Below are 72,089 nucleotides of genomic sequence, written 5' to 3'. Positions count from 1 at the left end.
ACTGGCAGGCAGTGCAGGGATCCCCTGTGGCCATCCCTCTCAACAACAAGTATACCGTTTTGGATACTGTTGAGTGTGGACTTGCTAGGGGTAAGCAATGGGGCACAGGTCTCTGGCACAGAGTCTGTCCCTGCTGCTCAGAAGGGAATGGAGAAGAGGAGCTGAGCATTAGTCATTGGGGACTCCATTGTTAGGGGGACAGATAGGAGATCCTGTGGGAACGAGAGAAGCTCACAGTTGGTGTGTTGCCTCCCAGGCGCCAGGGTTTGTGATGTCTCTGATCATGTTTTCAGGATCCTTGAGGGGGAGGGGAAGCAGCCCCAAGTCATGGTTCACATGGACACCAATGACATAGGTAGGAAAAGAAATGAGGGTTTAAGGCAGAAATTCAGGGAGATAGGGTGGAAGCTTTGAGCTAGAACAAATAGAGTTGTTATCTCTGGTTTGTTGCCCGTGCCACGTGCTAACGAGGTGAGGAATGGGGGAGAGAAGAGTTAAATATGTGGCTACAGAGATGGTGCAGGAGGGAAGGTTTTGGATTCCTTGATAATTGGAGCTCTTTCTGGGGTAGGTGGGGCCTTTACTTCAATGCCAGGAGCATCCAGAATAAGGTGGGTGAACTTGCAGCATGGGTTGGTGCCTGGGACTTCAATATTGTGGCCATTTCAGAGACATGGGTAGAGCAGGTACAGGCATGGTTGTTGCAGGTTCTAGGATTTAGATATTTCAGTAAGAACAGAGGAGATGGTAAAGGAGGGGGAGGTGTGGTGTTGTTCATCAAGGACAGTAGCAGAAAGGATGTTTGGGGGCTCGTCTGCTGAGGTTAGAAGCAGGAAAGGAAAGGTCACCCTGTTGGGAGTTTTCTATAGGCCTCTAAATAGTTCTAGAGATGTAAAGGAAAGGAAAGCAAAGATGATTCTCAATAGGAAGAAGAGTGACAGGGTAGTTGGTATAGGGGACTTTAACTTTCCAAATATTGGCTGGAAATACTACAGTTCAAGTACTTCAGATGGGTAAGTTTTTGTCCAATGTGTGCAGGACGGCTTCCTGACACAGTATGTCATCAAAGCAACCAGGTGCGAGGCCACACTGGATTTGGTGCTGGGTAATGAACCAGGCCAGGTGTTAGATTTGGAGGTAGGTGAGCACTTTGGTGACAGTGATCACAATTCGTTATGTACTTTAGCAATAGCAAGGAATAGGTATATACCGCAGGGCAGGATTTATTGCTGGGGGAAAGGCAATTATGATGCAATTAGGCAAGATTTAGGATGCATAGGTTGGGGAAGGAAATTGCAGGGGATGGGCACAATTGAAATGTGGAACTTGTTCAAGGAACAGCAATTGCATATCCTTGAGAAGTATGTACCTGTCAGACAAGGAGGAAGTTGTTGAGCGAGGGAGCCGTGGTTTACTAAAGAAGTTGAAGCTCTTGTCAAGAGGAAGAATAAGGCTTATGTTAGGATGAGACGTGAAGACTCAGGACATTTGAGAATTACAAGTTAGCCAGGAAAGACCTAAAAGAGAGAGCAAAGAAGAGCCAGGAGGGAAAACAAGAAGTCATTGGTGGATAGGATCAAGGAAAACCCTAAAACTTTCAATATGTATATCAGAAATAAACGAATTACAAGAATAAGATTAGGGCCAATCAAGAATAGTATTGGGAGGTTGTGCGTGGAGTCAGAGGAGATAGGGGAAGTGCTAAATGAATATTTTTGTCAGTATTTCGTCGAGGAGAATATTGAGATACAGCCTACTAAACTAGATGGGATTGAGTTTCACAAGGAGGTGTTAGCAATTCTGGAAAGTGTGAAAATAGTTAAATCCTCTGGGCTGGATGGGATTTATCCTCAGATTCTCTAAGAAGCCAGGGAGGAGACTGCAGAGCCTTTGGCTTTGATCTTTATGTCATCATTTTCTACAGGAATAGTACCAGAAGACTGGAAAATAGCAAGTGTTGTTCCCTTGTTCAAGAAGGGGAGTAGAGACAACCCTATAATTATAGACCAGTGAGCCTTACTTCGGTTGTGGGTAAAGTGTTGGAAAAGGTTATTAAAGATAGGATTTATAATCATCTAGAAAGGAATAAGCTGATTAAGGATAGTCAAAAGGGTTTTGTGAAGGGTAGGTTGTGCCTCACAAACCTTACTGAGTTCTTTGAGAAGATGAGAAGATGAGGGTAAAGTGATTGATATGGTGTATATGGATTTCAGGAAGGCGTTTGATAAGATTCCCCATGGTAAGCTATTGCACAAAATACAGAGGCATGGGATTGTGGGTGATTTTGCGGTTTGGATCAAAAATTGACTAGCTGAAAGAAGACAGAGGGTGGTGGTTGATGGGAAATGTTCATCCTGGAGTTCAGTTACTAGTGGTATACTGCAAGGATCTGTTTTGGGGCCACTGCTGTTTGTCACTTTTATAAATGACCTTTTAAGAGGGCATAGAAGGATGGGTTAATAAATTTGTGGATAACACAAAGGTTGGTGGAGTTGTGGGCAGTGCTGAGGAATGTTACAGGTTTCAAAGGGTCATATATAGGCTGCAGAGATGGGCTGAAAGGTGGCAAATGGAGTTTAATGTGGAAAAGTGTGAGGTGATTCACTATGGAAGGATTAACAAGAATGCAGAGTACTGGGCTAATGGTAAGATTCTTGGTAGTGTGGATGAGGATGAACAGAGAGATCTCAGTGTCCATGTACATAGATCCCTGAAAGTTGCCAGGTAAGTTGATAGGATTGTGAAGAAGGAATACGGTGCGTTAGCTTTTATTTGTAGAGGAATTGAGTTTTGGAGCCATGAGGTCATGGTTCATCTGTACAAAACTCTAGTGTAGCCGCATTTGGAGTATTGCGTACAGTTCTGATCACCGCATTATACAAGGATGTGGAAGCTTTGGAAAGGGTTCAGAGGAGATTTACTAGGATGTCCCCTGCTATGGAGGGGATGTCTTATGAGGAAAGGCTGAGGGACTTGAGGATGTTTTTGTTGAAATGGAGAAGGTTAAGAGGTGACTTAATTGAGACACGTAAAATAACCAAAGGGTTAGATCGGGTGGACAACCTTTTTCCTCAGATGGTGATGGCTAGCACGAGGGGACATAGCTTTAAATTGAGGGGTGATAGATATAGGACAGATGTCAGAGGCAGTTTCTTTACTCAGAGAGTAGTAGGAGTGTGGAATAGCCTGCCTGCAACAGTAGTAGACTTGCCAACTTTAAGGGCATTTAAATGGTCATTGAATAAACATATGGATGAAAATGGAATAGTGTAGGATAGATCGTCCTCAGATTGGTTCCACAGGTCGGCGCAACATTGAGGACTGAAGGGCCTGAACTGCGCTGTAATGTTCTATGTTCTATTTCCACACAGTAGTGAAAGACCTTACAGAGTGAAAGACCGCTACTCAATTCTAGTCTTCAATGGTAAAATGCACTCATCAGTTATTACCACAATGTCTGCTTCATCAGCTCAGACCTCACACTGTGAAAAATCTTATTCTTGTAGGCCAAATATTTCTGTTGCAGCTGGGAAATTATGAAAGTGTGGTCAGAAATTGTATAATGTCTGTGTTATGTCCCAGCAAGGCCTGTGGAGTCACAGGTTATGTATAATAAACATTGTTTATGGCTCATATTATACTGCAGTTTGAAATGATACTTTTTGAGCTAAGTTTGAGCAGTTCCATGAGTCACTTGTAGCAACCTATGAAAGCTGATTCCGATGTATGTATATCAAATACAAAGGTTTTAGTGATTGAAGTTGCACAGTACAGTGGTGCCAACTTGCTTTAAGTGGAATATATTTGCCAATTCCTCTTCAATACTTTCCTGCAAACATGCAGAGCTCACTCTGAGAGGAGCCAGACCTGGATAACATGTCAAGAAGATGAGATATATTCGGCCAACCGGGGAACTGTCTGCTTTTGCAAGTGGCAGCCAGCAATAGCCAGGAGTGAGAACATTAGACCTTGAGCTTCAGTGAACAGAAACATCCTGTGTAATGATTTATCACAGAAAAAGAGATGCAATCCTCCAAGTGAATCAGCAACTCAGTGTTGGCAAGGATTATTAACAGGCAGCTAGCACTTGACAGACTTTGAACTGGCCTTTCTGCTGTCTTGTCAGTGTGGGAGCAGAACAGAATCTCTGTTCTGAAATAGGGTGAGCTCCTTTAAACAAATATTATCAATTAGTTCCTGAGAAAGAAGACTGAAATGTTATACCATATTCATGCTCTACAAAGCTATGTCAAAGCAATTCTCTTTATTTTATACCGGGCATAAGTCCTGAGATGTTGTCGTATATGGGGCACATATTGTAACTGACAGCTGTGCCTTCCTAAAATAAAAATACAGAAAGTGCTGAAAATACTCAGCAGGTGTGACAGCATCTTTGGAGTGAGAAACCGAGTTTAAGAAGCTTTTTAAATTGTCCTGATGTACAACAAAGGCAGTCCATAAGCCTCAGTACATGATGGTGCATTCCTCACCTGGGATGGCTTTTTGCTGCAATGTTTCTCTGAACCACTTTATATCAGGAGCATCGCCACAGCCAGAAATTCACTAGCCTTGAAGACGATAGTTCCTACAACTATACAGTTTGAGTCAGATACTTCATGAATGGGTCACTGAAAAGTTAGATCAGCTTTGTGAAAATGGACTACAATCTGACCTTTTAGGTGGATGAGTTATCTTCCTTCCAATGCAAGTCTTTCTGCAGATTCCCAGAACTTTATTCTTTATTGCTCACTCAGGCAGGATTGAGATGATTTCTACTTTATTAGTTCTGTATTTCTAATATTCCAACTTTTCCTCTTCTGAAAGTGCTGACAAAACTTAGTTGCCTCCCTGTGCCTTACCAAAATGATCATCCTTTCTGCACAAATGTATACAGCAAATGGTGGTATTTAAAATCCGAGGAGTGGAGGGGGCAGTTGTTATTGATCTCAAGTGGGCTGGAATGTAAAAGCAGCAATGTGCTACTGAGACTTTATAAAGTTCTGGTTAGGCCCCATTTGGAGTACTGTGACCAGTTTTGGGCCCCACACCTCAGAAGGACGTACTGGCACTGGAGCGTGTCTGGCGGAGATTCACACGGATGTGGTATGGTCGGCCTAACATACAGTGAACAGCTGAGGATCCTGGGATTGTATTCATTAGAGTTTAGACGGTTGAGGGGAGATCTAATAGAAACTTACAAGATAATGCATGGCTTAGAAAGGGTAGACATTGGGAATTTGTTTCCGGCAGGTGGGGATACTAGGACCCGTGGACACAGACTTAGAATTAGAGGGTCAATTTAGAATGGAAATAAGGAGACATTTCTTCAGCCAGAGAGTGGTGGGCCTCATTGCCACGGAGCACAGTGGAGACTCGGATATTAAATATCTTCAAGGCAGAGATTGGTAAATTCTTAATCTTGCAAGGAATTAAGGGATAAGGGGAGACTGTGGGTAAGTGGCGATGAAATGCCAATCAGCCATGATTGAATGGCGGAGTGGACTCAATGGGCTGAATGGCCTTACCTCCACTCCTACGTCTTATGGTCTTATGGTTAAGGCCATTCCTGATGCTGCCCGAAAGCAGCATTTTCCCATGTTACCAATCTACAAGGCTGTCAAGTAACTGCAAGAAAGCTGTATTAAAGAACACATACGACTGTACAACAGCCTCAGATAAAGACAGACAGGCATAACATCATTACTCAAAGCTAATTGATTTAAGTTTTTTTTAACTTGTTTGATATTCAGAACTTTTTCGTAAGTACTCTGTCTTACTTTTTGCACACCAGTTGCTTTTCCATAGAAACTGAATCACAATGGCCTCAATTATGACAGATGGTTGGAAATCGTTACATTGAGAGGTCAGTGAGATATCTGCTTGTCATAATTCTAGCTGCAGCCATTCACAACACTTCATCAGATATGTTATTGTAGAGGAGAAAACTAAGTTTGCAAAATTGAAATGTTTGCACGTGAGGTATTTAACGAAGTATAAATTTCTGCGATTGTGTGGGGCTATGCTGCCTTATCAGAAGTTATGTTACTTTGAGACTTTTTCGTGTATTTCACCCAATGTGGAGTCCATTGTTATTTTGTATTTTAAATTAAAATGACAGGAAGAATTGAAAGGGAGGGATTGACCGATGGTTCAGTTTGTGACGATAAGAGGTACATTTTGTCCTGGTGTTTTTTATGAAGAGAGGTTGGAGACAGATGTTGAGACAGAGGTTTTGAGTGGTCTGTTCCAAGCCAGTAAAGTAAACAACTTGTGAAGCCTTGGGGTTTTTTTAAAGTTGGAATAATAGAAGCAGTCTGGGTAGAGTCAGGCTTCCACAGGACCAGGGACCTTCAGCAGTTGTTGAGGTTTGGAAGCTGGTTATGGAAACTGCTACATCTCTCTCTCTCTTTTTGCCACAGCTAAGAGCTTCATTCTCTCATCGCTGCTAAAATTGCATGTGAGACAATCTGAATCTGCCTTTCCCAAGTATGTGTTTAAAGGATGATATTACACTGGAACAGTTGCTGTTTATTGGTTAAATAATCTATTGTTCTTTAAGTTTTACAATGGAGTTAAAACTATATCAATCCTTCTTTCTTTCGTTTGCACTTTAATGGGCAGTAAGAATAAAGTGTGCTTTGTTTACTGTAAGCAATCGAATTACATCTGGAACACAGCACCTTACACTTGCCTTTAAATTAGATAAAAGTTCGGGTCTAGGCTATCTCCTTGATATATTTGAAAGGAGTTTGGTCAGGTTCATAACAAACCTCAAGAAGGAAAGCCAGTGGGCAGCTGATGAACTGAGAAAATCCCACCCTGCAGCTTATAATGTGCTGCGAGTGGACTAATGAGGCAGAGAGTGAGACTTATCCCACTCTGCACCAACAACTCAACTGGATATTGCTGAAACTCCACCCATTCCATCAAGAGATCTCAAAGTTAGGCTTGTAATGGATGTTAGGCAGGATGAGGTTGACCATCTTAGAGAGGGTATGGTTTTCACGCTGCAGGTGGGTAGGAAGGGTTCTGTGATAGTATCTTTGAGAGTTTACCTGATTGGCAAATGGTACCTCCCCCTTAGATAGTAATCCATTACTGCCGCCCACCTTTTCAAAATTGTCCCATAAAGACTCCAAGCTGCTCACCCTCACCCCTGAGTCAACCGCACTAAGACATGGGCAATGTATTATTCCGGTCGTGTTAACAAGCATAATTGGCATTTAATTATTTACTTAAAGAGAGTGGCCAGGCTACCACCTGCCCACCTACTGTATTATGGGAGTTGGGCCCAAGGGTGGGCAGGAAGTTCTCTCCACTGAAACGAAGTTGGCAGGGGCCCATGAAATCCAGCCCAGGAATTAGGACAGCACTCTAGATGGCAGAAGGGCCCGTCAACAATACGCTGTCATCTGTGATTTAATGTCATCCCCTTATGTCATCATATGTTTAAGAACACTCTATTCAGACATCCTTTAGATGGGAGGAAGACTGTCAGTGGGTTTCCATTCCACCCTCACTTCGACCTTGGAGTCAGAATAAAATACGGGATTTCTCACATCCTATCCTAGTTTTGTGTTTTAGAAGGAGGAGTGCATAAAAGTGTAGGTCAAGATGTCGTAGACAATTGCCACATGAGGTCAGTAAGATCCCCTTATAAACCGTCCACATTAAAGCCATGAGCAGTACTTTGACATTCCCTGGGAGAGCCTGGTGTTTTCTATTCACAGATGTCTCTTGATGGTGGTGGAGTAGGGGGGATGAGCCCAGGGATCGTCCACTCCCATCAGCTCTCTTTCTCTTTTTTTGTTCTTCTTTTTACTTTGGATCTTACTCTTTCTTTTCTTTTAAATCTCCAGTGGCAGTGATGGCGGGACAAGACGATCATGTCTCCACCTTAGCCCAGGGTCTTGCAGGCTAACACCCCCAGCCCAGACTCGCAAGCTAGGCCAGGGCTCCATGTCCGCAGCTAGGACTGGGTGCCTGAAGGAGAAAGTGGTTGTTGCCCAGTGTGGAGATATCCCGGTGTGGGGGTGTCCCAGTGTGGAGGCCTCCTGGTGTGGGGGTCTCCCAGTGTGGAGGTTTCCTGGTGTGGGCGTCTCCCAGTGTGGAGGTTTTCTGGTGTGGGGGTCTCCCAGTGTGGAGGTTTCCCTGTGTGAGAGTCTCCCAGTGTGGAAGTCTCCCTGTGTAGGAGTCTCCCAGTGTGGAGGTCTCCCAGTATAGTGGTCTCTGGGTGTGGGGGTCTCCTGGTGTAGCAGTCTCCTGGTGTGGGGGTCTCTGGGTGTGGGGGTCTCTGGGTGTGGGGGTCTTCTGGTGTGGCGGTCCCTGGTGTGGGGGTCTCCGGGTGTGGGGGTCTCTGGGTGTGGGGGTCTCCTGGTGTGGGGGTCTCTCAGTGTGGAGGTCTCCCAGTGTGGGAGTCTCTTGGTGTGGGGGTCTCTGGGTGTGGAGGTCTCCTGGTGTGGGTGTCTCCTGGTGTGGGGGGTCTCCCAGTGTGGCAGTCTCCTGGTGTGGTGGTCTCTGGGTGTGGGGGTTCTCCCAATGTGGCAGTCTCTTGGTGTGGTGGTTTCTGGGTGTGGTGGTCTCCCAGTGTGGTTGTCTCCTGGTGAGGTGGTTTCTGGGTGTGGGGGTCTCCTGGTGTGGGGGTCTCCCAGTGTGGCAGTCTCCTGGTGTGGGGGTCTCCCAGTGTGGCAGTCTCCTGGTATGGAAGAGCTCTTTGTCTTCAGTGCCAGGTATTCCAGCAGCCTGGCTGGCAGTCTTGTCTAGGAATGGTTGCCTTGTCCTGGCTGTCCCTTCATGGTATTCCATCGTTCCTAAATCAGCTTCCCTTGAGCTCAGGGGCCATTAAATGAAATGTGAAGAACTTCATTTTATATATTTTTTATCTTTATATGTGACTTCTCTAAATGATGCAGAGGAGACTTACAAATGTCTGCATTTTTCAAGTAAAAATGCACATGACAATAAATTTCTTTTCTATTCTATTTGATTCTATTCTGTTCTAAAAATGTCTGATAAACACCCTATGATAACCTGATTAGTCACTCTGAGAGTCACTGAAACTCAAAGCATATACACAGGCGAATTTGGAGACTTTCTAGCTTGACAGCGAGAACTGCCAGAAGCAGAAAATGATTTCCATTAACAAGTTCTGCCACACAAGTGGTACAGAGGGAGATCTTGAATGTCAGCATGAGATGTTGACAGTTTCCATGTGTGTTTCTGTCGTGATCAGGCCAGACACACAATTTATTTCCCACAATTTACCTTGGCACAGGCTCTGTGAAAAATCTTCAAGTTTATGAACCAAATCACAGTGAATATATAGTGAGACATTGATACCACGATGGTGGGATCCATCCCATTTAGTGATTGGACTTCCTTTCTCTCTGTTGTTCTTTCCTCCTCCAGTCCTGCAGTTAAATTAAGTAGAATTAAAACATCAGAATCACACTAGTCCACAGTCAGTAAATACTGCTCTCATTCTCCAACAAAGCACTGCCGTCTGTAACAGTATGTGGTAAGCTGCTCAGCTGAGCAACTGCAGAGCCTTGGTGTCACTCCAGCCTTCACAATGATTTGTCCTCATGTCTCTGCTTGTACACAATTAAATGGGATTCAGTAACAATGTTGAGAGGAGGCACCACAGTTATTGTGGAGTAATGTCATTGGACTAGTAATCCAGAACCCAGGCTGATCTTCGGCCTTGAATCCCACCAGGATAGATGGTGAAATTTGAATTCAACACCAATCTGGAATTAAGAAGTTACTCTCATGTGTAACCATTGATGCAATAACTAAAAACTCATCATAAAAACCCATCTGCAGTCCCTGCCTGGTCTGACGTGCATGTGAGTCCCGACGTGGTTGGCTTTTAATTGTCCTCGGAGATGACTCAGAGAGCAAATCAGTTAGGGATTGGCAACAGTGTTAGTCTTACCAGCAACGCCCACATCTCACACAAGAATAAATGCAGCCTGTAAGAAAAGCTACTGAGCATGTGCGTGTCAAGTCACATGGATGGAACCTGAGTCTCTGGGTTCTGGAAGACGTTCTCTATCACAACCATCCCTATCTTTCCCTTGTCAACATTTATGGTTAATAAAGCTTGTTAAACCTCTGATAAGAGTAAAAATCAATCATGATAGTTATGAATGCTAATATTGACATGGTTGGGAAATAGATTACAAACATTGCAAAACAACAATGGTTGTCTCTGTGCGGCCACATGCAAGATTTGAAGTTTTACAACTTTTACTGAAGAGAAAACTTTAGGACAAAGAAAATTTACAGCCCAGGGATAGGCCCTTCAGCCCTCCAAATAAAGAGCAACCTAAACAAATCGCCACTTTTCATAAGACATTGCATAGTTTAAATGACAGATCAGAACCTTCCTCTTTTAACACATAAACTGGCAAAAATTTCCCACTTCACACTTATACTATACATTTGTTCTTTAGACACTCAACTTCCTACAAACAGCCGAAAATGAATCTTATGTCCTGAAGGGTTTACTCTATTCTTTTCCTTTCCCAGTCTGGAGATTTTTAACCTCAGAGCTGTCCTTCACAGTGAAGACTTTCCTAGGGATCCCCTCAATGGGATCAAGCCTCATTTTCAAATCCTCATGAATTCGCTCTTTCCAATCTGAGCACGTGTGCAGTGAACAGCGGAGACTTTGCCCTTCTCTTTGTTCCCTCTCTCTCAGATCTTGAGAGACTGAACTGTGAATGAATCTCTGAGAAGAATCTTCTAATCCATTGCTACGATGGCTTCCTATGTGCCAATCCTCTCTTAAAGCCCATTTCCATGACAACATGAATCATGTGACTTTGTACTCAAGTAGAAACACTGATTATTTATTCTTTAGCCCCCAAATAAATTCCATCTCTGAATTAAATAGCCAATTTAAACTATAACCAGTTGCAACCTGACATTCTCCATGTTCCTGGAACTTGGAGTCAGTCCATCATTATCATTTTTGTTATTGTCTACAGACCTTGCACCTTCTTCCCATTAAAAATACCTATCTCCACCACCTCCCTACCACACATGTAATCTTTAGGAAAGAAGCTATCGTGACATGCCATCAGCAGAATTCAGGACTGGTCACATAAACCCAATCATTCCTCAATTGTCCTTAGTCAAAAAGATAGCAATCTTATAAAATCCTATTTCCTATTTTCTCTCCTCAGAATCTCGTCCGTATCTCTTCCTATATCATTAGTTCCAATGTGTACAACAACCTCCTGCTGATCCTCTCCCCTTTGCAAATATTCTGTATTGTCTCCGAGATATCCTTCATCCTGGCATGAGGTGGGCAGCACATCATTCTGATTCTCACTGTCGGCCGCAGAACCAACTGTCTGTGCCTCTGATTAGTCCCCTATCACAATCGAACGCTTGTGGAATACCCCTCGTTACATTAGAGCCAGTCTCAGTACCAGAAACCTGGCTGTTAGTGCAACACTCCCCTGAGAGTCCATCACCCCCTACATTTTCCAAAACAGCATACTTGTTTGAGATGGAGATATCCACAGGAGACTCCTGCACTACCTGCCTCCCTCTTCTACCTTTCCTGGAAGTAACCCATCGACCTGACTGTATCTGTGATGTTTCTCCCTTCCTGTAACTTCCATCCATCACACCCCCTAGCTCCTGTAAATTCCTCATTGCCTCTAACTGATACTCCAACCGATCCATGTGATCCGATAGGATTCACAATCAAGCGCACTTCCTGCAGACATAATCATCAATAACATGGAAATTCCCCTTAATCCCTCACATCGGACAGGAAGAGCACATCACTCTACTAAAGACCACCTCTTCACCTTAACAATCTACTGACCCAGAAAATAACGCAGTCTTACTGCTCTAAAAATACTGCTCCAGGCTAATGTGGTACCTAGGTTTTTTGTTTTTAAAGTTTAATCAAGAGACAGATTTCAATAGAATCAAAAAGAACCCACTCTACTCACTATTGTATATTCACAAGCCAGTTAGCTGCTCCCCTGGTGTGATCTCTCCACCCAGGTTTCTCCAAGGTCAGCTGTGAAGCTTGCTACTGGTTTACTTTTCTTAGACGAACTCTGATGTTCCTTTCTCCATTTGATTCACTTCCCAACATATGGTCACTGCCTTTGTCTCCCTTCCTCCTTTTTTAAAGTGCCGTTGTTTTGATCTTTTTTTTTCCTAAAGTTCGAAAGCAATGCAACAACTTACAAAACAGCAATTACTGCTCCTAGAATTTGAGGAAATCAGCTCCGAAGCTGAAAATACCTCAAAAAAAGGAACAGCTCTTGTAGCCATGATTTTTTTCCCGTTCTCCATCTTCGATATTAAGAGAGTAGTTAGAAAACCACTTGAGATCTTTGGCTTCATAATTCGAAGCGTTGAGTATAAAAGCAGGGGTGTTATGCTAAACATTTATAAAGCTTTGATTAGACTACAATCAGAGAACTGGGTCCAGTGCTGCTCATCACACTTTATGAAGAATGTGAATATCCTTGTGATATGCCAGTGTGTGGTTAATCAGAATGGTTTCAGAGACGAGGCACTTTAGCTCCAAGGTTTGGTTGAAAGAATTGGCCTTGGAGCAGAGCCAATTGAAAGGGAGATTTGATAGAGGTGTTCAAGATTATGACAGTTTGAGATAGGTAAACAAAATTGTTTAAATTTGCTGACGATACAAAGACTTGGGGACACAGGGTTAGAGTTTTGGGCAAAAGTACAGTTTGAGGAATGTGATGAAGAACCTTTTACACAAGTGGTGATGGCCTGGGTTTTGAATATGATGCAAGAGGAACAATGAATGCTTTCCAAAGGAAACTGGATGGACACTTGAGAGAAATAAAACTGTACGGCAATAGGATTGAACAGAAGGATGGGACTGGATAGATTATTTATCAGAGAGCTAGCATGAACCCCAATGGACTGAATGGATTCCTTCGATGCTGTGATGATCATATGTCCCTAAAACTGTTGAAAGCCTACCCCATATTGTTCGCAGAGATCCAAGAGCCCAAAACTGAGCTTGTGGTCGGAACAATTCTATAAATGATGAAACCGAAATTACAGCAGCTTCTGCGCTAACCTATGATACTGGAACTGAGGTTGGATATTTCGTTGCTGGCAGCCATACTCATTACAGTTCACTTGTTTATAACCAGTGAGTGTTTCTGCAGAATATTATCTCTCGCTTTCTTAGCATTGAAACACACTCAGCACCTGTGGAAATCAGACTTTATGTTCGTCGACTCAGGAATCCCTGTAGCTATAAGAATTGCAAAATTTCTCTTGCGAGGCTCAATCAGCTGACTGTAAATTAAAACCCCCAGGAGACATTTTAAAAAGAAAGAACTTTCAAATCTCCATGACTTTATTAAAGAGTGTTAAATGATTCACCTACAATGCCTGTGACTCTGTGCTAAAGAGCCACTCACTTTGTTAAAGAAGATGTTTGGCGAAGCTGTTTTTTTGGTAAAAAGCCACATATCATCTCTGGCATAATGACATCACAAATGGACTCACAGGCACCTTTGCAGCTCAATATACATAAATACCATCAAATTGCTCAAAAGGAAATAAACTCAACAGTTTGTTATGAAGATATTTTAGACCCAGTTGTGAATTTAATTCTCCACAGTACAAGCAATTTGAAAGAAAGCCTTGCATTTATACAGCGCTTTATCACATCTCTTAAAAATATTGTGTTCAAATAATTACGTTTGTAATGTGTTGCTTTTTTCTAAAGTTTAAGAGATAGTCAACTTGCCACTGAAGTCATGATTCTTTGTCCCTGAAATTCTGCAGAGGTCCATCCAGTCTCGAGCCAGGGGTACAGGTGAAACACCTGCCAAGAAAATTGAAAAGGAAACTGGTATCAAGTTCCAATTCATTTCAGGACATCATTAATTTCTAAGGAAAAGAAACTCTATAGTGTAAAATGTAAATGGTGGACAAGCAGCAGATCCACCCCAGGTCCGGAGGCTCAGCATCTGGAGCTTATTTGGAAATTGCTGCTTGGCAACTTAACCCGGTAGATGAAGGCTAAGCCAGCTTCTGCAGGAAATGTGTGACAAGTTCACCAGTGGGATCCCAGCCTGGAATCTTAAACCAGAATCAATTTTTATACAGATAGGCTGGTCAGGGTGGAGATGATGTCAATGGACAACATCTCAACATGATGAATCAGTGGGCAGCAGAGGTTCAAATCCAGTGGAAGGAGCTGCTAGTGGCTACATGACCCATACCAATTAGTTACCCCCTCACCTAAACCTTGAACTCAGTCTGGATTATTGTGGAGGGTATTGTTAGGGGCAATCCAAATGAACCCACGTGAGGAGCTACACTCTTTAGTTTTCATTGTTGCCTGGCGCCAGCAGCTCAAAATGCTCTATCCCAAGCAAATGTAACTGGTGTCATTCTGTGGTGCCTCTGTGAGGGTTATGCGAAGGTCTCATAGGAGTGACTGACCTGGCACCACATCAAATAAGGTGCAAGGACAAAAGTTTATTATTACGAAAGGAGAAAATACAAGCGAGCATTCATCAAGACAAGAGTTCTTTGTTACTTTTTTTTTCTTTAAGGTATAATTATATGTGGCACAATGTCTTCATAAAGGATGATGTTAACTTAGTCAGCACTCTTGTCAGAGAGTGTAATGTAGTGTTGAACAAACAGACATCAGATATGCACAAAGCATCAGTCCAAACTCAAACCCTGTGCCCAGCCTGATTTAGCTTCTTAACAGTGGGGCGAACAGATGCCTTAAAGCTTGGATCACATGGTGCTAGCACTTTGATACTTATCAGCAGAGCCTGCCTGGGTCACTGGGGCTTGGATCGTCTGCTAACCAATAGATTCAGTTTTGCTGTGTTATTTGGTGGGTGGCACATCAGTTGAAATACAAAGAGGTTTATATAAAGGTTAGAAAGATTGTTTTCATTTTATTCAAATAGATTGTTAACTATTTTCTCTTGACCTCAGCATCTGACTGAAACATTTCTTCAGATGAAGATAAGATTTATTACATTTCTTTTCCTTTAATGAGTGCAAAACTGTCTTTATTGACGATGGTCAGAGTCAAGTCAGCACTCAGGTCAGATAGTAGGAAGCAGTGTTGAGCACTCAGGCTGAACCATGCCTAGTGGAGGGCAATTGTGGAGACCAGCCAGACAACATGCAATGGTGGTTGGGGGTTGGGGGGGGGGTGGGGGCGGGGGGGAGGGGTCCATGCACTGGGACCATACGGAACTGGGGGGCACTGGATGCCAGGGCAGAGATGACCTACAAATGCATGAGAGTGGCACCATTTGTTTTATGCCCAGTTTAGTTTGAAAGTAGCAAAGCGTCATTAATGCAAAGGAGCTTCTTGGAATTATTGTGGTGAACGGTAACCACAGCAAATTTAAATCTGTAAACTCCAAAACATTCATTCATGGAATGCAGGGAAATCTGAAGAGTCAATGTACAGGGCTGGAGGGACACCATGTGATTTACCACAGGGAGGGCACCCACCGAGGATGGATCTGCAAGCAGACATCAAGAGTGCACAAAGCACCAGCCTAAAGTCAATCTCTGCAATGTAACAGATGATAAAAACTACAGTTAGTCCAACTGTGAAGTGGGGAGGATGAACGTCGGTGACTGTGACATGTCAGAAGACAGTCCAAAATCACTTTTGTGCAAGAATACTGCTTTAGCTTCAGTTTTATGGGAGTAATCAAGTCAGCAGCATTCAAGATATTGTTGTCCTCCATAGATTTTCAACAGGTAAGCATTGAAAGAAATGACTGATGCCAGATAGTCATTTGCTGAAACCGATAATCCCAGGGGCATAGACTGCTTTAATATTAACCAACCTTTGCTCTTGGTGGGGTTTGAAAGCTCTCTGTCTCTTATTAAGTTGTCTGTGTCATCAGTCTATGCACTGCTGAGTCTAAAACTCACAGCGGGTATTGAATTTTAGATCGATCTTCTCCGGGAACAGTCAGGATTAATGTTATGTTTTTCTCATGTGCATACGATGGATTTTATTGTATAATAATGCCAACTTTGCAGGCTTAACATTTTTTTTTCACATTCTCCACTTTATCAGGAACAGATGAAATGTATTCAGAGCTAGGGTTGTTGAAATATATATTCACACTGGGATAACTCTCCATCTCTTGCTCCATTGAAAAATGATGGAATCATTCCAACTATAATTTCTTGGTGAACAGCTGTACAGTATTGTCAATGTCAGTGATGCAAGGACACGCTGTTGTTAGTTCAAGGTCACATTTTTTTTGTCTCATTTTTTAATGTCATTACCTGAACTTTCAGACAATGGCCTTGCAATCTCTCCCACATGGAGGGAGGATGCTGTCCGTGCACTGTGAACAACACAATGCAGAATATGATTCACTCACTATAATCTGGGCATGTCTGAGTTAACAAAGTAGCGGGTAGCTTCAGCTTGTATTGCTGGAGAGCGAGAGAGATGAATCATTGTCTTTTGCACAGGAACAAACACTTGGCATTATACACCTGACAATGAAGGTCAACTCTTCACCAAAGGAGAATAATGGTGACTCGAGCCACAAGTATCCAGGAAAGGAGCAGAACTGGTGTTCAAATGAAATAAACCGGTCTTCCTTCTGAATTCTGCACCTGGAAACATCAGTTATTAAACTCAATGGTTGTTTAATGTGTTTTTTTTTGTTTTTGTGCTATCTTGTACAGACCTTTTTGTAATTTTGCAGATAACATTACTGGATCCACTGATCTTCCCTTTTTTTTGGGGGGGGGGGGGGGGGGGTGGGGAGGTCCAGGTCTCAATCTTGGTCTTTCACCTGGAACAGGGATTATATGGGTTCTTCATATGCAATTGCTTTCAGAAAGTGAACCTAATGAGCTCAGATTTCTGAAGAATTTCACTGTGGTCAGTCAACGTTCTGCACCAATCTTATAATGGAATGCTACTGCTTTCATTTTAATTCTCTTTTTGTGCAACAAGACTTTTTCTTTACTCTGAACGATTTGTACCTAGATACTTGTACCTAATTTGGTGCCAGTAAAAGGCAGCCATTGTAATAACTTTTCACTGTATTCCTTTACATCTGAACTGGGGTACAAGTGACAATAAAGGATAATCTATTCTATTCTATGTCCTAACTTAAACTTAACTCACTTTATGAAGAATCAAAAAATGTCTATTAACAAAACTCTGTTTGAAAAAAATCACACAGGGATTTTTTTTATTTTTTGGCTTTTTTTTCAATTCTGAGTTGAAAAGAACTAAAAATGAATCAAAATAAAGGTCTGGTACTACTAAAATGTAATAACTTTAAGAAATCTAGAAAGAAATCTAGAAATAAGCCTGAAATCTCAGGAACGGCTGTGAGATCCACGCTAATCTCAGTTCCACCATTTTAGAATTGATGCTCTCTCACTCTGTGATATCCCCTGTCAGTCAGTAATGTCTCAAAGCTAGTCCTTTATTTTTCCTAAAGGCTGTTCGTTGGCTCAAGGATACTATGTCCTTGATTTTTTTTCAGAGGAATAATAAACTAGGAGGGGCTCCAATCAGTCTGTTTTGGTATAGAAATGAAAAGGATTTTGAGAGGCCTTTTTGTTTAAATGTAAACAGATGAGACTTCAGGCTAAAGTGGTCATGTTTTAGAAGTGACTTGTAGAATGAAAAGGGAGTGGTCAGCTCTCTGGCTGAGCTGAGCAGTTTTGTTCAGTCCAGAACTGGTTGAGAGTTCTGGACTCTCTTCTGCCCTTCTAACTTCAACCTATAAGAATCTGACCCTTTTTTGTACTGTATTTTAAAGGGGGTTTGCTTACTGGGACTGTTGTGTGTATTCGGAACAAGATACTTAAGTCTAGTTTTCTTAAACTGAGTTCTATGGGGGTTCTTCTTTCTGTTCTTCGTGTTTCATTGTGTAATTTTGTGAATAATTTTTTTGTCTGTTTTAAACCTGGTAGTCAACCTCCAGGTAATTTTCACTGTGCACTTACCAAACCTAGAGATCCCGCCCCAAAAAACCCAACTAACATCCTGACCATTGAGCTATACTGCAAATCATATATACCCAACCGGGAACTGACTACCCTCCCGAGCTGAACTGACCACCACTTGACCCTATCCCCTGACCCAACCCGACACCTCCCAATAAAATGTAACTGCCTCATGCACCCTCCCAACCAACTCAACTACCTGCTCACCTGAAACAACCTGACTGTTCCTCCAACGACCTGATTACTCATGAATCCACTGTTGCATCAGGTATTGGCTCCGAAGGGTTAATATTAATGTAACATTGGATCCACCCATTCTACTGACATTACACTCAGTCTGTGAGTGGAGGCAAGCAGTGGTCCACTAGTTTTCAGTGGGAGCAAGTGTACCTTCACCAGCTCCCGAAGCTCCTAGTGCTTATACCTGATCGAACATTCTCATCATACAATAAATGCTTTTGTATCTACAAACAGCGCCTCTTCTGTAGATACCTCATGGTGTATTCTCTACCACTAATCACTAGAGAGGCCCCAAGATAAAGAGGAGTCAAAGCAAATTACCTCAAACAATCCTCACTCAAGTGTTACAAAGTTGTGTAGGGTACTCATGAAGTGGCAGGTAGAAAGCAAAAGTTTGTGTAAAAAAACGAATGGGGGGGGGGGGGGAAATGCATTGCATGGTCCCTTTAAAAGATTTTTTTTTGGTGCTTAGAGTTAAAATGGATAACTGAACAGCAGTTTAAAGTACAGGTGCACAAACAGAACCCAAAGTGAAACAGTTTGTATCAAACAGCCAAGCAGCATTTTTACTAAGAAAACAAGTCTTTTCAAATTTAGCCAATCAATTTAATACCAAGCCCTGACATACTGAAAACCTATCACATTTAAACCTGTTGGTTTTGATTACTGAGAACCAATGTGATTGTGAAGAAATTAGCAAGTCATCAAGGATATAAGAATGTGGGCATTTTGAAAATATGGGGAGATCTAACTGCCATTCACCAGAGTTAAGAGTCTCAGCTCTCAAGAGAAAAATTGTCTCTCAGTCATTTATGTATTAGGGAAAGCACAATGTAAATAATCTTAATTACATCGATATGAATGTCGGAGAAGACATTTTGTACAGAGCACGCGCTTTTTGGAAAGAAAATCAGCAGAGAGGGTGAGGAGCATTTCGAAAGACGCAATCTATGTGAACTTTGCGAGTCTACATTTTAATTTTGCTGCTGGAACTTGTATTTATTCAAACAGCATCCTATTAGAATCTTGTTTTGTTCAGGGATAGGTAGTTAGAGAGGAATTGCTCAGTTTTAAAAGGATTTCATTTCACTTAACCACTCATATATAATAGAGTGGGGGGTGAGAGCTAGATCATACCACTTGTTTCACTTCTTTATCAGATTACGAGGTGAGGCAAGCTTCTCAGTTTTAATTATCAGAGGAGTGTCGACCTCCCCTTCATAACACAAGTGACTCGGCAGAACAAAGAGTTGAAGGAAACTAGTAAAAATGTTGCACTGGAACAATCAATGAAACTGAAAGTTGACAAGTCTCCAGGACTTGATAGTCTACATCCCAGAGTGTTGAAGAATATGGCTATAGAGATTGTCAATCATCTTCCAAAATTCTATAGATTCTGGGATGACTCCTATGGATTGACTGCTGGTAAATGTCACCCTGCAGTTTAAAATCAGAACAAGAGAAAAACACCAGGAACTATCGACCTTACATACAGTCGTAGAGATGTACAGCACAGAAATAGGCCCTTCGGCCAACTCGTCCAAGCCAACCAGATATTCTAAATTAATCTAGTCCCATTTGCCAGTACTTGGGCCCTATCCCTCTAAATCCTTCCTATTCCTGTTATATACCATCCAGGTGTCTTTTAAACATTGTAATTGTATCAGCCTCCACCACTTCCTCTCACAGCCCATTCCATACACACACCACCATCTCCATGTACAAATGACCCTTTAGGTCCCTTTTAAATCTTTCCTGTCTCACCTTAAACTGTAGAGAAATGCTTGAATTTATCATAGAGGTAAACTAACATTTAGATGAACATGATCTGATTGGCCAGAATTAGCATGGATTTGTTGTTTGACAAACTTGTAGGAGTTTTTGGAAGTGTTACTAACAAAATTGACCAAGTGGAGTCTTTAGGTGTAGTATATTGCTTTCTTTCAGAAAACTTCTGATAAAATCCCTGACAGGAGGTCGTTTAGCAAAATGAAAGCAGTTTGGATAGAAGGTAATGTATTGGCACGGATTAATAACTGGATAGCAGGCAGAAAATAGAGAGTAGGAATACATAATTAAAAATCACACAACACCAGGTTATAGTCCAACAGGTTTAATTGGAAGCATACTAGCTTTTGGAGCACCGCTCCTTCAACAGGAGACAATCACCTGATGAAGGAGCGTCGCTCCGAAATCTAGTGTGCTTCCAATTAAACCTGTTGGACTGTGTGATTTTTAACTTTGTACACCCCAGTCCAACACTGGCATCTCCAAATCAGGAATAAATAGGCCATTCTCACATTGACTGTGACTCATGGGTGACCATAAGGATCAGCAATCAGGCCTCAACTGTTCAAAATATACAGCAATGATTTGGACATGGGGACCAAACATTATATTCCCAAATTTACAGATTTATAATTTACAAAGCTAAGCAAGAATGAGTGTTGTGAGGAAGATATAAAATGTTTTCAGGGTGATTTAGACAGGCTTATTGATTGGATAGGAAAATAGCAGATGGAATATAATGTGCAAAAAATAAGCAAAGTTATCTACTTTGATACAATAAACAGGTGTGCAGAGTATTCTTAAATGGTGGAAGGTGGAAAATGTAGATGTGCAAAGAGACTTTAAGCACCTTGTCAATAAGCAAGCTGTTCGGAAGGCTAGTGGAATGTTGGCCTTATTGTAAGGGCATTTGAATACAGGAGTATTGAAATCTTGCCTCATTTGTACAGGAACTTGATTAGAACCCAGGGTTCTGTGTACAAATCTAGCCTCCTTCTCTCAGAAAAGATACTACTGTCAGCCAGGGAGTGCCAACAAAGGTTCACCAAACTTGTTCCCAGGATGGTGGGATGGTGCTATGAAGAGAGATTGGTCAAACTGAGTCAATATTCTCTAGAGTCTTAAAGAATGAGAGATGATCAGTTTGAAACTTCCAAAATACCTAAAGGGATGGACAAGGTAGATGTAAGAAAGATGTTTCCCCTGGTTGGGAATCTAGAACTAAAGGTAAGGGGGATACCATTTAGGACTGAGAAAAGAGAAATTTTTTAACTTAGAGGGTGGTGAACATTTGGAATTCTGTATCATCGGTAGTCACAGCCGGAAGTCTGGAAGTTGGCTAACGTGGTGCCATTATTTTAAAAAGGTGATAAGGAAAAGCCAGGGAACCACAGACCAGCAAGCCTGACATCACTGGTGGGTAAGTTGTTGGAGGGAATCTTGAGGGACAGGTTTTATATGTATTTGGAGAGACAAGGACTGATTAGGAATAGTCAACATGACTTTGTGCGTGGGAAATCATGTTTCATGAGCTTGATTGAGTTTTTTTTAAAAAGTAACAAAGATATTGATGAGGGTAGAGCAGTGGATGTGATCTATATGGACTTCAGTAAAGCATTCGACAAGGTTCCCCATGGGAGATTGTTTCGCAAGGTTAAATCTCATGGAATACAGGGAGAACTAGCCATTTGGTTACTGAACTGGTTTGAAGGTAGAAAACAAAGGGTGGTGGTGGAAGGTTGTTTTTCAGACTGGAGGCCTGTGACCAGTGGAGTGCCACAAGGATCGGTACTGGATCCGCTGTTTTTTGTCATTTATATAAATGATTTGCTGTGAACATAGGAGGTATTGTTAGTAAATTTGCAGATGACAACAAAACTGGAGGTGTAGTGGACAGTGAAGAAGGTTACCTCAGAGTACAACGGGATCTTGATCAGATGGGCCAATGGGCTGAGGAGTGGCAGATGGAGTTTAATTTAGAAAAATGTGCAGTGCTGCATTTTGGAAAGGCAAATCAGAGCAGGACTGTACACTTAATAGTAAGGTCTGAGGGAGTGTTGCTGAACAAAGAGACCTTGGAGTGCAGGTTCATAGTTCCTTGAAAATGGAGTTGTAGGTAGATAGGATAGTGAAGAAGGTGTTTGGTATGCTTTCGTTTATTGGTCAGTGCATTGAGTGCAGGAGTTTTGAGGTCATGTTGAGGCTGTACAGGACATTGGTTAGATCACTTCTGGAATATTGAGACCAATTCTGGTCTCCCTCCTTTCAGAAGAATGTTGTGAATCTTGAAAGGGTTCAGAAAAGATTCATAAGGCTGTTGCCAGGGTTGGAGGATTTGAGCTATAGGGAGGCGCTGAACAGGCTGGAGCTATTTTCCCTGGAGTGTTGGAGGCTGAGCGGTGACCTTATAGAGATTTATAAAATCAAGAGGGGCATGGATAGGATAAATAGACCAGGGCATTTCCCTGGGATGGGGTAGCCCAGAACTAGAGGGCATAGGTTTAGGGTGAGAGAGGAAAAATTTAAAAGAGTTCTAAGGGGCAACGTTTTCACGCAGAGGGTGCTGTGTGTTTGGAATGAGCTGCCAGAGGAAGTGGTGGAGGCTGGTACAATTACGTCATTTGAAAGGCATCTGGATTGGTATATGAATAGGAAGGATTTAGAGGAATATGGGACAAGTGCTGGCAAATGGGACTAGATTAGGTTGGGATGTCTAGCTGGCATAGACGAGCTGGACTGAAGGGTCTGTTTCTGTGCTGTATATCTCTATGACCCTATGAGTGTGGAAGCTCAGTCTCTGTTTATGTTCAACATTGAGGTTTAATGACGAATGGTGTAAAGGATTATAGAGATAGAGTATGTAAAAGGCATTGATCAGCCATGATTGCATGCAATTGTAGGACAGAATGGATGGGCTGAATGGACCATTACTGTTCCCATGTTTCTACCCAGCACCACTTACTGGTGAAAGTGACAAACACCAGAAAGTACCAGGAATTATCTGGGAAGATGCCCCCACATCACCCACTCATCTATCCACTGACTATACCCACTCATCCACTCACCCATTCACTCACTCAATTACTTACTCACTAACCCTCACTCGAAACGTGGGCTCTTAAACTGACCTGGCAGATTACACCAATTCATGCCATTAAAGGAAGGCTCTTTATCCTGAAATTGCTCCCCTCCAATGAACCACTTCGATTTGCTGTGCTGCACATTGCTTTCACGGCTGCCAGTGGGAGGTCCTGTTAGGTCGGGACGATTCTCAGACACAGGTACAATGTGCCCAGCATCGCTGCTGCAGTGGGCCATTGTGTAAAAATGCTTTAAAATAATTTTCCAATTGATACCTCTTGTTCTTTTCTCAAATACTTTAGATCTGTGTCCTCTAATGACTCCTTCTGCCAGTGGAAACAGTTTCTCTGTTTATTCTTATTAAAACCTTTGATGATTTTGAACACCAATCTTAAAACTCTTCTTTATCAGTTCTGTTTTAAGGACATAGTTGATGTCTCTCGTTCCTGAGACCATGTTTCCAAATCTTCTTTGCAAACTCCCTGGAGTTTGATGTGATTGTAATGTGGGCTAAATATCCAAGGGAGTGACTTGATCCTTAATGGATGCTTCATGCCTTGTGGAAAGGAGAAAGGGAAGGTGATCAGTTGCTAGTGTTTGCTCACCACTAAATGAGCACTATGAAGACAGTACAATAGGGTACAGAGTGGATGGTGTGGGCTATTGAACCTTGGTGCTTGGTTTGGCCTCCCTGGACAAATATGCTGCAGAGCTCCAAATGAGCAACTCCCCCATCCCTCAACAAAGCAGGATACTTGGCGGTGTTCTGGACAAACCCAGCCGGAAATGAACGGAGCACCTAAGGCAAATAGGAAATGGGTTGACAAGCTTTATGGTGAAAATTTGTTGTTCAGAAATGCTAGTTCTATTTCTCTTTCCACAGATTCTGTGCATTTCCAACATTTTCTGGCTCAGATTTCCAGCATCTCCAGTTGGGAAATAGAGTGGGTCTGTAGGGGAGGTGTCGGGGGGAGCGTACATCCAATCTTCATTAAAGTTTGCATCAGGAACCCAGGATTGAGATGGCTGAAAACAGTGCTACCAGTGAGCCAAAATGAACACACCCCTTTATGCATTCATTCTTGTATTCTTCTTGGTTGAACCTCTTGTAGGGATTCTCGCTGAAATTCCCAATATGCGGCCCAGTGGCTGGGGGAGGTATTTCGTGCTGAAAGCATTTTTATCCATGATTTTCTCAATATTGAGAGGTCATGCTTTCAAGGTGAGAGGTGAAAAGTTTAGGGGGGATACACGCGGCAAGTACTTTACACAGAGCTTGGTAGGTGTCTGGAATGCGTTGCCAGCAGAGGTGGTAGAGGCAGGCACAGTAGATTCATTTAAGATGCATCTGGACAGGTGCTTGAGTAGGTGGGGAGCAGAGGGAAGCAGATGCTTTGGAATTGGACGACATGTTGAAACAATGGATTTGGATCAGCTCAGGCTTGGAGGGCTGAAGGGCCTGTTCCTGGACTGTAAATTTTCTTTGCTCTTAGATCTTATGAAATTGTTACATTAATCCCTGCACAGCTGCTCCATGATTCACAAAGACAATCATGTAAAGCTCCAGAAGATTCAACTATCTTCTTGTTTGCACTATCAAATCCTTGTTTTACATCGTTGCACACAGTTTACTTTCCCCCAGCCCAACATATTTTGCAAATTAATTGATCTTCTCACATATAACACAGTAGCTCAGTGGTTAGCACTGCTGCCCTACAGCGCCAGGAACACAGGTTCAATTCCAGCCTCAGGCGACTGTTTGTGTGGAGTTTGCACATTCTCCTTGTGTCTGCGTAAATTTCCTCCGGGTGCTCTGGTTTCCTCCCACAGTCACAAAGATGTGCAGGGTAGGTGGATTAGCCATGCTAAGTTGCCCATAGTGTCCAAGTATGTGCAGGCTAAGCAGACTGGCCATGGGACGTGCAGGGGTTACAGGGATGGGGTGGGGGTATGGGTAAGATGCTCTTCAGGGGGTTGGTGTGGACCTGATGGGTCAAATGGCCTGTTTCACACTGTAAGGATTCTATGATCCTATGTGAGCAATCTCTCCTATCTCTAAATGTATACCACTGTATGAAAAATATCAGAATGAAAAAATTCTTTCAGACTTAATTAAAATTAATTAACACTGATCATTGGCATGGATTTAACCAAGTTTGCTTGAATCTTGTCAGGAAACAGAAGTGAAGAGTAGCTTGTAAAGTGCATCGATAAAATTTCCCAAACAGCATCATTGCAAAACCAGAATAAAAACTCACTAAGTATGCACTCTTCCAGTTTCAGATATGTATCCTTGAGTACAATGCCATTAAGGGAAAAAAGTTATCAGGAAGTAACACATTATGAAGTGATACTGTAGAAGATTTATGCCTGAAATAGAAGTGTTGCAAGCTGTAACTGAGTCGACTTTTCACCAGCTGATTAAGCATGACAGATGAGTCAAACAATTGACCTTTATTTGGCTGGGAAAAGTGAAATGGCCTTTCTTTAACCTCTTTGTTAGATGGAATGCTTCCTAATTGTAAACTGCAAAGTAACTGCCCACAAGACAAAGAGGAAATACTAGTAAAAATAAACTGTGACTGAAGTAACAATAGATTGAGTTATAATAATAAGAAAGAAATGTGTTATACAAACAGTTTAGAGTATGTTTCTTAGCCTGTCATAAGCCATGCATATTGCATCTAGTTGACCAATGTTCTAGTGAAGCTCTTCACCATGTTTACAAGTATTGGGTACCAATCAATCATCATTAGTTATTTTAATTACCTCTAATGAAACCATTGTTCTCTGAACCATCTTTCCTCTGTGATGTCTTTACTTTATGGCATTCTTTTGATGATGCAAACTCAGGATTTAGCTCTCAGCATGGTTCCAGTTTTTGGTACAATCTGTAGGCGGAATTTTCTGCTCCCAAAGGAACTGAGAATGGTGGATGATAGAACTTAATTGGGTGAGTGCAAAACCAGAACTTTCATAATCAAAATAAGAGTTACCATTTAAGTCAGCACTCTCAGAAGGTGAAGTATGCCCCTTGGCATTAAGTGTTGAGAACCTCATGTCCTGTATTGTGTCTCACTAATCATGCACCTCACTGGTATTAGCACAGGCTTCTCAAAGAACTCCCACCCAATTTAAAGACTCAATGCTTCAGATATTCATCTGCTCAGACCAGGTGAATATCTAGTGACCTGTTCTTCAGCTGCAATCCTGGTTAAATTCTTTGCCCGTTCGCCTTCTACCAAAATATTGTAAATGTTCATTGTCATTTCTTTTGTGGTAAATTGTACAACTACAATAGTTGTGTCCAAGGGATGAAGTCAGGATGTGCCTCTCGGCAATCACAGAACCAAACAGGAGAACGGCAGTGAAGCAGCTTGTACTTCAAGTGGTAACTTCATGCCAAAGTCAAGGCAGCAGTTTGTGTTTTCAATGTAAAAAGGTAGGTCGATGTAGTGAAGGGCATGGTCCTGCATCAACACCAAGGATATAGTGCACGTAACTGCAGCATCTTCAGCAAGTACAGAGCCGGTGGCTGAAGAGCTGGGTGATGTCTAAATAGGAGAACGGAGGCATGGTCAGTGGAGTGAGGCTGGACTCTGGTCAGTCAGAGAGTCTCATCATAGTCAGTCCACGGGCTGGGGTGCATTTAGGTTGATAATAGATTTACAAGTAATGCTCCAGTTCAGATCCAGGAGATTAGTAACCTGTCAGACAAGGCGTAAGCCATGGTCATCCTGGAAGTCAAGGAAAGATCAATCCTGGCCTTGCTGGTGTGACAGTTAGGGATGTCTTACAAATGAGGAATGGGCATAAGCCTCAGTCAGTCAGGGGGAGGATCATAAGTGCATGTGGCTTCAGGGTGTGGTAGAACATGTCCGTCTTAGCATTGAGGTTGCAGGTGGCTCAAGTCTGGTGATTTGTCTGATTGTACTGGCTGGGTATGAGTGTGGTTATATTTATAGGATCAAATAAATGTAATAGGGTGGGAATAGAGCAGAGAAGTTGTACAATCTCCAAAGGAAGGCCAAGGAAACTCTGAGTGACTCTGGTCTGGATTTGGGGAGAGTGCAGGGCCAGGAAAAGGGATCAGCACTTTGATTGTGAGGGACTCATCGGGTTAAGCAGTTACATTAATAGTAACAAAGAAGGCTCAGGAGGGTGAGGCTTGAAGAAGCAAGAATCGTGAAACAGTGGAGGGTATACTGCAAGTCACAGGGGGTGCTTGCAACTGGTAGGAGTCAGGGTTTGGGCAGGTTTTGTCTGGCATTGGACATTCCTGATGAAGGGCTTTTACCCAAAACATCAACTATCCTGCTCCTCGGATGCTGCCTGACCTGTTGTGCTTTTCCAGCACCATACTGTTCAACTCTGACTCTCCAGCAACTGCAGTTTTCATTTTCTTTTAGCTCTGATTCAATGGACAAAGGTCTTCTTGCTACACTTTCAAAATTAGCAAATCGCCGAAGCCATTAACCTTCACAAGAGGCTGTACAAAGTTAAAAATCACACAACACCAGGTCATAGTCCAACGGGTTTATTTGGAAGTACTAGCTTTCAGAGCGCTGCTCCTTCATCAGGTGGTTGTGGAAATTCACGAGGGGGTATCGTTTTAGGGCAAGGGGCAGGAGATTTAGAGGGGAAAAAGCTTTCGTTCAGTGGATGGTGAGACTCTGGAATGCACTGCCTGGGAAGGTAGTGGACGTTGGAAACCTTATAACCTTTAAAAGATATTTAGATAAGTATTTCAATTATCATAACATTCAAGGATATGGGACAAATGCAGGTAATTGAGATTAGTGCACTTCTAGTGGTAGTTATGATGGTGCAGACTTGATGAGCTGTAAATCTATGAATCGTGGGATCTCAGATTTTAGCCCAGACTTTGGGATCAGTAGTAAGAAGCAACACAAAAACATAGCCATGAGGTTTAAGCATCGATTGTCCTGAATCAACTTTCATGCAAGCACCATTGACAGAGGAACCTCGATTATTCAAATATCAATTATCCGAATTTGGGATTATCCGAAGAAGATCTCAAGGTCCCAATAGAAACATTACATCAAAGAGGTGTTTCAACATTGATTGCGTCTTTTGTGTACAATGATTAAAAGTGAACTCAGCTTACTGAAATGTTGCCGAGAACAGTCCTGGATATCGATGGGAACCCAGGCACTGTCTCCAAATGACTGACTCCCGCCCTCCCTCTCTCCCCCCCACAATTTCCCTGGAGTTCTGCACAGGATGCACCCTAAACCACCCACACCACACACACACACACACACACCCACCCCCCCACCCCCCACCCCCCCAGATAATCTCTCTAACATTGTCCTGTCCAGGGCAAAAGTGGAACCTGTCAAAAAGTTGCAGTAAAAAATGTGTGTGTTTGTTATTTTGAGACTCACCGCTCAAAGGCAGTCTGTCTGTTGGTTCCAGTCTGGCTGCCATCTCCATTCTGGGGACAGGGGTGGGGGCGCATGGTGGGTGGGAGTGCGTGGGGGGAGCAGGGGTGCACCTGGGGGTGGGGCAGTGGTTTGCACGGGGTGTGCTGCTGCCTAGTTTCCTGAACTGGGGAGAACACATAGCAAGTGATCACTCTGTCAATCCCATTGAACTGACTTGGGTGGTGGGAGGGGGGGATGGGGTGGAGGTGAGTGGTGGTGGGGGGGGCTTCAGCAATGCTGCAGGTTCCTTACACACAAGTGTGTCTCTGCTCAGTAACAAACCTTGAGACAGAGAGAGGGAGCAAGGCAGGCAGAGTGAGGAAAAAGGAAACTTCAGAAAACTCCAAGCTCCAGAGGAAAGGCATTGAAACAATTAACCGAATAATCAATTATCCGAACGAAATAGTACCTGCCCATCTTATTCGGATAATCAAGGTTCCTCTGTGCACTGAATCTGTAGAGTCCAGCAACTGCGAAGACATCAAGTAAGCTGATTAACCAATCAGTTTAAAGTATTTGCACAGACAGTGTGCTAAGAAGCTACAAGGACAGGACGATGTCCATGACTAACATCAGAAGCAGTATGTGATAGGCAGGACCCCTGATCAGGTCACTGTTCAATAGGTTTTCCACATTCATTTGTGAAACAACTAACTGGGCCTTCATCTGGAGGACTGCAGAAGTTCAAGAAGGCAGTGATTAGGGTTGGGCAATAAATGCCAAGCCAGCCTGTGAAGCCATTTCACTTGAAAGATTAAAGAATTAAACTGAAAATTTTTGATTAAAATTGACTTTTTAATCATGGCACAAGAAGCATGATAAAAATTGAGACATTCACATGCAATGGACATAAATGCTGAAAGGTTGAACAAAATTTAAAACCTATGTATTATTTACTATTTTATCAAATTAGTGTACTCGGACCAGAGACGTTGTTCAGAAATTAAAATTTGAATTTCTAACGAATGACTAAAATTATTGGATGCGATTTCAAATTTTAAGACTTTTATTGTTAAAAATATAGTAAAAGCAATATTGACTAAACACTGTTTCAGTGGGAAACTTATCCACTAACTAGGGGAAAGAGCTCCGTTTATCTTTTACGATGACAAGATATCACTCTGTTCCTCAAGTAGCCACTTCATTAGTTGGGAACTAACCTCAGCACCTTTAACATTTTCGAGCTAAGTAACTTCTACACCTTGAACTGATTTTCACAGTGAGGGATGACTTGAAATGCTTCCGATGTGGAACTAATTTCCCGGTGGAGAAGGGGGAGGAGCTGATTTGCGGAGCTGCATTTAATGGGAAGTTACATAACTAAACAAGAGATCAAGGAACAGAGAGATATACTGATGAGATCAAGAGGGGTGAAGCCAGGCATCTGTAGACTATAAACAATGTATTGAACCTACAAAGGGACTGGTGCTGTGCTGTAATTTCAATGTAAACTTTAAAATCAACTGCTTTAAATGGAAGGTGAGGGTTTGTGCTAAATACGCTTCCCCAGCATGTTCCTCACATAGCTTGGCCACCTTTTTTCTTCAGATTTACCTGCAGCCACAAAGGTGTGAGTGAGTGACAGCCTATAGTGCCTTTGCTGTGTCACCCATTCCTTCAGAAAGGACACCAGCGTGTACTCAAGACACAAGGCCTTAGCAGTGATCCAGGAATGCTTTTACACGTGAATGTAAACATTCTCACTATTGTGTTCCTCTAGATTTTTTAAAATTTGCAAATCTTTAGTCATAAAATCACACATGTCCAAAACCAACTGCAATTAATTGGTAGTGCCCCTTTCAATTTCAATAAAACTTACCAAGTTTGTCTTTAGGCAGCACTAATGGGATTTTCAGTGGGAAGCTATTGACAGTAAGTCTGTAGATTCAATAAAATTCACTATTAAATCCTGTGACTGGGATTGCTAATGTATTTTTCAATCTCTTCTGAGGGGTCCTCCTGCACAAATCAGCTGTATGGCTGAAACAAATTGGTCGACAGCATTTTAACAACAGTGAAGAGAAATCAGAGCTAACGTTTCAGGTCCAGTGTTCTGAGGAAGGGTCACTGGAACCAAAACGTTAACTCTGTTTTCTCTCCACAGGTACTGCCAGACCTGCTGAGTTTTTCCAGCAATTTCTGTTTTTGCATCTGATTTATAGCACCCACACTTCTTTTGTTTATATCTCATCAACAGTGATCATTTCTCAGGCTATCCATGTCGGCCAGTAAAACAAAAATCTCCAGTAACATTTTGGACTTAAGTCCTAATGGATTTAATAATGTACAAACTGTTCTTTCATTGACTGAAGAGTAGACAAATGGGTGCGTCTTTGCCTTCTATCATTATTGACTATAAATCCTGTCATTTTGAGTCTACATCTGAAATGTATCCAGCCATTGAATAATCCTGAACCTATTGGCTCGGTTTGTAATTTTGAAATGTAAATACAATGATGAACATTAACGTGTGTGTTACCTTATTAGAGTCAAGATAACCTTGATCATGTGGATATACCAAAATCACAAATTTATGCACATGGTTATAACTTTGCATATTACATTCCAAAAAGCCTTTCTCTTGAACATTTGCTTAAATATGATAGCTGACTTTACTTAAAATCTATTCCTCCAGGATATCTCTGTAGAGGTTCCTCAGGGTAGTGTCCCAGGCCTCTTCAGCTACTCCATCCATGCTCTTCTCTCTGCCATAAGGTGAAAAGTGGGGGTGTTCGCTGTTGATTGCAAAATGTTTAGTCCAATTTGCCACTGTCCAGATACTGAAGCAGTCCATCTCCATATGCAGGAAGACCAGGACAACATCTGACTTGATCTGATAAGGGGCAGAGAACATTAACATCACACAAGTGCCAGTCAATGACCTTCTCCAGCTGTGGACAATCTAACTATCTCCACTTGCTATCCAGCGGCATTACCATTACTGACTCTCCCGTTATCAACTTCCTGAGGTTCACCATTGACAGAAAGTGAACTGGACCAGCTACATCAGCAAAATGGTTACAAGAACAGATCAGAGTCTGTTGTGAGCAACTCATTGTCTGCCTCCAAAGTCTCTTCACCCTCTGCATAACCCCAATTAGAAATATAATGAAACACTGTCAACTTATCTAGATGAGCATAGCTCCAACTGCACTCAAGAAACCCAAATTCAGGAAAAATAACTCACTCGATTGGTATCCCATGCACAATCATGCACATTCCCTCCCTCTACCACTGATACATATGGCAGCAATGTTTACCATCAGCAGTATGTACTGCAGTAACTCATCGAGATTTCTTCAACTGCACCTTCCAAATTCACCACCTCTACCACCTCGAGGGACAAGGCCAACAGACACAGAGGAACACAACAGCTGCACGTTCTCTTCCAAGCCTCTCACTACTCTGACTTGGAATAACTTCACTGTTGCTTTACTTTTGATGGGTCAAAATCCTGGATATGTCTGCCTAACAACATTGTGTGCATGAGGGTGTACACTTATATAGAAGAAACCAACTTGGAGGAGCCTCCTGTACAAAGGGGTACAATTCTTTGAGAACACCCATTGGAAAGAGGAAGGATGAAAGATGTGGCTCTGGGATTAGACCCATCAACCAAGTAAAGACCCACAGTTCCCGTGACCAGTGACTCAGAATTTCCTTGGTAGACAATCACACTTGTTAGTGAGTGATTGCCTATGACAATATCTACACCATGTCAATTATAACTGTTAAAGACAACAGCTCACCACCACTTTCTGAAGGGAAATTGGGGATGGTCAATAAATTCAGGCTTAAGCAGTGACCTCGCTTCCTGTGAATGAATAAACAAACCTCCTTTACAGCCAACCTGTCCTTCCTAATATCCTCCAACTGCTGTGTTTTAGATCATGCCTTCCCAATTTGGGAAATGCTTTAATAAATATAGATGCACAGACAGATAGAAAGGCAGACAGATAAGTAGATAGATGTCAATTAGTCTGCATTCTAATGTGGCACCCTGTCAACTTGTGCAAATACAACACTTAATAGAATACCTTTAAGTCAGTACCTGCTCATCAAAAACAACTGCATGGATCTGATTAATTTCTTTGTTTTATTCACATGAAAATGAACAAGATAAACCCTCATAAATTCAATACCAAAAATTAGTCTTTTACTCGTCTCCAAACTATCCAACGTGTAATCTGGATGGAGCATTGACAATTTGATGATCTTACTCAGTACATTTTTGTACAAACAAAAAACTGCAGTCTGGCAACATTTTTCTATGTATCCCTTGCTTTAATTACATTATCTGTGCCAGATACATCCAGAAGGCATGGTCAGCAATTAATAATTCATCAGAATGTCTAAGCATTCCTTCATTAACTTCAGGCGTGGGATGTCGTAGGTGTTTCTTTTATAAAAATAATTTTTGATTAAAATGAAACCCAATAAAATGTGTCAGTGCTTGAGCAGCGAAATGAAAAAAAAAGCAATGAAAGAAAGTGGAAACTCTGAAGACCCTGTTACTTCAAATTGGTGGTGTACTAGGAGCTGCCCTCTCACAAACCACAATCTATTATTTAAGACTACACAGAGAGAGGTTTTCATAAATTATGCAGTCTCCAGAAACAGAGCTGAAAAGTCAATTACTATTAATGACTCTATCCGGAATAGCCCATTGATTTAAGCAGGATACCATCCAAGTGGTTACATTAAATGCAGCCCAGGCAGTAAAAGTCTACCCAGACCTAAGTGATGTACATTTGAATGAAATAGAATATTCCAGCTTTAATATGAATTGATTTTTAGTGTGATCTGCAGTGACAAGTTATCCTAGAAATTAACAGCACAGTATCTTCACTGATCTATTTCATAATTTATTATAAGCACGTTGAGTTTCTGTTCCGTAGAGCTGCGAGCATCTTTACACATGAATATGTGCAAATTATGTGCCTATTTAAAGAGCACCATTCTTGTTGTAAAGTAACAAATATTTTTATAACTTCATTTACAGAATTACAGATACTTTGCAGAATTGTGTATTACAGCGAGAACGGCCTGGCCATTCATTGTGACTTTTGTGAGCATATTTTACAGATAGGATGAGGCAGAGATTTACATTTTCTGAAAACCAAAGATTGTCCATTCTAATGTCAGAAAACCCAAGATGGAAAGAGGTTACAATATTATGGGACTGTGGAATGAAATTGTTTCCTCAAAAACCTCAAATAATGATCAAGCAATCATTAATAGGTAAGCACGTTATAGTCATTATGTTACTAGGTTACAAATTTAGGTGTTGGATTCTACCTGTGGACAGACAAAAAGGATTAAATGGAAATACAAGATTTGTGACAATAAACTTTGGTGGGATTTTACTCTCATCTTGGATCTGAATCCCTAGACAAACTTCGGGAGCAAGCTTGCTTCCCTCTGGCTGCTATTCCCATTTTCATTTTTTGGGTTTAGTTGGTTAAGGCTCAAGTTATATCAGGACGTTCTACCTCTGAGAACCGCTGGTTTATCAAATGGTTACCAGAAGTTGTGGCCACCAGTGGGACTGCATCACATCCCCAGTAGAGACCATTACTTGAGCTGGTCACAAAGGTAAAAGGCTGGGGTAGCTATTGTAGGAACTAGATAGATTAGATTAGATTACTTACAGTGTGGAAACAGGCCCTTCGGCCCAACAAGTCCACACCGCCCCGCCGAAGCGTAACCCACCCATACCCCTACCCCTACCCCTACATCTACATCTACATCTACCCCTTACCTAACACTACGGGCAATTTAGCAATGGCCAATTCACCTGACCTGCACATCTTTTGGACTGTGGGAGGAAACCGGAGCACCCGGAGGAAACCCACGCAGACACGGGGAGAACGTGCAAACTCCACACAGTCAGTCGCCTGAGGCGGGAATTGAACCCGGGTCTCTGGCGCTGTGAGGCAACAGTGCTAACCACTGTGCCACCGTGCCGCCCACAACTAGGCTGAAAGGTCCTGCCAACGGGTGGGGGAACAGGAGGTGTGGGGACTTGCAGTTGTCAGGCCAGGGAAGAGGGGAATTGAGGATGGTAGGGGATGGTACCTTGGGGGAGTGGGGGTCTTTAACAAGTCCTACAGCCCAGAACAAGTGTTTCTATTCCCCCATGCCCATCAAAAACATGCAGGTTAGGTGAATTGGCCGTGCTAAATTGCCCATAGCATTCAAGGATGTGTAGGTTAGGGATAAACATAGAGTAATAGAGTAGGGTGGGTTGGTGTGGACTTGTTGGGTTGGATGGCCTGTTTCCACACTGTTGGGATTCTATGATCATTAGCTATAGAAGCACTCGTTCTCAGGTTTCATACTTGATGTTGGCTCCTGCCTGCTGTAGAAACGTTTGTGGCTATGTATGGAAGAGGCCTTTAATGGTCCTTAATCAGCCACTTAAGATCTCAACTGTGCCACGAGTGGGTGAATTGTAACAGGCATGGCCAGGTTGGTGCCAGTAATGGTACCATTTTTGGCACTTGCACACTTCCCCGTTAATCTGCCATTGGGTGAAAAATGTAATTTAGCCCCTCTGTGCTAATTCAGAAGATCACAACACAGAAAGATAAATGGAAGTTACTTTATTTAAATCCAGCAAACAGATACAGGATTTGGAAAAGTGGAGTATATTTATTACTTTCATTATTACGCAAAATAACTGATTGAACTCAGTGAATCCGATCAGAAATCTTGTTATAATGTTCTCTGTATAAAGTGTTATAAAAAAAAAGTTGAAAGTCTTTGTATTTGACCTCACCTTTTCAAGTGATTTTCTAGTCTGCCTTCAATAGATTACAGACAAGTATGAAAAACACAAATATCCAATTCAGATCGCAAGCACACTTATTATTGCATCCTTTGGTTACATGATCACACAGTTTGATATCAGGCCTTAAAGTAAACAGCCTGAAAGATAAGGCACTTAGAAGATATCAGAAAGCGACTAGCTCAATCTTTTCCAAAGGCACAGCATCACACAACACCAGGTTATAGTCCAAAAGGTTTATTTAAAATCACAGGCTTTTGGAGCACTACTCCTTCGTCAGCTGGAGTGAAGAGAGCACACAGGCTAGAATTTATAGGCAGAGAGACCAAAAGATCATACAAATGGTGTGAGTGGAGGTTCAACAGGTTGAATAACAAGTCTCTGCAGGTTATCAAAAGAGTCAGATGGTGTGAGTGAACTGTCAACAGCTGAATAGCAAGTGAAGGAATGACCTATAATCCTATAATTGAGGTAGAGAGCTAATTAGACAAAATTAAAAATAAGGTGGTGCTGGAAACAAACTAAATGGCTGATAATAATATGATAGATATAAGGGTCACATGCCGAGGGTCTAATCAAAGTAATATGTAATCCAAAGCTGTACAAATTAATTAAGGCAGAGGGGTCATAACAAGTGATGATGTCAAAACAGGACAGTAAGGAAGATTTTCCGATACAGGACAGCATGGTGGGATCACATGTATCGTGACACAAACCCAAGGTCACTGTTGATGCTCGGTGATTCTGCATTGCTGTGTATCTTGAAGGCTATCTGGGAGGATGCTTACACTAAGATTGGAGGCTGATCGTCCTATACTGCTGAAGTGTTCCCTGACCAGGAGGAGACATTTCAAAGGGATGTCTCGTGCAAAGTCCTGACAAGTTTATCTAGCAATTGGGTGGCACCAATAGCATGGACTACCCACAGGGACTGATCTCTACTTGAAAAGAGTAAGTCTGAGGAGCACCTTCAGACTTTGGTGACATCAAACATTTTAGTTACCGTGCCATTATGGCATCAAAGGAAACCATTCAGCCCATCAAGGATTGTTGGATATTGTCAGCCAACTTGCCAGCAAAGATTATATGAGTTCTGGTGGCTGGTAGTTCTCAAAAATGGTCTTGAGAGCAAGGGCGTGGAGGGCTACTCCAAAGAAGTAGTTATTTACAGTAGGAATTGCGACACACTTCTGCATTTCACCATGCATTGCCCACGACAGGGAAGGTCACCACATCCTTTTACTGTGTCAGCTTGTGATCTTTCTTAGCTGCAGAAGGATCGGCATAGTTAGTCAGTCTGTAATGAGCAATTCACTGAAGATCTCCTCATAAAGACCAACTAGCATTTCATGTTCCCTATGTACACCAGAAGCATGTAGGAAACATTCAGTCACCAGGTTTCCTTCAGGTACAAGGTGAGATTCACTGCAAGCATGTAGCCATGAGAACATCTCCTGTGAAAAAAAAATCTTCTGTTCACTTCCGAGTTTGCAGAGAAGGTGGAGGGTGCTCTGTTTGCTATGAGCCAGTTAAAGCACATAATCTACTAGCCACCGATAGCCTTTTCCAGCCATGGACGAGACTTTACCCATGGGAAGGTGGTGCCATTTCCAGGATGCCGGGAGATTGTGCCAAGGAAATTGCCTTGGTATTCATCAGGGCCCTACCCCCCCATCCTCACACGGCGAAATATTTCCCACAAACCACACAGATCCTCTGTCCTTGTTGTCACTGCTCCCCTCGGCTGCTGAAAGAAGTGGGGCTTCCTTTCTAATGGGGTAGAAGTCCAGCCTCAAACTACCTTAGCAGCCAGACAGCAGTTTGCTGGCTGGATGATGAGCTGACCAAGCACATGCAGTCTCACCCTCAACTATTATACCAGTGGTATGGCAGTAAAATTCAGTCCAATATCAGGGAGCTATGAAGGTGGAATTTGAGATGTATCTGACTTGATAGAAAGTGACGTGGAGGAGCCGGCGTTGGAATGGGGTCGGCAAAGTTAAAACTCACGCAACACTAGGTTATAGTCTAGCAGGTTTATTTGAAAGTACAAGCTTTTGGAGTGCTGCTCCTTCACCAGGTAACTGATGGAGGAGCAACTTCTTAAAACCTTGTACTTTTAAATATACCTGTTGGACTCTAACCTGGTGTTGTGTGAGTGTTAACTTGATAGAAAGTGGCTAAGGAATACCGGAACCCATTTGAAGTGAGCCAGGACCCACAGAGACCTGAAGACCAAAGCTGGAGACTGAAGGCAGATCACTTAGACTCCTGCAAGTGAAATGGAGGTGATCTTCCAAAGGTAATGGCCGGCTTCAGAATGAGTGACCTCCCATTGGTGTTTTCCATTTCCAATTGGAACATGAAAATGTATCAACTATAGTCAAACAGTGTTAGCCCTCTGGAACATCATTCAGAACACTGATATGCTATGTATCAAGTGACAAATATCAAGCATTAATAACCATAGGTGGATCTTCATTTATTTATGTGTAAGAAATGGACTAAATGAATGTGTAATTGTTAATCACAAAGTAACATAGAAGATTAAAGTCATAGAATCCTACAGCCCAGAGACATCCCTTTGGCCCAAACTGATCCATGCCAACTAAAAATGTCCACCCATGCGAACCCCATTTCCCTGCACTTGGCCCATATCTTTCTAATCCCTTCCTAACCATGTACTTGTCCAAATGCCTTTTAAATGTTGATGTTGTACATGTCTCAATGATTTCTGTTAGCAGATTCTGGATTAGTGGTGCTGGAAGAGCACAGCAATTCAGGCAGCATCCAAGGAGCAGTAAAATCGACGTTTCAGGCAAAAGCCCTTCATCAGGAATAAAGACAGAGAACCTGAATTGTGGAGAGATAAGCTAGAGGAGGGTGGGGCTGGGGGGAAAGTAGCATAGAACACAATAGGTGAGTGGGGGAGGGGATGAAGGTGATAGGTCGGGGGGGGTGGAGTGGATAGGTGGAAAAGAAGATAGGTAGGTACGACAAGTCATGGGGACAGTGCTGAGCTGGAAGTTTGGAACTAGGATGAGGTGGGGGAAGGGGAAATGAGGAAACTGTTGAAGTCCACATTGATGCCCTGGGGTTGAAGTGTTCTGAGGCGGAAGATGAGGCATTCTTCCTCCAGGCGTCTCGTGGTGAGGGAGCAGCGGTGAAGGAGGCCCAGGACCTCCATGTCCTCGGCAGAGTGGGAGGGGGAGTTGAAATGTTGGACCACGGGGCGGTGTGGTTGATTGGTGCGGGTATCTCGGAGATGTTCCCTAAAACACTCTGCTAGGAGGCGTCCAGTCTCCCCAGTGTAGAGGAGACTGCATCGGGAGCAACGGATACAATAAATGATATTAGTGGATGGGCAGGTAAAACTTTGATGGATGTGGAAGGCTCCTTTAGGGTGTCGGATGGAGGTGGGCACAGGTTTTGCAGTTCCTGAGGTGGCAGGGGAAGGTGCCAGGATGGGAGGGTGGGTTGTAGGGGGGCGTGGACCTGACCAGGTAGTCACAGAGGGAACGGTCTTTGCGGAAGGTGGAAAGTGATGGGGAGGGAAATATATCCCTGGTGGTGGGGTCTTTTTGGAGATGGCGGAAATGTCGGCTGATGATTTGGTTTATGCAAAGGTTGGTAGGGTGGAAGGTGAGCACCAGGGGCGTTCTGTCCTTGTTACGGTTGGAGGGGTGGGGTCTGAGGGCGGAGGTGCGGGATGTGGACGAGATGCGTTGGAGGGCATCTTTAACCACGTGGGAAGGGAAATTGCAGTCTCTAAAGAAGGAGGCCATCTGGTGTGTTCTGTGGTGGAACTGGTCCTCCAGGGAGCAGATACGGTGGAGGCGAAGGAATTGGGAATACGGGATGGCATTTTTGCAAGAGTTAGGGTGGAAAGAGGTGTAATCCAGGTAGCTGAGGGAGTCAATGGGTTTGTAAAAAATGTCAGTGTCAAGTCGGTCGTCATTAATGGAGATGGAGAGGTCCAGAAAGGGGAGGGAGGTGTCAGAGATGGTCCAGGTAAATTTAAGCTCAGGGTGGAATGTGTTGGTGAAGTTGATGAATTGCTCAACCTCCTCGCAGGAGCACGAGGTGGCACCAATACAGTCATCAATGTAGCGGAGGAAGAGGTGGGCAGTGGTGCCGGTGTAATTACGGAAGATCGACTGTTCTACGTAGCCAACAAAGAGACAGGCATAGCTGGGGCCCATACGTGTGCCCATGGATACCCCTTTGGTCTGGAGGAAGTGGGAGGATTTGAAGGAGAAATTGTTACGGGGGAGGACCTGTTCGGTCAAACGAATGAGAGTGTCGGTAGAAGGGTACTGTTGGGGATGTCGGGAGAGGAAAAAATGGAGGGCTTGGAGGCCCTGGTCATGGCGGATGGAGGTGTAGAGGGATTGGATATCCATGGTGAAGATGAGGCGTTGGGGGCCAGGGAATGGAAGTCTTGGAGGAGGTGGAGGGCGTGGGTGGTGTCTCGAATGTATGCGGGAAGTTCCTGGACTTGGGGGGATAGGACAGTGCCGAGGTAGGTAGAGATGAGTTCAGTGGGGCAGGAGCATGCTGAGACAATGGGTCGGCCAGGGTGGTCAAGCTTGTGGATCTTGGGAAGGAGATAGAACCGGGCAGTGCGGGGTTCCTGGACTATGAGGTTGGAAGCTGTGGGTGGGAGATCTCCTGAGGTTATGAGGTTCTGTATGGTCTGGGAGATGTAGGTTTGGTGATTGGGGGTGGGGTCATGGTCAAGGGGGTGGTAGGAAGAGGTGTCCTCGAGTTGGCATTTGGCTTCAGCGGTGTAGAGGTCAGTGCGCCAGACTACCACTGCGCCCCCTTTATCTGCTGGCTTAATGGTGAGGTTGGGATTGGAGCAGAGGGATTGGAGGGCTGTGCATTGTGAGGGTGAGAGGTTGGAGTGGGGGAGGGGGGTAGACAGGTTGAGGCGGCTAATGTGCCGGCAGCAGTTGGAAATGAAGAGGTTGAGGGCAGGTAATAGACCAGCATGGGGTGTCCAGGTAAATGCAGTGTGTTGGAGGTGGGCGAAGGGGTCCTCGGAAGGTGGGTGGGAGTCCTGATTGTGAAAGTAAGCTCAGAGGCGGAGGTGGCGGAAGAATTGTTTGACATCACGGTGTGTATTAAATTCATTGATGTGTGGACGGAGGGGGATGAAGGTAAGTCCTTTGCTGAGGACTGATCGTTCATCCTCAGTGAGGGGAAGGTCTGGAGGGATGGTGAAAACTCGGCAGGGCTGGGAGCTGGGATCTGGTGTGGGTGTGGAGCTGGGAGTGGGGGTGGAGCCAGTAGCTGGAGTGGGTGTAATGGTGGGGGGAATGGGGGTGGAGTCATGAGCAGGGGTGGTGTTCCCCTCAGGGTTCTGGGGGCTAGGAATGGTGACAGTGGGATCTGGGGGGGAGCGTGTCAGCAGAATGCAGGTGAGTGGTGTTGGTGGGGGCGGAAGTGGTGGCAGACATGGCAGTAGGGATGGCGGAAGTCACTGAGCGTGTGACATCAGCGATGATGTGAGGGGTGGAAGTGATGTCACATGTGATGCATGAGGAATTGTGAGGGGTGGAAGTGGTTGTGGGAGTGGCCATGATGGGGGTGGAAGTGACATCATCAATCAGCATGGGGATGGCAGCTGCACCAGCTGCATGGCTAATGGTGTCCGAGCACTTCCAGAGGCTAGGGGAATCTTTTGGAATGTTTGAGGAGTGTTGGTTATGGAGGTGGGTAGATAAAAGTTTGATATACTTACAGTTTTGATGCTTAAGATGGAGTTGAAATACTGTTTGTTGAGAGTATGAATTCTCCTGAGGATGTAGTACAGAGTGGGTCCTTTGCAATTCTGAGAGAGTGTGGCCCTCAGCTGAGGCAGGGTTGACTGTAGAGAGGTTAGGTGCCAGCGCATTGCTGCAAGCGTGGAGCAGAGGATCTTGAAGAACTGTTGCTGGTGTTTTTGAGTCTTTAGTCTGTACTGTTTATCCTGTTCGGGTCCGAACTCTGCTGGTTGAAAAGTGGTCCAGAGTCCATGTGGGATGAGTTGGTTACGGAGGCAGGCACTGAGGAAGCAAATGTGGCTGTGGTAGCAAGTTTGTTTCAGGACATGGTTGAAGAGCTTCAGGGCAGAGGAAATGACTTGGGAGTTGCAGTGGGAGAGGGACTCCCTGAGATTCTTTCTGTTAGCAGCTCATTCCATATGCATACCACTCTGTAAAAAAAGTTGCCCCTCAGATACCTTTTCATTCTTTCCCCTCTAATCTTAAACTGATGTCCTTTCATCCTCGATTCCCCAATCTGGGAAAAACACAGAGTGCCTTCTCCCTATCCATGCCTCTTATGATCTTGAACACCTATAAGGTCCCCCCTCAATCTCCTACACTTGAAAGAGAAAGGTCCTAGCTTGTCCAACCTCTCCCTATAACTTAGACCACTGAATCCAGGCAACATCCTTGTAAATTTATCCTGCACTCTTTCCAGTTTAATAACATCCTTCACATAACAAGGTGACCAAAACTGAACACAATACTCCAATATATTGCTTAAATTTCAGCAACATCAAAGTGGATAATGCCTTTCCTGAATCGATGCTTCCCCGCCACCAGCCCTCTCTGTAATATCCAAAGACTTCTTCTGCATTTTGTTTTATACCACTTTCTGACCAGACATCACAACATCAGATCATGAATCTAACATTTAGAAAGTAAATACTGCACTCTTCTTTCCCACAATACCTAACTTTAAAATGCGAAAACTCTGTGTGGTGTTTTATGTTGTAAAGACCTTTGATAGAAAGTGAAAGTCAGTGATGTTTGTCATTTAGTGATTGAATTCATTGCAGTTTACTTTGGCATTTTGCTTCAGAATGGTTACTTTAGTCGGCACAAAGAAAATGGTGGGGATGTGACTGCTATTGTTGTAGGCGGTCATTAATACATTCTCTGGGATCTGTTTACAACTACTGTATTTATAACCTTACATCAGCGTTCAAGTGATTCAATCCCAGTGCCTCCATGCACACAGTGTGTTGCCTCCAGTGTGTCAGTGGGGTTCCAACCCCTGCTTCCCACTAATTAAAAATTAAGTTGCACACCTGCACTTCCAAGGCTTTGATATCTGGGGACATATAAAGAGCCAGGAATCATGATAACATGACTTAATTCTGCTTTTAAAGGGAAACCATCCCTTTTACCATTCTAGACAGGCTGCAGCTAGTTGCTTGACTAAGATCTCCGATCTAATGCAATCACCAGTTCTGTAGCACTTATCATTCCCAATACAAAGGTAGGTATTTTACTATTAAGCTCTTATTGAAGATGTACTCAATTTGTTCTGGGAAAACAAAAATACAAGATTCCAGAGCTTTTATGTAGTTAATGAATGCCACAATTAAAAAAAAATTGGTGGTTTCTAATTGAAATTCTGTTTACCTGTTGGAGTAGTACAATTATTTTGTACTGTTCCTTTCCTTACATCAACACAGAGACTGCAGTTTTGGTCTCCTTTTCTGAGGAAGGATGTCCTGGCTATGGAAAAATGCAACAGAAGTCTATCTGGGATTAGTTTGGTTTATATTCACTGGAGTTTAGAAAAATGTGGGGAGTCTCATAGATATCTGAAATCCAAACAAGAGTAGACAGGGCAAATGCAGGAAAGATATCCCTGAGGATCAGGGAGTCCAGAAGGAGGGGGTCACAATTGTTGGATCCAGCGCAGGAGGTGACAAGGCAGTGATGGAGATGTATCGGACCAGAGGCAAAGATGGCGCCTGAGGATCAGTGACTTCGATGTCAGTTGACTCTGGAGTAGATGGTGGTGAAGCAGTGGTGGAGAGTTGGTGACGCAGGCTTCGATGACGATGATGAGCTGGTTCAGGTCTGACGGGCTCCCTTCAAGTTATATCTTTCTTTGTCTTCCTTATTTTTGATTTAATCAAAATGGCGCTGTTTTGTGGCGACAAGTGAAAGCTTTTCACGATATTTTATTGAATTTTTATTGTAAATTGCACATGACAATAAAATCAAAATCAAAACCAATCTCAAAACCAGTCTAAGGATATGGGGTAGGCCATTTCAGACTGTGTTGAGGTGACATTTCTTCACCCACAGAGTGGTGAGCCTGTGGAATTCTTTGCCACAGAGAGTGGTGGAGGCCATAACCTTGAATGTTTTCAAGAAGGAGGTGAATGCAGTTTTTAAGATTAAAATGATCAAACTGTATGGGGATAAAGCAGGAACAGGGTACTGAGTTGGATAATGACCTATGATCATATTGAACAGCACAGCAGACTTGAAGGGCTGAATGGCCTACTTCTACTCTGTTTTTCTATGCAATAAAGTCATCACAGAACCAGAGGACCAAAAGGCTGCTCTCTCATTAGAGAGAGACAACTGATGGTGAGTTTAACATGGCGATCACCAAGCTCAGGCAAGGGGTTGGATTGAGAAGGCAGAAACTTCACGGTAACCTCAGCTGCTCCAGGAATCAAAACCATGACATTGGCAGCACTTTGTATTGCAAAGCAGCTGTCTGGCTACCTGACCTTCTCTTCTGTGAAATAGAAATGCTGTTAAGAACATAGACTTGTTGAGTCATAGTGATGTACAGCACAGAAGCAGACCCTTCGGTCCAACTCATCCATGCCAACCAGATATCCCAACCCAATCTAATCCCAACTGCCAGCACCTGGCCCATGTCCCTCCAAACACTTCTTATTCATATACCCATCCAGATGTCTTTTAAATGTTGCAATTGTTACCAGCATCCACCACTTCCTCTGTCAGCTCATTCCATACATGTACCAGCCTCTCATGAAAAAGTTGCCCCATTAGGTCTCTTTTATATCTTTTCCCTCTCACCCTAAACCTATGCCCTCTAATTCTGGACTCCCCCACCCCAGGACTTTGTCTATTTATCCTATCCATGTCCTTCATGATTTTATAAACCTCTAAGGTCACCCCTCAGCCTTGGGATACTCCAGGGAAAACAGCCCTAGCCTGTTCAACCTCTCCCTATAGCTCAAATCCTCCAACCCTGACAACATCCTTGTAAATCTTTTCTGAACCCTTTCAAGTTTCACAAATCTTTCCAATAGGAAGGAAATTAGAATTGCACACAATATTCCAATATCCTGTACAGTTGCAACATGACCACCCAAGTCCTGTATTCAATACTCTGACCAATAAAGGAAAGCATACCAAATGCCGTCTTCACTGTCCTATCTACCTATGACTCCATTTTCAAGGAGCTATGAATCTTCACTCCAAGATCTCTTTGTTCAGCAACACTCCCTAGGACCTTACCATTAAGTGTATATGTCCTGCTAAGATTTTCTTTTCCAAAATGCAGCATCTCACATTTATCTAAATTAAACTCCATCTGCCACTTCTCACCCCATTGGGTCATCTGATCAAGGTCCCATTATAATCTGAGATAACCTTCTTCTTTGTCCACTACACCTCCAATTTTAGTTTCATCTGCAAACTTATTAACTATACCTCTTATACTCACATCCAAATCATTTATCTAAATGACGAAAAGTAGTGGACCCAGCACCGATCCTTGTGGCACTCCATTGGTCACAGGCCTCCAGTCTGAAAAACAACCCTCTACCAACACCCTCTGTCTTCTGTCTTTGAGCCAGTTCTGTATCCAAATCGCTATTCTCTATGTATTCCATGAGATCTAACTTTGCTAACCAGTCTCCCATGGGGAACTTTGTCGAATGCCTTACTGAAGTCCATTTAGATCACATCTACCGCTCTGTCCTCATCAATCCTCTTTGTTACTTCTTCAAAAAACTCAATCAAATGATTTCTCACGCACAAAGTCATGTTGACTATCCCTAAACAGTCTTTGCCTTTCCAAATACATGTAGATCCTATCCCTCAGGCTTCCCTCCAACAATTTGCCTACTACCGACATCAGGCTCACTGGTCTATAGTTCCCTGACTTGTCCTTACCACTTTTCTTAAACAGTGGTACCATGTTAGCCAACCTCCATTCTTCCAATACCTCACCTGTGTCTGATACCTCACCTGACCACTGATAGATCAAAAGAAGAGGCACTCACATATGCTAAAAAAAAGGTTGTAAGCCTGGGGTTGGAAGAATTTTAGAATTCATCAAAGAAGGACCAAGAAATTAATAAAGAAAGAGTACAGAGTATAAATGCAAAGTTCAGAAGACATTGAAAGAGATTACAAAAGCTTCCATAGATATATTAAATGGAAAAAGCCAGAAAAGGCAAATAGAGTCATAGGGATGTACAGCATGGAAACAGACCCTTCGGTCCAACCCGTCCATGCCGACCAGATATCCCAACCCAATCTAGTCCCACCTGCCAGCACCTGGCCCATATCCCTCCAAACCCTTCCTATTCATATACCCATCCTAATGCCTCTTAAATGTTGCAATTGTACCAGCATCCACCACATCCTCTGGCAGCTCATTCCATACACATACCACGGTCTGTGTAAAGCAATTGCTCCAGAGAGACTTAAAGGGTCTGAAATGATTAAGATCCAAGGGTCTGTTAAGAATATGGAATTGAAATGAGAAACTAATGGGACTAAATGCCAAAACGTTCCCTGGACCTAATGGAATACAGTCTAGAATATTAAGGGAAGTAGCTACAGAATTAATGGATGCACTGGTAAAACTTCCAAGCATTCTTAGATTTTGGCAAGCTCCCAGAAGATTGGAATACTGCCAATAAAACACATTTTATTTAATAAGGGGGAGGGTGTGACAAAAATATAGGTATCTACAGGCCAATCAGCTCAACATCTGTCATTGGGAAAATGCTTTAGTCTATTAAAAAGAGTATAATAGCAGACAACTCAGAGATTCACAATCTAATGAAGAAGAGTCAGTATAAGTTTAGAAAGGGAAATCAATCCTGACAAATCTATGAGTTTGAGGAGATAATAAGCAGGATAAATAAAGGGGAAACAATAGATATAATATATTAGGATTTAAAAATGCTTTCAATAATGAACTGCACATAAGGCAACGAAAGATGATAAGAGTCCATGGTTTTGGATACACAGCAAATTTTATTTTACCAGGTACCTTATGAACTGGCACTCCTGATAAACTGACAAAACTTATAAATATAAATACTGCAAAATTTACTGTATTGTAACAGGATAACAAAAAAATTATAGCTTTTTAAAAAGCATTTACCTCAATGTAAATATACTTGTTCAATCAAATGGCTACATGAAATATCAACAGTAGATTCAATTACGAGTCAATTTCTCCTCAAATACCATGATCTACTGGGATGTCCAAATAGTCAGTTGAGTGAGAAGACTCTCTGCTAATAAGTTTAATTAAGGCAAAGTTGCGTTATTATTTAAGTGATACATGCTGTAAGTAAAGCTTAATAGTGATGACTATACTCCCTGCATTATGTTTGTATCACTTAGTGTGTGTTTTAACATTGATTATGTGGAGCACCCAGAATATTTCATCAATTTGTGCACTCCTAGTCCAATAGGTGTTGGATAATAAAACCCTTGCCGTGGTATATCAGTATGAATAGAGATTTGGTTAACCAATAGAACACAGAGAGTTAAGATAACAGGAGCATTTTCAGGGTGGCAACCTGTAACTAGAATATACCTTTCATAGAAATGACCAAGTCTGTGTTTTGTGTCACCTCACAAGTTGCATAACTATATCCCCAACCTTTCCCGAAGGTTCCCCATGTTGCTGAATATTCCAAAAAAATATTGTTCTTCCTAATTTTAAATGACCTGGTAAATGTTCACATCGCTAATAGTTACATCCGAGATTAATTTAGAGCTCTTATTCAGAAAGGCTTTCAGCTCCTGACAGCAGAAGAAACTGCGGATGAGGAAGAGAGAGAAGACCTTCCATTCATGAGAAAGCTGCTTTGGAGGGAGAGAAACATATGATTTAGTTTGAGAGAGGAGACAAAACATATTGCGAATGGCTTGCGGCAAAGCAAAACCAAGAATATTGAAGCTCTATGATTCTTACAAAGTGTGGATGGAGGCCATGGTTGTCACTTGCCTTGGCCACTCTTATGAGGTCATTGAACCCCTTGTCATGCTGCTTGGCAGTGGTTGCCTGTGCAATTTCCTTCCGTGTGGCCTGCATCCCCCGTTTTATGGAGCTTACTGCTTTTAATTCCCAGGAAGCATTCCTTTACTGTCCTCTTTGCTTCAAATAAAACAGTGACTGATGTACAGTCTGTCTTTTAGCCATGTTTCTTTTTGTAAAAAGAGTAATGGCATTGTTTGCGAGGTGGGAAAGCAGGTCTGGAACGGAGAGAATCATGTAAGGCTTGCAGCCATGAACTGACAAAGGAGATGGTTTTAAGGCCAATGATCATGGAAGTAATTTGCTTCACAAATTTGACCATTTTATTGGTGTCCCACAATGGTCCTGTAAAAGGGCAGTAAAAGACTGATGATACTGAGTGACACATGTAAAACCATCACCAACTGTCAGACAGCTGAAAATGATCGTTTAATGAATTAAGAGTTGTAGAGTCCATACAGAATGGACTTCGGTCGAACCAACCCATTATCCCAAACTAAATTAGTCTTACCTGCCTGCACCTGGCACCCATCCCTCCAAAAATTTCTTATTTATGTACTTATCCAAATGTCTTTTAAATGTCGTAACTGTAGCTGAATCCACCATTTCCTGTGGAAGTTCATCCCACACATGAAACACTCTCCGCATTCAAAAAACAATTGCCGCATGTCTTTTTTTTAATCTTTCTCCTCTCATCTTAAAAATATGCCCCCAGTCTTGAAATTCCTCATCCTAGGCAAAAGACCCCTGCCATTCACTCTATCTATATCCCTCGTTGTTCTTTAAACTCTGTAAGTCACCTCTCAATCTTCTGGCGTTATTGTCATACTCTAAATTAATAATTTTTACAGAAATGTTAGTAACTCACAGTAGGAAACAGGATTGAGAAAACAATCCTGAAAACATTTAGAGAAATAAATACATCTTATTCGTCCCAACTGACATTTTATAGACTTTGATGAAATGACCTTTAATCTGCCTCCGTTCTTGAGGTTCTGTAATCTTCCCTCATATAACTTATCCTCTTTCCCCTTTATGTCAGTCTTGCTACTTTTTAAGTGCATCTTCTCGAAAGCATGACTCTGATTTTTTGTGGTGTGGTAACCAATATTGAACACATTACTTCAAATGTGGTTTGACCAGTGAATCACAGAGCCTTAGCGTAGCCTCCTGGGACATGTACTTTCCTGTTCTGGTTACACAAACTCGCGAATCGTCCGTACCTCTTTCATTTTCTTTTTTCTTTTTCTAGAGGTCACAGGGATCATAAGAAAATTACAAATCTTGATATCAAACACAAGGCTTTCATCATAAATCAGACAAGAGACTGAAGTTATTTGTGGAAATCATCAAAAAAGAAGCCCTATAGGAATTTCACACCAAAACCATTTTCAGGGTTGTTGAATTGATACAGAATATTAAAAAGTTCTCTTTTAGTGAAGAGTAGAAGGAGACAGGTATGATGTAAAGGTTCTGAATGGATCCCGTGCATAATACAGCTATTTTGGCTAGTTACGTGACACAATGCAGTTGCCATTTAATAGTTAAAAATGATACAAGAGCTGGGATACATCATATAGGACTGAGAGGTGAACATATAAAGGGCTAGAAGTGACTTATTAAAGTTGATGCAAGGAACATTCCCTTCATTGGAATATGTGGGCCCAAGGCCCTTCTGACATTAGATGTCAGCTTGAATTTACACCAGACTGGCGAAGACACATTGATTTGGAGTCACTGCAATTCCTGCCACCCCACTCAGTTAGGGGTGAGCAGTGGAGGAGGGCAATGAGGAAACGGAAAGAGTAAGCAATCTAGAAAAAGCAGAAATAGTTGTAGGAAACAATTAACGACAGAACAATTAGGAGGAGGAAGGATGCAAAGGATGTGAGGAACAAGAAAGTAGCAACAAGCAGGAGAAAGCAGACATCAGTTGGTGAGGAGGAGGAAGTCAGTGATCAGGGGTGTTGAGGCCATGATGAAAAGATGGCAAGCAGCGATTGGGAGTGGTCAGGCCACTATAAAGTGGAGTAAGTAGCAGTGATTGAGAGAGGGAGGAAGGTCCAATCAGATCCATATATCTGGGTGTCAACCATGTGGAGACAGAAGCAACGTTTGGCTGTGATGGGAGAGTGCACTGACAGAGAGGCCGAGGCGGCTTTCAGGTGGACAGTGAGAACAACGGAAAGGAAGTGGCCAGTTAGAGGGGGAGGACAATAATTGGGTAGGGAGAGGGAGGGATGTTTAGGTTGACCACAGACAGAGGAAATTTGTAAAAACCAAAAGAATTTATTGGTCAAAGTATTAAGTACAGGAGTTGGAAGGTCATGTTGTGGCTGTACAGGACATTTTGGTGAGACCACTGTTGGAATACTGCGTGCAATTCTGATCTCCTTCTTATTGGAAAGATGTGAAACTTGAAAGGGTTCAGAAAAGATTTACAAGGATGTTGCCAGGGTTGGAGGATCTGAGCTATAGGGAGAGGCTGAACAGGCTCGGGCTGTTTTCCCTGGAGTGTTGGAGGCTGAGGGGTAACCTTATAGAGGTTTACAAAATTATGAGGGGCATGGTTAGGATAAATAGACAAAGTCTTTTCCCTGGGGTCGGGAAGTCCAGAACTATAGGGCATAGGTTTAGGGAGAGAGGGGAAAGATATAAAAGAGACCTAAGGGGCAACTTTTTTACACAGAGGGTGGTACGTGTATGGAATGAGCTGCCAGAGGAAGTGGTGGATGCTGGTACAATTGCAATATTTAAGAAGCATTTGGATGGGTATATGAATAGGAAGGGTTTGGAGGGATATGGGCCGGGTGCTGGCAGGTGGGACTAGATTGGGTCAGCATGGACAGGTTGGACCGAAGGGTCTGATTCCATGCTGTACATCTCTACGACTCTAATTGTGATACTGTAAATCAGAAAAACAACAGAAATTGCTGGAAACGTCCAGCTGGTCTGGCAGCTTCTGTGGAGAGAAAGCAGAGTTCATGTTTCGGTCAAGTGACACTTCCTCAAAACTGAAGGCAATTTGTGATTGGATGGAAGAAGGTGGTGCCTAGGAAGGCAGGGAAATGAGGTGGCTTTCAGCATTCCTTGGATCTAGTGAGGAGTTAGGAACCATATTCCTGTTCTTCATGTATTCAAGACTAGGCTTTTTTAAAATACAACTCCCCTTTTTGTTGGCAGATCCAATAATGAGACTTGGTTATCCCAAGCAAAGCTAGCTTGATGCCAGGTGGAATCAGAACTGTCCAATTTTAGAGGACACCTTCGCCACCCATTGGTCCTTCTGTTTCTATATGCAAAGGCATAAGTCCTGGGCACCTTTTTCCAACCATGTAATAATATGGGTTTCTGGTGCAGAATGAACGGGCACTGCCCCCTGCCATATTGAGTGATTTTCTGTCCATTTTAAATTTTAAAAAGTAACTTCAGAATACTGAAAACTGATGTGAATGTTTGGGAACCACAAGCTATGAAAAATTGAGAACCACATTTTTAATATTTTTAAAATCACAACATTTATATTATAAGGAAGGCATAGTGTGAACATATGATCACATTAAATCATAAAAATTGATTATTGTTAATATGACAGTGAATTTATTGTCTGAAATTATTGAGGTAGCGTTTTACAATTTTTTTCTTTAACAGAATTGTAAGCGTGTACTTCAGCATCATGTTTGATTTGTGGAGCATGTTTTAATTTCTATTAAATCTGTTTGCCTTTCAAACATTAACAAAAATTGCTGCATGTGCCTTTATTAGTTCCTGAATGATCACTACACACTAAGGAATTATAGATGGTCTTGTGATTTTCTGTACAGATGCATTCCATGAGGGGTATCAAGTTGTAATGTAGGACAGATGTTACCCACCGTGGTTAACATGCTTCAGGCTTCTCACAAAACTCAGTTATTTCCCATTAACGCAGTCAATGGGCTCAGTCATGAATTTGTGCTCTTACTGCAGGTACTTGGTGTTGATGAGTTGGAGAAATGATTCAGGGATCCTGTTACGTTTTAATGTGGGAGAAGGGAGAAGAGTAATGAGAGATAGCAGGGAGCAAGGTCGGAATTGAGGCTAAGAGTGAGAACCTCTGCTTGAGATCTAACGTCGATATTTCACGCAAATTTACCCTAAGTAACAAGGGATTTGTGTGGAGCTAGAAGGTACATTGACTGCTTGGAATGCACCTTATAGAAATCAGCTGCAAAATTCAGCTCCACTAACTGTGTAGTTCACCAATTCAGACAAATAACAACATGGAGTCTGCTCCTGGCTTTTCAAGGCATGGTCAATAGCAATTAACATGTTCTGGAGCATGACATCAACATTGTCTCCTGTGTAGCTGGACATGGGCTGAATGGGCAGATCCTGACACCAGCCCATACTCAATATTCTTGCCTGGTCTGCCATTTATTTTAATTCATTCAGGGTAGATGGGTGTAGCTGGCTGGGCTAACATTTATTGCCAATTCCTAACTATATTTGAGAAGGTGATGAGCTATGTTCTTGAACTTCTGTCATTGATGTGTGGTAAGGGCACTCACGTTATGTTAGGGAGAATGTTAAAGAATCGTGACCCAGCCACGCTGAAAGAACAGTGATTTTTCTTCTTGCGTCCTTTCTCAAGATGTGGTCAGCATTTACTGTCCTAATTGCTATTGAGAAGCTAGTAGAGAGCTGTCTTCTTGAACATCTAGAGTTCATGAATTGCAGGGAACCCCATAATTCTGATTCCAGGATTTTGACACACTGTCAGTGAAAGAATGGTGATGTAGTTCTAAGTCCGGATGGTGTGAAGGTTAGAGAGGAACTTTTAGTTTATAACATTTTCCTGCATCTGTTGCCCCTGTCATTCGTGGAAGTAGTGGTCCTAGGTTTGGAGGAAGACTTGGGTGAGTTCCTGCATCCCATATATCAGGCACACTGCTGTCATTGTGCACGGTACTAGAGGGAGGGAATGATGAAGGTTTGGTCAAGCAGGCTACTTTGCTTTGGATGGTGTCAAATTCCTTGAGCATTCAATGGATCTCCACATCCATGCAAGTGGGAAATATTCCATCACACTCCTGACTTGTGCCTCATAGATGTGAGTGTGGTGTAGGAAGTCAGGAGGTGAGAATGTTTTTTTTTAGATTAGATTACTTACAGTGTGGAAACAGGCCCTTCGGCCCAACAAGTCCATACCGACCCGCCGAAGCGCACCCACCCATACCCATTCTCCTACATTTACCCCTGCATCTAACACTACGGGCAATTTAGCGTGGCCAATTCACCTAACTTGCACATTTTTGGACTGTGGGAGGAAACCGGAGCAACCCGAGGAAACCCACGCAGACACGGGGAGAATGTGCAAACTCCACACAGTCAGTCGCCTGAGGCGGGAATTGAATCCGGGCCTCTGGCGCTGTGAGGCAGCAGTGCTAACCACTGTGCCACCATGCCGCCCACTTTTTTTTTTGGGAGAGATCAACTTTTATTTCCAAATCATTTCACTACAAGTTCTTGGAGGAATTCTCCCAATGCGAGTTGGATGCAAAACAGACGAAGACTGCAGTCAAAGGCCCTACTAACTGCTGTCCTCCAGTGAGAGCCTGTCAAACAGGTACTCTCCCAGCCCATTCTCAGGAGCTCCCAGATGCTTCAGGTTGGTGATGTAGTCCCCAAGTCGCTTGATGATCTCAACCTCCTCATCCAAATAGTGGGTCTCCAGGAAGTCACACAGATGAGGGTCAGTCTGGGCAGTGGCAAGTTGGTGTAGATGCAGCAAACTCTGGTTCACATTCTTCTCCAGATCCAGGGCAACCTGCATTGCCTGCAGACCGTTACCCCACTCATCCCTCTCTGGCTTCTTCACATCCTGGAGGAAGACTCTGCCTCCACGCTGATTCTGGAATTTCAGCAGCTTCTCTGCATGTTCCTGCTTCTCCTGGGACTGAGCTTTGAAGAACTGGGAGAAATAGTGCAGGGCAACATCATCCCAGTCAAAGTACGACATCATAGACTGATAGAGATAGGAGGCAGTGAGCTCCAGGTTAATCTGTTTGTTGACAGCAGCTTCACAATCCTGGTGATAGTTTTGACAAACCTGGGAGGCCATTTCACAAAAGCAAATGCTTTCCTCCAAATGAAAACTCACAAAAACACAACCCTTATCACATACACCAAGAGCCAACACCAACTACATATTGGGCTACGTCTTGGGCTGCAGCTCACAATTTTCTCATGGAGGCAGGGGGAGGAGGAAGGGTCTCAGCAGGAGCTCTTGTACACACAGGGTCTTCAGTGAGCATTTGTCCTGACTGCACCTCACCCACAATGTCCCACCATGAAACAAGCTGCCAAAAGGAAATTAGCACAGTGCCATGACTTGAAGTCAATTTCAAGACTCATTGTTTTGAGGTTACTTCCAGTTAAAACAGGACAACCAGCTCATGCATCTGTTGGCAGAAGCTGGTTATCAGTCTTTGATGCTGACGTAACTGAAGCAGAAGGAGAGGTGCACTTTGCCAAGGAGGTACAGTTGGCGAGCAGGGAGATAACAGTATTACCAGTGGTTGCCAAAGCCATTTTGACCCTGAGCCTTTATGCCAGCAGTTTATACCAGATAGGGGCTGGAGACATCAACAACATATTGCAGTTTGCTGTCCATCAGCGCCTCCGAATTCTGGTGCCTCCACAGCTAATCATTTTAGGGGCTTGAATTTGAAGGATTGTGGCGATACGTTGAATTTCTTTTTAAAATTATCAACAAATGTCTTATTGAAGCTTTTTTTTCAAACAAGGAATTTCCAGACAATTGCAGTTTCTGGTTTCTTGAACTTATTTCATGGAAAGCTATTTTTATAACTGGGTTTGATGGCAGTTCTGTCAAACAGGCATTGCGGTTTGAAGGTGACTTTAGATTTTCATTTTCAGATGGAGGATTGCTGATGTAAAAGAACTGCTCAGCTCATGCCTCCTATTTCTTAAGCACCTTCATGGTGACTCCTGTGAGAAATTGTCCTTTTAATGACCAACTGAGAGAATTCTCAACACTGTCTCCTGAGCAAGTTGCACGCACCAAGATTCAACTGCCTATATTGGCAACACCTATTCCCATGTGCATGAACGCCAAGCCAAAATCTGCCCAAACATTGCACACCTTATCCTATTTGTCTTCAAGAGCTACGATTTATTGGCTGAAAATGTTTTCTTCTCAAAATCAATCTGTGCACAATGTAGTCAGTTTTACCCCCCCCCCCCCCCTCCCCACCCCCTCTTTTCTAGGTATGTGTGCTTTTGAGATTATTTAGACAGAGAAATATTTGTGTTTTAATATTACAAACAGTGTGTGTTAGATACTCTGCAACTTAGAGTCATAGAGTCATGGAGATATACAGCATAGAAACAGACCCTTCATCCAACTGATATCCTAAATTAATTTAATCCCATTTGCCAGCACTTGGCCCATATCCCTCTCAATCCTTCCTATTCATATACCCATCCAGATGCTTTTTAAATGTTGCAATTGCACCACCCTCCACCACTTCATCTGGCAGCTCATTCCATATACACACCATCCTCTGTGTGAAAAAGCTGTCCCTTAGGTCCCTTTTATATCTTTCCCCTCTCACCCTAAACCTATGCCCTCCAGTTCTGGACTCCCTGATCCCAGGGAAGAGACCTTGTCTATTTATCCTATCCATACACCCCATGATTTTATAAACCTCTGTAAGGTCAGCCCTCAGCCTCTGATGCTCCAGAGAAAACAGCCCCAGACTATTCAGCCTCTCCCTAAAGCCCAGACCCTCCAGCCCTGGCAACATCCTTGTAAATCTTTTCTGAACCCTTTCAAGTTTCACAACACCCTTCTGATAGGAGGGAGACTAGAATTGTACACAATATTCCAAAAGTGGCCGAACCAAAGTCCTGTACAGCCGCACCATAGCCTCCCAACTCCTATACATGATGCTCTGACCAATAAAGGAAAGCTTATCAAACACCTTCTTCACTATCCTATCTACCTGCGACTCCACATTTCTTAGAATAAGTTTTATTTTATAGCAAATCAATAATTTTGTGTTTATTGAAGAAACATGGTTGAATGATCTGTTTTTTGCAGTCTAATGTAGAGAGCATTTATGATTGGTCATTTGGGGAACTGGGTAAAGCAATTCACTTTCTGTTGTGTCCTGTGGAGTAGTGGGACTAGAGAATGGTAGTGCACTCTTCCCATGTTCTGTCATAACAATCAAGGGATAATGGAGAGCAGCTAGGCCGAGGTAGGGGACTTAATTGTCTTCTCCTGAAATAGAGAGATGCTGGCAGAGCAGGCATGAGGCTTTACCAAGGACATCAAGATTCTCAATTATGCAGGAACGCATCAACAATGCAGGTATCTCTGCAGTCACCACATTGGGAGGTATATCAGAACAGAAAAGATTCAAAAGTTTCCTTGAATATTCAGTTTTGGTGAATTCCTGAAATTTCAGGAGCAATAACATCTTTGTCATTCCTGCACTACTCAGGTCTTCTCCCTATCTTCAAGCCATACTGAACAATGCATTGCTGTCAGTGCACAAGATGTGCCCACTGAACATTTGGATGATGGCTCTCACCATTGTTCCTACAATCATCCTCATGCTGATGGTTCTATGGCTGGGATCATCTAGGGATTTGACTTTGGGACTCACTAGATACTGTCTCCTGCCTTTCTACCGTACATGCAATGCCACTATCTGAGCTGGTGACTGTGAATATCTGGTAATGTTATGGTGTTTCTTCTCCAGAGATCTGCCTTTAATCCAGGCTTTCATCCTTATTACCATGGTTGGCAAGGCGGCTTCTGATGCTTATAAATACCCATTTGGGGAAGAAAGGGACTGTGTGTGGGGAAAGCTGAAGGTGCATGGTTATACTACCTGTACTTTAAGCATTGTACCTGACTGTGGGATGAGGGTGGTTGGATTTGAAAAGGTGCATAAAGCAAGAACATACCAACATCATGGATGGCTTCAGAATCTGCTTTGTTTGGTAATGGCTACTCCCATTATATCCAACATTATCATCTTCACTGGGCTGCCCCCGTGCCAGATGATGCCCATGCTAGCATTTATTATGGGTCACCTTGTCCTGTAAGAAGAAAATTAGGATGTCAGTGCATTGCAATGAGTTCAGATGATGTGGTTGCCTTAGCTGAATAGTCGGCAGCAAGTAGTAACTGTGAGCTTGGGAATGAAGCTTATCACAGTGATGGGCATGTAAGTGTAAGCTAGATCAGATGAATAAAAACGGAAAGATGAACCCCCATTCAGCCCTCAGGGCTCTCCACTTCCTCCTGGGAATAAAGGCCTGAACTGTCTTCATCCACCACCACCACCCTCCTCCACAAAATCGAGTTCATCCTCACCCTCAGCAACCTCTCTCTTAACTCCTCTAATTTTCTTCAGGTCAACGGTGTGGCCATGGGTTGCCATGTGGGTCCTATTTATGCCTGTCTCTTTCTGGGGTGCGCAGAACATTTCTTGTTCCAGTCCTACTCTGGCCCCCAGCCCACATAACTCTTTCTCCAGAATATCAATGACATCATTGGTGCTGCTTCCCTTCCTCGTCTGGAAGTGGAAAAGTTTGTCGATTTTGCTTCCAATTTCACCCCACTCCCATCTTCATCTGCTCCATCTCTGGTTCCTCGCATGTCTTCCTCGACATCTCTGATTCCATTTCTGGGGATAGGTTGGCCAATATGCATTACAAACACACCGACTCGCAAAGTTACCTTAACTATACATCCTTGTACCCTGCTTCCAATAAAGACGCTATTTCATTTTGCCCATTCTTCCATGTCTGACACATCGGTTCTGATGCTGCCAACTTCGACAAAGGAGTCTCGGAAATGTCCAACTTATTCCTCAACCAAGATTTCCCCAGCACCATGATTGACAAGGCCCTCAGCCAGATCTGACCCATCTCCCATACTTCAGCCCTTAGCCTCTTTCACAGGAGTATATAATTTGAAGATGCCTTCACTGATTTTGACTGCTTATATGTGGTCATTCCACCTTTTCCAGTGCTAGATTCAGGTCCTTGACACCAGAATTCTAGCATTGACCTCCATGGCTATCTGCTTCCATTCTGTGTCTGTCTGAGGCCTTCATCGCTCACTGCAGAAAGATGATCTTTCTCCTTCTTGCAACTTCCCCAGTACTTAATCCAAGAACCCAGCACTCTCTCTGGATTGCCTTAGTCAGCTTGAATCCTTCTGCTGATGCATTCCCCAGCTACCTGAATAAATTGTTACAGTCAACATACACCCCTCTGAAGATGCAAGCTGCCTTTAAAATACGTCATCGAATTTTGAATAATGCTAGTCTCATACAAGCCATTCAGCAGTGCGTTTCGTGCTGGGTCTATATCACTGTCCTCGAAATGAGCAAGAAGGAGCAATTTATGTACATTGTGATCCCATCTCTGACAGATCGGTTTATCAGGCTTTATCATAGTTTTAGTGTATAGAATTTAAACCTAGATTCAGGTCCAGTATCTTCCTTCAGCTACATATGATAGAATACAAAGGAAAAAATTACAAAGCCTTGGAGAAAGACCAGGGAGAGTGGAAATAACACCGAAGCTCTTTCAAAGAGTCAGCAACACACAACAGGCCAAAGGGCCTCTTATGGTGCATTATGATTCTATGCTGACACAAAGCTAATCATATGGATTTATTGCTATTCCTTGAGCTTTGTGTATTTGACCTGATGACGTCCAGATTAAAAACCATGATATCATTCCAACTTTATAAAATGAAAATCAATAACCAATTTCTGGCACATAGCACATTTAGTCAGTGTGTCTTATTAGTTAGTGAATAATGAATGCCAGTGAGTGATTACAAACCATAAAACTCATGGGGGTACAGATGATATTATAAATTCTATCAGCAAGTCAGCATTTTTGAGATGGAAGCTCTGAGATTGAAATGGAAAGCACAAAGTAAATATAGAAGATCCCATTAGTCCGTATTAGCTTTTCCACAAAAGTCTACCCGTTCAACCATCGGGCATGTTGTAGTTCCTTGTTACCAGTTCTAAGTATACTAATTTGTATCTGTTTTCCTTTGTTTCAGTTTGCTGTCAGTTTGCCATACTCATTTATCTTATAAATAGTGATGAACACATCACTTTCTATTACCTCACTTCAACAACTTGCACTTAAAAAGCACCTTCACTGTAGAAGAACATATAATGGCACTTCATAGGTATAATCAGAAAATCGTTGTCAGGCTAAGAAGCTGTTAAGAAGGTTGGTAAAGATATTGGCTTCTAGATGGTGTTAGAGCAGGAGGGAGTGGAGCAGAGGTAGAGGGTTTCAGGGTGAGAATGCCAGAGTTATAGGCCACAGGAGAGTGAAAGCATGGTGACCAGAGCTGTGCTGAAAGGTTATGGCCTATAAAATCTGTCAGAATCAGAAGAAAGTCAAGTTCTAAAGCTGTTTGCTAGCTTGGAGGATGATAGGGAACTAAGTCTATGTAGATGGCATGATGGCATAGTGGTTAGCACTGCTGCCTCACAGTGCCCGGGACCCAGGTTCAATTCCAGCCTTGGACAACCATCAGTGTGGAGTTTGCACATTCTCTCTGTGTCTGCATGGGTTTCTTCCCACAACCCAAAGATGTGCAGGTTAGGTGAATTGTCCACAGTGTTCAGGGATGTGTAGGTTAGGTGCATTAGTCAGGGGAAATATAAGGTAGGGGAATGGGTCTGCTGGGGTGCTCTTCAGAGGGTTGGCGTGGACTTGTGGGGTCAATGACCTGTTTCCATTAGATTTCCTACAGTACGGAAACAGACCACTTGGTCCAAAATGCCTACACTGAACCTCCAAAGAGTAACCCACTCATCCCCATTCCCCGACCCTATGTTCACCTTGAAGAACATAATGGACAATTTAGCATGATCAATTGACCTGATCCACACACCTTTGGATTGTAGGAGGAAACCGGACCACCCGAAGGAAACCCACGCAGACACAGGGAGAATGTATAAACTCCGGTCATGGGTTCAAATCTCATCGTGGTAGTTGGCGAAATTACCTTCAAATATTTAAAACTGGAATTGAAATCAGTGTTGGTGATTGTGGAATGATCAACAATTATTATAAAAATCTTTACAACATTCTGGACTTAACATTCAGTTCAACACCTTCAAACCGTGAACCCACTGCAATTCCTTCCCTTTCTTTTACCTTTACTTGCTACATTCTGTCTCCATGTCCTGGTTCCCTTCCCCCCGACTCCAGTACGACTGCCTGTTGCTCTCTAGCCTCGCAGTCAGACACACTATTGTTCTGCCATTCTCACATTCTGATCACTTTATCTGAACTATCAACATCCTTTCTTCTCCAACACTCCACCTTCTACACACCCTACACACTATAGCATAAATGCTGCCTCTTCCATACTTCATGTCAACTCTGATGAAGAGTCATCTAGATTAGAAATATTCGCTTGCTCTCTCTCCATGGATGCTTCCTGACCCACTGTGATCTCACTGTAAACTATATCTTTTTAACTACAAGAGAGTCTTCTAGTTAGACCAGGAAGTATTTTTGTCCACTGCAGTAGACCAAGCAGGTCCTGCCTTTCCTATGCTTAAACCGAATGGTGGCATCAACTTTCATTAGAGTAGTGAGATGGCATACAACATGCAACAATTCAGCCATTGGTGAAATGAACTCATAGGCAAACAATACTATTTTCATGTGAGATTGTGCTTCTGACCTGTAGTTTGGCCCATGAACAGGTGACATAAGAGAGAAAAAGTGTGAACATAATGTTACCTTTTTTTTACTCAATGCATTTTCTTCACCATTTTAACATGTTTGTTTTATCTTAATAATGGGATGTAAAACTTGAAGGATTATCACATTCATGTTTACAATATTACCAGGTTACTTTTGACAGTGAAAAACAATCCACTTTTTTGGCTTAGCATGTGATTTTTCTTGGTTGATTACTTTGCAGAAATAGAGTCATAGAGATGTACAGCACGGAAACAGACACTTCAGTCCAACTCGTCCGTGCCGACCAGATATCACAAATTAAGCTAGTCCCATTTGCCAACACTTGGCCCATATCCCTCTAAACCCTTCTGATTCATATATCCATCTCAATGCCTTTTAAATGTTGTAATTGTACCAGACTCCACCACTTCCTCTGGCAGCATTTACTTTAACTTCAATTGTTTACACAAATCTGATAAAGTTACAAATGTAAGATCAAGAATAGGCCACTGGCCCCTCCATCCTGCTTTTTATTATTATTATAGAATCCCTACAGTGTGGAAACAGGTTATTTGGCCCAACAAGTCCACACGAACCCTCCAAAGAGAATCTCACCCAGACCAATGCCCCTACCTTATTACTCCACATTTCCCTGACTGATGCACCTAACCTATCTCTGATTACTATGGACAGTTTAGCATGGTCATTTCACTTAACCTGCACATCTTTGGATCATGGGAGGAAACTGGAGCATCCAGAGGAAACCCAAACAGACCCATGGAGAATACGTAAACTCCACACAGACAGTCACCTGAGGCTGGAATCGAACCAATGTCCCTGCTGCTGTAAGGCAGCAGTTCCAACCACTGAGTCACTGTGCTGCCCAATTAAAATATGGCTAATTTTAATATTTTACATTCTTGCCTACTTCCAATGACCTTTCAATCCCTTTCTTAGCAACAATCTACCTCCGGCGAAAGTGAGGACTGCAGATGCTGGAGATTAGAGTCAATAGTGTGGTGCTGGAAAAGCACAGCAGGTCAGGCAGCATCCGAGGAACAGGAAAATCGACGTTTTGGGCAAAAGCCAGATGAAGGGCTTTTGCCTGAAACATCGATTTTCCTGCTTCTCGGATGCTGCCTGACCTGCTGTGCTTTTCCAGCACCACACTCATGACAACAATCTGCCTACCCCTATCTTAAAATCACTGCTTCCACTGCCTATTGAGGAAGACTTCCAAAGACTCATGATCCTCTGAGAAAAAGAAATTCTCCTCATCTCTGTCTGAAATGAGCTACATTTTACTTTTAACTGGGGTTCCCAGTCCCAGCTTCTCCCTCATAACAAAGCATTCTCCCACATCCTCTCTGTCAAGACTCCACAGGATATTGTATAGTTCAATCAAGCCATCTCTTACTCTCTGACATCCAGCACACATAAGGTTAACCCATCCAATCTTTCCTCATAGGACAACAAGCTCAATGAGGTGAGGTTTCCTGTAAGAGTTTAAGGAAGAGATAGACAGATTTTTAGTTAGTAACGGGTGACGGGTTATGCAGAATGCGTCGGAAACTGGGGTTGAGTTCACGGTGAAATCAGCCATAATTTTATTAAATGAGGGAGCAGGCTTCATGGACACAATTGTCTACTCCTGCTCCGAGCTCTTATGACCCAAATAACACACACCAAAGAGACATGGACTCTTACTGAGACAGATATTGGGAAGTTTCTTAACAACAGACTATGTACATTAGTTTTAGGGGCAAGTGACAGCCTTATGGTGTTATCGTTGAACCTTTCATCAGAGACCCAGGTCGTATTCTAGATATCCAAGTTCAAATCCAGCCATGGCAGGTGGTGGGACTGAATTCAATTTAAACAAACCTGGACTTCAGAGTCTAATGATGGCCATGAATCCATTGTTAATTGTCAGGAAAATCCCATTTAGTTCATTAATGTCCTTTAGTGAAGGACACTGTCATCCTTACTTGGTCTCGGGTGTAACCCTTCCAGCACCTGCAGTTTTTTGTCTCTAATCCTTACTTGGTCTGGCCTACATGGGACTCCAGACCCACAGCAATGATTAACTGCCCTCTGAGTAATTAAGGATGGATAGTAAATGTTGGTCCAGCCAGCAATGCCCTCACCCTGCGATGATACATGTAGTCTGGTGCCATGCTTACTTCCATCACTATTACAATACATGCATAGTTGATTCCTGATAGTCTGTTTGCTTAACTAACTGGCTGCTGACTGCACAGAGAGTAAGATGAAGATCTAGTTATACCAGATTGCCACATGTTGTGGTATCATTTAATTGACTGAACTGTATAGCGTCTTTTTGAGGTCTGTGCCGTAATACAACAGCATTCATTCCAGGTAATAGCCTCATAAAAATTTTCTGAAATGTTTCCAATGCAGGCGAGCAATGCTGTACATTGAAGTCCACAGGGTAACTAGGGAGAGAATAGGGCCCCTTAAAGATCAGCAAAGCAGACTATGTGTGGAGCTGCAGGAGATGGGGGTGATACTAAACGAGTATTCTGCATCAGTGTTTACTGAAGAGAAGATCATGGAAGATATAGGATGTGGGGAAATAGATGGTGACATCTTGAAAAATGTCCATATTACAGAAGAGGAGGTGCTGGATGTCTTGAAATGCATAAAAGTGGATAGATCCCAAGAACCTGATCAGGTGTACCTTAGAACTCTGTGGGAAGCAAGGGAAATGAATGCTGGGCTCCTTACTGAGATATTTGCATCATCGATAGTCACAAGTGAGGTGCCGGAAGACTTGAAGTTGGCTGACGTGGTGCCACTCTTTAAGAAGGTTGGTAAGGACATATCAGGGAACTATAGACCAGTGAGCCTGATGTCAGTGGTAAGCAAGTTGTTGGAGGGAATCCTGAGGGTCAGGATTTACATGTATTTGGTAAAGCAATGACTGATTAAGGGTCGTCAGCACAGCTTTATGTGTGGGAATCATGTCTCACACACTTGATTGAGTTTTTTGAAGGAGTAACAAAGAGGATTGATGAGGGCAGAGTGGTGAACGTGATCTATATGGACTCCAGTAAGGCGTTCAATAAGGTTACCCATGGGAGACTGGTTAGCAAGGTTAGATCTCACGGAATACAGGGTGAACTAGCCATTTGGATATAGAACTGGCGCAAAGGTAGAAGACAGAGGGTGGTGGTTGGGGGGGTGTTTTTCAGACTGGAGGCCTGTGACCAGTGGAGTGCCACAAGGATCGGTGCTGGGTCCACTACTTTTCATCATTTATATAAATGATTTGGATGTGAGCATAAGTGGTATAGTTAGTAAGTTTGCAGATGACACCAAAATTGGAAGTGTAGTGGACAGCAAAGAAGGTTACCCCAGAATAAAACAGGATCTTGATCAGATGGGCCAATGGGCTGAGGAGCGGCAGATAAAGTTTTAGATAAATGCGAGGTGTTGCATTTTGAGAAAACAAATCACAGTAGGACTTATACATTAATGGTGAGGTCCAAGGGAGTGTTGCTGAACAAAGAGTCCTTGGAGTACAGGTTCATAATTCCTTGAAAGTAAAGTCGAAGGTAGATAGGATAATGAAGAAGGATAGTGAAGAAGGCATTTGGCTATGCTTTCCTTTATGGTCAGAGTGTTGACTATAGGAGTTGGGAGGTCATGTTGTGGCTGTGCAGGACACTGGTTAGGCCACTTTTGGAATATTGCATGGTCTCCTTCCTATTGAAAAGATGTTGTGAAACTTGAAAGGGTTCTGTAAAGATTTACAACGATATTGCATGGGTTAAAGGATTTGAGCTACAGGGAGAGGCTGAATAGGTTGGGGCTGATTTGCCTGGAGTGTCAGAGGCTGAGGGGTGACCTTATAGAGGTTTATAAAATCATGAGAGACATGAATAGGATTAAAAGACAAGGTCTTTTCCCTGGGGTTGGGGAGTCCAGAACTGGAGGGCACAGGTTTAGGGTGAGAGGGGAAAGATATAAAAGAGACCTAAGGGGCAACTTTTTCATACAGAGAGTGGTAAGTGTATGGAATGAGCTGCCAGAGGAAGTGGTGGAGACTAGTACAATTACAACATTTAAAATGCATCTGGATGGGTATATGAATAGGAAGGATTTAGAGGGATATAGACCAAATGCTGGCAAATGGAGCTTGATTAATTTAAGATATCTGGTCGGCATGGACTACTATTCTATGACTCTAAGTCCAGTTGTGATCACATTGGTGTCATGTATAACTGAAGTATAACTTTGTTACAGTCGTATTTAATTTCGTTTTCAATAAATAGTAACAGTCCACAACTGGGCAGGGTTGGCAGCATTGCGGCTTCATCGATATCTGGAGTGGGACTCTGCAACCAGGCAGCTAACACAGCAACAGAGTGTGGCAGCGGCTGAGGCCCAACATGAGCCCTGATCGCGGCAGTGACGGTCAGTGATGAGGCAGCGGTGATGAAAGATGGTGGCAGTGGTGGTCAGGGCCATAGCCTTGTGAGCGGTGGGTGGGGTGCCCAATGGAAGTCAGCAGTGATTGGTGATGAAGGTGATTGGTGATGAAGGCAGCTGGCGAGCACTGGCAGGTTTTAGCCCAGTGTGGGTGAAAGCATGCCTCGTACGGGGACAGCAAGACCTCTTGGGGAAAGCCCAGTTTTCAGATTAGATTAGATTCCCGACAGTGACGAAACAGGCCCTTCGGCCCAACAAGTCCACACCGACCCTCTGAAGAGTAATCCACCCAGATCCATTCACCTGCTCCCTACTAATGCACCTATCACTATGGGCAATTTAGCATGGCCAATTCACCTGACCCACACATCTTTGGACTGTGGGAGGAAACCAGAGCACCCGGAGGAAACCCACGCCGACACGGGGAGAATGTGCAAACTCCACACAGACTGTCGCTCAAGGCTGGAATTGAACCCGGGTCCCTGGCGCTGCGAGGCAGCAGTGCTAACCACTGAGCCACAGTTGGGGGCGTTTGCAGACCCATGGCTTAAAGGAGGGCTGAAATGCTTGACATTTTAACTTTATTTCATTATTTTTCTACTTTTATACTAAGAAAACTATACGGTTGAACTTTTCAACTTATTTCTTTATTTTTCTACTTCTTTCACCAAGATTTTGTACCTGGGTACTTTGTACCGAAGATGGCACGGTGTGTGGCAACATTGTACTCTTCTCACTGTGTACCCCGTACTTGAGTGCATGTGACAATAAAGCCTAAATCTAAAGCTGAATCTAATTATTTGTTGTATATGCATACTAATCTTTTGCGATTAATGCACCAGCACACCTCAAACACAGTGCGTCTCAGCTTCATCCAACATTAAGATGATTCGTTTCTTTTTTATTCTTTCCAACGTGGACAATCTCACTTTCTCACATTGTGCTCCATTTGCCAAAACCTTGCCCACTCTCTGTATTCCTTTGATGCCTCCTTAATTCCATTTTACAACTTACTTTCCTACTTATTAATTAACAGCAGTTAGAACTATTGAGTTTACTTTTCCACACATGCTTCATGTACTTATTAACAGAAATGATGCTGACAGAGGGAAAATATTTTGAGGATAATTTTTCATCCAATTTGCAGGCTGGAATACATGAGATTAGATGCAGCATTTACATCCCAACCAATATAACTTCACAGAAGCTCATTGGAGAGGGAGATGAGAAAGGACACAGAACCAGAATTGCACCTCACCTCCTCCTTTTCTTGAGGTGTGAGTTAAGTTAGAATCATCCTCTTTGTGTCAACCTCCCAGTGACCTCAAATAATTATTACCGTGTTCGGAAGAGTCCAGCCAAAAGTTGTCTTTGCAATGTCCCAGTAAGACGAGGTAACTTAGAGGACTAATCCCTTACTGGTTATTGCTGCTGTCTCTGAAATCAAAAAAGGGTTGGAAATCACAACGGGTCAGACAGCGTCCGTGGAGCGAGAGAGAGGAAGCTAATGTTTGAGTCTAGGTGACTCCACACCAGAGTTGACATGAAGTGTGGAGGGGGCAGGGGATAGAATTTATGCAATAGTCAGGGGTCGGGGGGGGAACGCGGAGAGGTGGAGTGCTGGGGTACAGAGGCTGCTGACAGAGCAGATTAAGTGTTCAGAATGCGACAACAGCAGAACACTGGTGAGTCTAACTGCCAAACAGGAAAGGACAGATAGTCCCATTGGAGAGGTGGGGGAAGGGGACAGAGAATGTAACAAGTAAAGCTAAAAGAAAGGTAAGAAATGGAAGTGGGTTCACAGTCTGATGGTATTATTGCTGCTTTCATACCAAGCATGTGTGTGGCCTTCAGTGACCATGTCAATTTAGGGCCTTACTACTGTGGACTCACACCATTAGGAGTAGACGGAACTGTTCAAATTTATTTCATTCGCATTCTTATGGTTGGACAGAGCGCTTCAAGTGCAAGAAAATGTCAAACTCAGTGCCAAAAGAAAACAGTTTACTCATCCAGCTCTCAGCTTATATTTATCATAAAAGTAAAATACAAAGAAACTTTCCACATTCACACTTCTGGCAGGGTGCCTGCCTTATTTTCATATACCCACACCTGACAGGAAAGGCACCACCTCAACAAGACAAACCTCTAAAATCAGCCTCCAGAGCTAAGTATATCTGGGAAATTTCTAAAACGCTTACTCTACTTTTTGGTAGGTTTTCAACAAAGTTAACCACAAGCACTTGATCAATGCTGAAGGACAGATTATTAGAAGAATTTTCTTTTGACAGGAAATAGGTTGGGGAGGCCCCCACCTACTTTCAATTCATTATTCTAATGTTGCAGAAAATGACTGCATTAATATGCACCCAGAGAGTGTCTCACCCTCCAAATTCCTTTACTGTATAAATAGGTTATCACACTTTAATAATTTTGTATGCAATTTTGAGATTGAAGTGCAAGTGTGGGTGAGTGAGGACAGGGGTTGTTAGAATTTAATATTTTATAAATATTTCACCTTTTCCATTTTTCAATGTAATCATTAAACACCCAGGTTGAGTAAATTTAAATTTTGGCTAAAATTCAAGCTCCTTAGATAGCACAGTCCAAATCCGTGAATCCTGCCACCCGGAAGGACAAAGGTGGCAGATACACAGGAAAGCCACCTCCTGCAAGTTCCTCTCCAAGCCTCTGTCCACCCTGTCATGGAAATCTATCACCGTTTCTCCAGTCTTACTGGGTCAAAATTCTGGAACTTCCTCTCTGATGTCATTGTGTGGATATGGATTGCAGCTACTTAAGAAGCAAGCACATCATCTTAAGGGCAACCAGGAATGGCTAATAGATGCTGGCCCTATCAGCAACGTCTAACATACTGTGAGTGAACTTAAAAGAACTCAGACTAAATACAGAGTTGTTTCCATGAAGGATGTGGTGCTTTCTGTCTCCCATGACCTAACTACTTCAAACCATATACTGTCAATAATTTCTGTGCATCAACGATTTGAACTACTCAATAACAGTAGGGTTGCCTTCAGCTGACAAGGCCTTAATCCCTAGAAATCTCTCTCAGAACCTCTCTTTACTCCTAACCTCTTTGACCCAGCTATTGGTCATGTGTCCTAGTATTTTTGTTTTTAATTCCTTCTTAGGATGTGAGTGTTGTCGGCTCTGCCAGCATTTATTATCCACTCCTAATTGCCCAGAGACTGGTTAAGTGTAAGCCTGAATCTGGAGTCACATATAGGCCCCCTGACAATCAACAATGGCTTCATGGTTTAATTTCCAGATTTTTCTTTTGAATTCAAACTTCAATATCTGCCATGGTGGGGTTCGAGTAGGACCTCAGAACATTATCTTGGTCTCTGGATTAATAGTGTGGCGATAATACCATTAGGTCGAGATTGGATGTAAGTGTGCTCGCAGTGCTGCAAGGTCCATTTTCAGATGTTTCGTCACCATACTAGGTAACATCACCAGTGAGCCTCCAGTAAAGCTTCACCAGAGGCTCACTGAAGATCTTACCTGGTATGGTGACGAAACATCTGAAAATAAACCTTCCGGTTCAGTGAGCAAAGTTATATCCAAAACCTCAACCTGAGCTACAAATCTTCTTAAAACCCGCTAAATAGGTCAATATCTCCTTCGCCTGATGTGACACTAATTTTGATTGATAATACTGCTTTGAAGCAACCTGGGAGATCTTACTACATTAAAGGCATTATGTGAGTACAATGTGTTGTTGTTACTTCTTTTGAGATATGTTAGTTAATGCTAAAACGGCTGGAATTACACTCCTGGCACACAATGCAATTTCAATTTCCTCCAAAACTCCGAGGACTTTTTCACATGCTGAGGCACAGACATATTGTGCAAAATGCAGCAGATGTTTGCTCTCACTGGCATTGTAACATTTCTTGACTGCCAGGAGGAAACTGCAGCACCCAGTGATCACAGTCTGTTTCACCTGGCTTCACACGTCTACTGAAGTTAAACAATCTCGGAACCTGTATAGACATGGGATTCAGGTTAGCAAAAACACGGGATCAGCTTGTTGTGTGTCATAGTGCCATAGCCACTGTACTGAGACTTACACACTGCGTCTCCACCCTCCTTCCTGGAATCTCTTTCAAAGTGAATCAGATGGCAGCTCCGTTTAGTCGCAACGTACTACAGGTTTCACAAAAATGGTTATACCGCTCAAGACGTAAATTGCATATGAAAGCTCAGATATAACATTAACTTTAAGCTGCTATGAATCTGACCCATCAATACGTTCACTGCACTAACGTGCTATTTTCATTTCTCACACTTGCTATTCTTGTGACCAAGCCTGAGCAGATTCAAGGAAGTGTCCTGCGTATTACTGTAATCAGGAATTCAGATCTCAGAAGAGTATTTGTTTTTTAATTATGATTCAGGGGACTTTGTACAGATGAGAAAAATGCACAAATCTGCATAAAATACTCATAAATGTACCCTGACAAATACAAAAACTCCCCAAAATACATTTCTTTATATTCAGTCATCTTTCCAGCTTTTGCATGCAGATGGTAATCCACTATGGTAGGAACTTGTAGAACAATAGAGAAAATTGTTGTTCAAACTCATGAAATATGTTATTTTAACCTTTATCCAGAATCTGTTTCTTCAAGTTCAATTTCTCCTTCCTATTTCATATTGTACAGGATGGGTGGCATTGGGGATGTGGTGCCGGGAGCTTATGTTGGTTGCCAGCCTAGTTTAGCTTTGACAAGCAAGATTGTCATAATATATGGGTTGTACATACTGCAGAATAAAAGATGACTGGCTTAGATAACTGAACAATTCTAAAGAGGTCAAAATTGTAAGATGAACCCCAAAAGCTATCAGTTGTTATATTTTATGATTAGGTTAGATTACTTACAGTATGGAAACAGGCCCTTCAGCCCAACAAGTCCACACCGACCCTCCAAAAAGCAACCCACCCAGACCCATTCCCCTACACCTAACACTACAGGCAATTTAGCATGGCCAATTCACCTGACCTGCACATTTTTGGACTGTCGGAGGAAACTGGAGCACCCAAAGGAAACCCACGCAGACGTGGAGAGAATGTGCAAACGCCACACACATAGCTGCCTGAGGCAGGAATTGAACCCAGGTCTCTGGCGCTGTGAGGCAGCAGTGCTAACCACTGTGCAACCGTGCCGCCCATATTGCAACACACAGAAGGCCAAAAGGTCCAAAGGTAGAGATTTTTTAATGCACTAGCATCAGGCAAATACACACATGAAAGGAAATTAAGAAGAAGCAAGGTTTTATTTATACTATGTACATGGAATGAAGCTCTGTGGGTTCCATTGGACCCAGGAATCCTTTGTCTGTCTGCTCCCTTTCCCAGCCTCCCTTTCTCTGCTGGAGGTCCTGTTGCACCCTTTCCTGCTTGAAACCCACCAGCCTAAACACAGAGGTCACGTATTGAGCAGTTCCATGATTAGCAGTTCAATTCCACCAGTATGGGTAGAATGTCAGAATCCACGTCAGTGGCAGAGTTCTCTTTTCGCATTACTGATCTGGGCAAATGGTAAGGGTTGGGATGTTATCAACATTTGCCAAACAAGATCTTCTCAACCTCTTATCTGTACTGGATGCAAGATTTGGTGGATCTCCCATGTTGGTATCCAGGTCAATCAGGTCTCTGGGAGTCATATGATTGGTGTCAATTATTGCTTCATTTTCCACCACTTGGCACATCCTCCCTGCTTTGTTTTCCAGGGTAGGGTTAAGCTTCCCTATACAGGATACACCCCTTAGATTCACAGCACACAAGCCACTCCAGGATTGCACATCATTATCTGACTCCAATTCACTTGAGCCATTGCACAGTGACAGGTTCTGATTGAGCTGCTTTCCACCAGACTTCTGGCCACAGGCAGCTGCCCTCTCTGACCTGCTCCCTGAGGCTGCCCTCCAACTATCAGTTCAACAATATAGTGGTGGTCAATAGTATCCAATATCCTCTGAATGATTGGGGTTTGCATGGCTTTTGGCAATATCATAGACCTTCTATGTTAAATCCACGTTAAAATTGTACAAACAGGAATTTATATGATATGGTGTGCATAAAGAATTATACCCATACCTACCTGCGGGTCAATGATGAATATGATATAACTCAATTAGACTCTGAGGAAATCCTGAAATGAAGGCAGGTTCTAGCAATCTGAGAAAAATCAGAAAAATTACAGATGGAAATCCATCTGAAAAATTAAAAGCATCAATGGAGAATTTAAAGAGATTGAGTGAAATCAGTACCCTCTTAATAAAGTGTTTATTATATATTGCAGGTAGGAGAAATTATTCCCCAATGTATCCTGTTTGTTAGTAAGATTGCTCACAGCAACCTTGAAAATTTGTCACTTGTGTTTTAAGAGATCTTATTTCTTGACAGGGCAATCTGCATTCTAATTATTCCCCTCTGTATCTCCCCTAATCTTAAGAAGTACGTGCTTGCCTATCCTTGGCAATCTCTGAAGAGCTCTAGTCTACCTTGTTTCAGCCACAGAACAGGACTACACCAAAGTGATAGCCGAACTGTGAATGATATCTGACAGTGTATTACTTACGTGTCAGTGCATGAGTAGCTTCCTTGGAATGAGCCAATTTATTTTTATTTTCATTAATTTTAATGGGAAAATGGGCTTAGCAGACTGGGTAATACATGTAATTTACACCTTATCTTGACGAAAGTAGACATAACAGCTTGAGTGTTAAGCTCTAGAAATCTATTTGAAACCTTTCAGTGGATGCTAAATCTTTCTCTGACTTCAAATCCTTAATAACCTTGTCAGTGAAATAGTTTATCAGTATTCTCCAGCAAGTCTTTGAACTGTTACCAGTCAGACTTCATCCAGCTAAAATCTGTAATTGTCTATTAATAAGAAAATGTGTAGATGATTTAGATAGTTTTAGTTTACGTGTTCCAAATTTTTGAAAAGGCCAGTCAGTTCCAATTTCCTTTTGAGGTCAGTGTGCATTAGTGCTTGAGGAATATTGAAGACAAGTCTATGTGCCCTGGACCTACTGAAGTAAATCTACTATTATTTTTCAGTCAGTATGTTGTTAATAATAAAAAAAATTACATTTCAGTGACTGGTAATGCAGTGTTCACCCAAGTAGAAGCAGTTACTGCATTTTAGAAGTGACTGATTGTGTGAAGCACTTCATATTTTTCTTTACGGTTCAGCATGTTATGACATGATAGATAGTAATATTCTATTTATACCATGATAACATTAGTTGAAAAAGGAATGAGTGATGTAATGGGTGAGATTGTTTAATTTGAATGAATCCAGTGCAGACTAATGGCCGAGGGCTTTCTCTTTCTTATAATTGTAAAGTCGTGCATGAGTGAAGGGAGGGGAAGGAAATGAGAATTATGCTGCGGCTGTTAAAATGGCTGTCAAAACACCATCCCCGTTAAC

General features: G+C 42.7%; 1 protein-coding gene across 1 annotated transcript; it reads right to left on the bottom strand.

Moving 5' to 3' along the window:
* Window positions 1–52,981: 52,981 nt before the first annotated feature.
* Window positions 52,982–53,512, bottom strand: LOC140455154 (ferritin, middle subunit-like). The gene has a single exon (XM_072549854.1). It carries the CDS (start codon window positions 53,510–53,512, stop codon window positions 52,982–52,984), a length of 531 nt encoding a protein of 176 aa, XP_072405955.1.
* Between the last annotated feature and the right edge of the window lie 18,577 nt (window positions 53,513–72,089).

The sequence above is a fragment of the Chiloscyllium punctatum genome, chromosome 3, assembly GCF_047496795.1.
Source record: "Chiloscyllium punctatum isolate Juve2018m chromosome 3, sChiPun1.3, whole genome shotgun sequence".
NCBI lineage: Eukaryota > Metazoa > Chordata > Chondrichthyes > Orectolobiformes > Hemiscylliidae > Chiloscyllium > Chiloscyllium punctatum.
The sequence above is the reverse complement of the archived record's forward strand: the minus strand, read 5'-3'. Positions and strand labels throughout refer to the sequence as shown.

What these genes read in the sequence shown, in the direction of transcription:
- LOC140455154 (XM_072549854.1), bottom strand. Translation starts at nt 53,512, where the DNA reads ATGGCCTCCCAGGTTTGTCAAAACTATCACCAGGATTGTGAAGCTGCT.